Here is a 72,089-nt window from a genome sequence, read left to right as displayed (position 1 = left end):
GTTGTGATTACTTTTCATAATTTTGCGCCAAATTATTAACAACGGTTAAAATTTATTACAGATTCAACTGTTGTTATTAATGTTTATATTAACAACGGTTTTTCAAGTATAACCCGTTGTTAAAACCAATAACAACGGTTAACAACACAGAACCGTTGTAATTAATTTTGGTAAAGTTCGCGGCATAAATTCTACAACGTGTTTTGATGATTTTCGTGAATAAGCGTTGTTAAAGGGCCGTTGTAGTTGCCTGTATTTGTAGTAGTGAAGGCAAAATGCAAGAGCCCTTCTCCTAGCCACCTCCGAGACATTAGCATCTATTCGGTTTGAAAAGATGTTGATAAGAGCCAACATGTCCACACCATGTGGAGCAAGAATAAAGTTGATTTGGCTTGTTGACAAGCCCAACATGGAACGGAATTTCTCCTTATAGCACAACTGAGTCGGAGCAAGCACTGGAGCACAACCCGGCCACCCACCAATGGCTCCAACTTCTTCGGTAAGAGGACAAAGATCACCTTTCGGGAAAACGAAAACATGATGTTTCGAATCCCAAAACCGAGAACATGCTTCAAGAAGCGAAGGTTGCACCTTGACTTGACGAAGCACCAACAATTGACCAACTCCCATGCAAACGAGTTGATACTTTTCGGGAGGCGACAAATCCCGGCACCACTGTCGCAATGCGTTCTCAAAAGCATCCATGAAATATTTTTTGTGGAAGAAGAAGAAGTTTTGTAGAGATCTTTTTCGTGTTTCGGATGATGAAATAATGAAGTGCAAACATCCCTATTTATACAAAATGATCAGCGCATTTTTAAGAAAAAGGGGAGAGCCGACTTCCATCGTCAGGCTGCTCGCGCCTCTTTGAGGCTTCCCCAGGATTCCCGCTGTTGACTTGTCTCTTTCAACTTGTGTTTTCTCCTGACACCTCAAACCTCTCGCCAGGAAGCTCGCGCCTCTTCGGGATGATCCCAGGACATTTTGTGTTTCCTCACGCTCACATTTCCTTGTTTTCGCGTTTTACGAAATCCGACACGGTTTCTATGACGCAGCTTTAAACATACGGATTTTTTTTTCTTTTTTTAAGGGGGGAAGGGCTAGTCGCCCCGATCCGCAACAGATCGTTTCCATGTCAGTCGAAATTCCATAAAATTTTCGCTTTTTCGCAATTTTCCATCAATATCAAAATCGAAATTGATAACACGACATCAATTTTCCTCAAAAATTCAAGCACTCACAAATTTGAGTCTTGACCTCAAACATCAAAAATCAAATATACTCGTAAAAATCCTTTTCTAAAATTCTTTCCTGACGGTTTGAGTTTGAATTTTTCGAGTCAATTTCAATAATTTCGACTCAATTTAATTTACGACACGAGTTAATTGCTCAAATTTTCAAATCAACTCCTTTTGAATTCCGAACATGACGACTTGTCGCGGAATTTTCATAATTCATTCCAAATTTCACTTCGAGTCATCTTGGTTAAATTGTGTTCAAATGCATTTACGTGTTTACGTTTATGCGTATGTGCTATATGTTGCTTGTTTTCTACACTAACAATGCAGGAACTAGTGCGAAGCAAAAGGAGAATCGGCAGCCGACAGCGCTCCTCCGAAAAAAACACAAAAAGCCAAAAAATCACAAAATAAACCACAATCTAAAAACACATATATACAAACCGCCTCACGCAAAGTACATTCGCATACGTTTAATACGGACAACTGACCGTACAAACAGGATCTAGTACAGACATCTATCATACAGACAATGGCCTAAAACAACTGTCTATTATACAGACACTGGCCTAAAACAACCGTCTATCATACAGACATTGGTCTAAGGCAACGAACTGGGGGCTATCTGCCACCTACCGAACTAGGCACTCTCTATCCTCTCAAACCGAAAAGAAAGGGAGCAACACAGGAGACAGAGGAGCAGCAACGGAAGCAGAGGTGGTTACCATGACGGTAATACCTCGTTTCTGTCCACGACAAAAAGAAAAATGGTGCCTGGTATATTTTGGACGACGCGATAACCGAGGCTCGTAGCTCAGCGTGCTACCCCGACGTTGGCCTCCAATCGTCAGAATTCGAGGATGAAAAGGGATCAGGACAACGGATGCTATCCCGATGTTGAACCCCACTCAGCTGAATTCGACAACGACCGAAAGCGGCAACGTGGGATAACACACTCGTACCAAACCCCCAATCATCAGCCATCCTGTCTATGAGCCACAATGAAAACGACAAGCCGGCCACGTCAGCCGCCTCTCCTCCTCTACGGAAGCATCTTCCACCACCGCCTCAAATCCGGCACCTTCTTCGGTCGTCTCTTCCCCTGCAGGATCGTCTTCCTCCTCCAAAGCCTCCACAGCAGACCCCATAGTCCCAAATGATACTCTACAATCAAAAACAACAAAAAACGTCAACCGAAATTTCGGCATTACGACGGCATGAAATGGATAAATCCAAACGAAAACAACAACAACCTGCAAAGCAAAACAAGGGCAATCCCGCCCAAAATCCAACCAAACAATTAAAAAAAAAAAAACAAACAAAAACGACTCGCCCATCTTTTCAAGCAAAAGACGAGTCAAAACCACAAAAAAGACGGCATTTCAAGACCCATACAAAGTCCGCCTACAAACCAAAATACATTCCCGACACAATGGAGTATTTTTCTACGGCTCAAAAAGGCAACTCATACGCTAATTTGAGCCCAAATCGGTCAAAAATTCGAGAACGACCGCATAAGGCAAACGTGACTTTATCACGCCTCAAAGCGACCTAAACCACCAATAAGGTCCATTTCAAGGCAAACTGACTCAATTCAAGCCCAAACAGGCGCTTATTTTGTCAGACATAAGACCGTCACAAAAGGCAAAAATCCAATTTTGCCCACAATACCCAACAAAGGTCCATAAATGGCAAATACGGGTTTTCCCAACTACAATGCAACCTAGTGGGACCCACTACCCAAGCAAATAAACTTGGCATTGCGAAATGAGACGATGTCTCGCCTCACTCGCGTTTTTTTGAGCATATGGAGCAGGAACGGGGTCCAAAATGCAAACTAAAAGCACCCCTATACTCCTAAACAGGTTTCTAACCTAATGCAAGCATCGATTTCACTCGAAATGGGCTCAATCAAAAACGCCCAATTCAATTTTCTAGGGTAAAATTCCGCCCAAATTCAATCAAGCTAAAGATCAACAAATTTAAATGGATTCAAGAGGAAATGCATACCCTGAGATTACATTGTTGATGTTGGCACGAATTCAAGCAAGCTAGAAGGTCCAACAATGGCGATTTTGGTTTGTTTTTGTCGAAAATTGAAGAAGACGAGATGGTGAATGAGATTCAGCCTGAACTCGCGTCTTTTTACAGAAAAAAGGGAAGCCCCTTTGGTTCGCCAGGTGGCTCGTGCCTTAATCAGCCGCCCCTTACTTTTTCAGCGAATTTTGGGCTTTAGCCCAATTTCCACATAACAAAATTCGGATTTTCATTGACGATATTGGAAATCGTCATTTCCTCAAAGACAAACAAATAGTGAAAATTTAAATTCGCTATTTTCATAAATTTAAAGCTAACGGCGATCAAAACTGCCAATTTCTAAAATAATAGCGAAAATTCAAATTCACTATTTTCCTTCAATTTCAAAAATAATAGCGAAAATTCAAAAACCGCTATTTCTTCAAATTTTCAAGCGACGGCAATTTAAAACCGTCATTCTCAAAATGATAGCTGGAAATTGAATTCCACTATTTCCATCAAATGTCAACGGCGGCACATAAACCGTCACTTCAATTAATAGTGAAGATTCCCAATTCGCTATTTCCATCAAATGTCAACGGCGGAACATAAACCGTCACTTCAATTAATAGTGAAGATTCCCAATTCACTATTTTCATCAAATGATAACGGCGACACATAAACCATCACTTCAATTAATAGTGAAAATTCCAAATTCACTATTCCTTCATAAACCAGCAGGGGGCTTCCCCGCGGAACTCGCTCATTTCAAATCCAAATTCGCTATTTCCACAGCGGCATCATGAGTTCGCTACTTTCAAAACAAGGCCCATTCGACGCGGTTATGCTCACGGTCTATTAACCGACTACCATTGGCTGGTGAGCCTTTGTCTGCAACCTTTCAAGGATAGATCCCGAAGATGCCTCGGGTACATTTCCTTACCATTGGCTGGCGAGCCTTTGTCCGCAACCTTTCAAGGACAGATCCCGAAGATGCCTCGGGTACATTTCCTTACCATTAGCTGACGAGCCTTTGTCTGCAACCTATCAAGGACACATCCCGAAGATGCCACAGGTACATTTCCTTGTCATGGCTGGCGAGCCTTTATCCGCAAACGTCCAAGGACAGATCTCGAAGATGCCTCGGGTACATTTCCTTGTCATGGCTGGCGAGCCTTTATCCGCAAACATCCAAGGACCGATCCCGAAGATGCCTCGGGTACATTTCCTTGTCATGGCTGGCGAGCCTTTATCCGCAAACGCGCAAGGACATATCCGAAGATGCCTCAGGTATGACTCCTTCCTAAGGCTGGCGAGCCATTGTACGTAGTCTAATAGACTTTAAGCGACCCGCACGGATAGTCGACAGACTCTAAACTATTTCCGACGACATGTCCTTGACTTGTACCCTCGAGTCGCCTTGGCGTCGCCCTTCCCGACGGCAGGTCTTCGGCCCGAATCCTTTCGAGCCGCCTCGACGTCGCTTGGGTCTCCATGTTGTAATCTTCGATTGACCTGGGGGCTCTACTTTGACTTTCATCCTGTCCAAGCCTCAGTCAAAGTGGGGGCTCTGTAGATACCCAGTATCTGCTGAGACTCCAACAAACACCCGATGATTATCGGACTATAACATGTTTTGGAATCAAGGCGTTTGATCGACAGTTTGTGTACAACTTTACGTCGGAAAACTTAAAACGATTTCGAAAATAAAATATCTCAAAACATTTCAAAAATACCTGGAGTGTTTAATGCACGACGACGGGGTCGCAATGACACTAACTAGAGTCAAAACCGACACCGGACCAAAATCCGACTCAAAATTCGAATCTCGACTCCAACAACGAGTCAAACCGAGTCAACCACCAAAAACCAAAGATTTCAAACCTTCTACCTTAAGTTTTCCCGGATTCATGTTGATCAAGTACCAAATATGTGACTACAAAACCTAGGATAGAACAAATCATGATTGTGTTTGTTGTGAAAGTGACAACACAACTCGAAGAACCGCGACGTGGCTCGCGCCTCTTTGAGCAGCCCAAGTGGCCACGTCGCTCAAAACTCACACAACCACTCATTCTCCTATAAATACCCCTCAAATGTCCCCCATTTGAGAGTTATTCGAGTGTCCGCCCCCTCTTTTCTCCCTTAAAATTCTCAACTCGACTTCTTAAGTCACAACCCAACGCGTATTTACGACCTACCGATCGTAAACACGAGCCTTACACATTGTTTGGTACCGTCATCGTGCATTAAATCACTTGACCGACCACTTCGACCACTACACCATCACTAACATCAAAACACTCTTTTTACTTACCAAAACGGTTTTAAACCGAGTTTTTTCTGATCAAACGAGTTGTTACACTTACGTCGGTCACTCGCCATAACCAAACATGTAAGTATGAGGGTGTAAAAATCCCCAACACAAAGTCATCCTTGGTTCTACATACCATGCCTGATTTTAACCCGGGTACGATGATGAGTATCGACTAATAACATTCAAATGGACTTAAAACAATTACTCCATAATTACTTTCAAAACTATTCATGTCAAGTTTGTCAAATCGAACCCGACACCGAATATTATCCAAATAATGATGATTATTCGAGTCTAGTTCTTCAAATCAACAAATGCGGTCTAAACAACCCCTTCAAATCAAATCGGGTTCAATTGCCCATTTCTAAACACGTTTTATAACGTTTTCTAAAAGGTCAGAACACGGCACATAAACCGTGGACTAACCCGTGCCTAAACAGGCCCTCTATTTCTCATTTTCAAAACCAGAGGGAGGCCCCTTACACCGCCGGCTGGCTCGCGCCTCATATAGCCGTCTGCACAGCACTGCTTTCCTTCCAAAGATTAGTCTAGGACGATCCCGACTCCGGTTAGCCCGGATATAGGACGGATCAGATGACTATCCAAAATCATATTTGCAAAATTCCTTACTAAGACAAATGGATCATGTTATACACCCTAAACCTAATACGGTAAATGGATGTTTAATTTCCGTCTTGCATGCAAATCAATCACTAATCCAACTTGACATCTTATACTTGATACTTGGAATAAGTCAACCGACTTAGAAAGCTCTCACATGTTAGGTTTAAATCATTGGATGCGCATTCATGCATTTAAACCGTTTTATCAACTTTTGCATTCAACTAACCAAGATCGATCAGTAGAGGCCGCTAATGCGGGCGGGATTGGGTGTCTGATTAAAGGGCTTCTGTAATACTGCGTTTAATATTCAATTTGGTGGGTGCCTTACATACTTTTGTATATGCGTTTCATAATTCGTTTGCGTTGGTTGGTAGGAGAGGGTAAACTTCGGGACGAAGTTTCTTTTAAGGAGGGTAGACTGTAATACCCGGTATTTTAATATGATATTATATTAGGCCGAGTTGTTTGGGTCGTGTAGTGTATTTGTGACTCGGGTAACTATGTGACTCGGGTTTTAATTAATCTAACTAGGCTAGGCCCGTATCGTCTTAATAGCACCTATTCTATACGTATAAATCATCTAACCAAACCCTAATCTCCCTATCACCATATTCACTTTAACCATGAGAAAAGAGAGAAAAGAGAGAAGAGGGAGCCGTGTGTGAAGAACTCGTGAGGGATTGCGAGGCGATTTCTCAGCCTATTCTCATCATATTTCGTAAGTAGACTATCCTATTACCTCTTTATTCAATTATTAGCATAATTATAGTAGTATTGGAATAATTTTCGTAACCCTAGAAATTGGTTTGGAGGTTTTGATTATAAATTGTACTCCTTCCTATCCATCGTTTTTTTCCCTTTTGAAGTGGGCACGGGGATTAAGGGTGAAGAGTATAATATTGATAAATATATGAGTGGGGTTTGGTAATTAGAGAGAAGTATGAATAATTATGATTAAATATTAATAAAGGTGATGGGTGGGGTTTGGTTATTGGAGAGATGTAGGAATAATTAGAATTAAATATTAATAAAGTATATAGTGGGGTTTGGTGAGTGGAAAGAGGTAAGAGTATAATATTAATAAAAACTTTCTCAAAAAGGAAAGGGGAAGAAAATCTGAATAATCCGTTTTAGGAAATAGGGAAGAAAAGAGTGGATAAGAGGGAGTATGAGATAAATGAATAAAATAGTTACAGCAATTTACAGATTCGTTGGTCTGTGTTATTTGAGTGTTTTACTTGTCTTAAGGTCATCGGATGCAAAAAGTTAAAGAAGAGACTCATGCTTATTCCAAGCCTAGTTTATGCCTGTGAAATTTAGTAGCATTTCACCGTGTAGTTTTTCCTGAATAAATTATTTGTGAACGTCTATCTAAAAAGTCCGCGAATCATTAGAGGCTAAAAGATTACTTCTAAAATATAATTTAGATATTGAATTGGTGCTGAGTCTTTTTCATATATTTAATTTAAAGAGTTTAGATGAGTTAGGCGTTGGTTTTACTTAAAAATCATTTGTCAAACTCGTTTTATGAGTCTTTACTTTTTATGCGACGAATTATGTCAGCCTTTGGAAATCAGTCTGGAAACCATCGATATGTTTGGATTTGGGAAAAGTATATGAGATAAGAACTGTAGATTAGAGTGTTATGGTTCCAACCCAATTAGCCTCGCATCGATTCAATTTTCCTAGAATTAGTTATGTATTTTATAGTAAGTCTGTCCGGTTCTGGAAAATAAGAAAGGTCGAATTTGCCCTATAAGTTAAGGTTTCTATTGAGTTATGATGAGTCTTGTTTAGGTGCATGATTAATTGATAAAATGGGTTAAGTTTCTTGTCGGTTTAGTAATCGTATGCTATTAATATTAGGTGGTGATTTCCGAGTCGAGTATTTCGATTTCTTGGATTAAATTCTTATTGCTATATATCGAGAGGGCGAGTTTGTTGTGGAATATTACTAAGCACCGACTATTTGACTGCAGTACTGAGGTAGGGGAATACAATGATTGAGTTCTTACGATTATAAAGAGTTGGCATGTTCGGTGATTATATGACATATCTGATTATCTTATTTATCTTGTTGAGCATTATTGTTTCATACGTTTCATACATTGCATTTGCATCGGAGTTGGAGTTGGAGGAGATGAGATTATTGCGATTAAGGCCCGGGCGGGTTCTCGCAGACTTGCCCTGGTGTCCTCGCCTACGAGCCGTTATATCAATCAACGACGGTCGATTGATATAGTCCCGGGGGATCGGTATGGTGGGCGCCCGGGGATGTGTGTGTTGGAGTTGAGATTGGAGGATCATATCATTGCATTCTTTATTATATCGTATTACCTACTCAACCTCGCGGTTGACCCTGTGTATTCGTGTACGCCGTTGATGATCCATTTATCGGGGAGCGGATTGACAAGGTTGTTGAGACATATGGAGTCGGCGGGGAGAGAGCATGGATCACCTGACTTAGAGCTAGCCCACTTTTATTTCAATTTAGCTATCAGACTTTATTTTCAGTTTTGAGACATGTTCCATTTGAGTTGTAAACATTTATAACTTTCAATTTAAAGTACTGTTAATTTTTCCTTTGTTATCTACTGCCTCGGGTTTCCGAGATGGTAATACCCTTCTTTATCTGAAGAGTCCTAGTCCAGGCCCTTAAATAAATGGGGGTGTTACAGCTTCCCAATACGTACCTTCACCTCTTACTCAGAAACTTTGGATAGCGGATGACCTTATCCAGGGTGTACGAGAGTCATTCTAGAGATATGATGCTAAAGAGGGACGATTCGTTATCTTTAGTACCTTATCCCACAAATGCTTGGTGACGACTACGAACATCTCTAATCGTTTCGAGACCCTTACCGAGACAAACACTACTACAATTCTAAGCTATAAGAACGCCACTTAAAGAACGGTCGATAACGGAACCGTTCTCTTGCTTATTTTTGTTATGGGCGCGCAAATATGACTTCACAAGAGAACGGTGATTGATTCCAACCGTGCTGGTAGATTAACAACGAGAACGGTTAGTTTGACCAACCGTCTTAATATTATAAAGAGAACGGTTAAGTCAAGAAACCGTTCTCATTGATACAACAAAGAGAACGGCCCAATGACAAAACCGGACTAGAAGTAAAAGACAGCCCGTCTTCCACGTAAACCCAAATAAGGAGTCTTCTTCCTCAAAAAAGAAAAAAACTCTCTCGTCTTGCCGTCATTCCAACCGCCACTCTCAATTTCTTCCTTATAATCTGCCAATTCCGCGTTCGCTCTTCACCGTCGACCACCTTGCCCACTTGCTTTCATCGTTCTTTGATTATTGTTGCCACTTTGGTATGCCCATTTTTTTTTGAATTACAATAATGTTAAGTTTTTATGATAATACTACAATAATGTTAGTTTAATGTATGTTGATGTGATTCTTTTAGTATTTGGTGATGATATGATTGTACTTAAGTGGATTATGATTGCTAGTTGTTACACTGCCGCTATCGAAAGCGAGCCCCCGCTGTTCGTTGTCCCCGCATAGTATCAATTATTCCGTCTTTATGAGTTGAATGAGTATTCCTTTCCTATTTTGTTGTAATTCATACAAATATAGTACACTAATTTTCCCAATTTTAACTGATTTCTCGAGTATAATAAGTCTGTCCCATCTGTTTAAGAGGGTGCTATTTAATCTGTCTAAATATTAGAATGGATATTTTCCGTCTTAGAAGAGAGTAACTGTATTTCAATAGTTAGTAGTGCCATCCCGTGTTAAAAGGTCAAGTTTGGTCAATATTATTGTCCTGCTAATCAGTAATCAACCGTATTTCAATTATAGTGCATCCTCTGTTTTAACCAAGTTAAGTGTATCTTTGAGTTCGTCCATGTGTTTCAGTCACTACTTCCTTAATTCGGTTCTCAATTAAAGACATTTCACAACTTACTTCTTTTAATTTTTTTTTGGATCACATGTAAGTAAATATTATTGCATCATTGCATCAAAACCAAGTCAAATATAGGATACATTCACCACAGTTTCAGTCTTACTTCCTTCAAAATTGAAACCTAGCTAGCCATGTTTTGTCTCTTTCCTTACATGGGTATATGATATTCTTTGCAAGTCGAATTTTGGCTTTCCGAATATTTCTTCGCCACGATTTCAGCCCGCAGAGGTGCATTGCATCCTGCAGCCTACTCCTTTTCCACCAAATTTCATAGATGCAAAGATGTAGTTTGGCTATAATCGTAGTGTAAATTCTAATCTAGTGACTTTAATTAGCTAGATAATGTCTCCTTTCCATTACCTCGTAAAGACAAAAGAGAAGTAATTTTATTTGCTATTTTCTCTTCCATCACCTAATTTTCACTTCCATGTTTTCACTTTATTTATTTTCATATAAAGTTTTCACAAATCTGCATGAAATCCAAAATTACATTCGAGGTCATTATACTATATTGATAATGTTTGTTGGTTAATTATATTATTTTTTTGTAGGATTGAGTAACTAAATGTTGATTTTTAACAAATTATAACAATATAGTTATTATTTTAATTATTAAATATGTCGTTATTTTCTAATAGGGATTATTTTTTTCACATGTATTTTTTTTGAGTACATTAAAAAAATTTCGTTGTAATATTTATTACTTTCTTCTACTATTTAGATTAATATGGATCGTACGTGGATGATGGATGGGAAAAGAGGTGATCCTACATATGATCTTTGGTTTAGTGAATTTTATGAATTCGTTAGAAAGAATGTGAAAGACACGTCTAATATGCCATGTCCTTGTGATATGTGTCTGAATATTAAATATATGACTTTCTCGGAAGTTAAAATACATTTAGAAAAGAATAATTTTAATCCAAAGTATAGACGTTGGAGGTTTCATGGGGAGTCTAGAGTGGTAGTGAGAGAGTGGAAGAAGAAATTGATGTTGATCAAGAGCGATTGAGATTGATTGGGAAACTCTTCCTATGGAAAAAGGTATCGGCTCATTGGATAATTCGGATTGGGATACGTATTCTTGTGATATGAATTATTGACGAGTTTGATGATGATGAGTTAGAAACAATATTGAGAGACAGGATAAGTGAAGACAATGTAGAAGAAGATAACCTCGACCTAGATCTCGATGATAAAGATGACATTCTAGGTGAAGATGAAGATCCCGATGTTACTAATTTAGATGACATCACAAGAATTGTATTAGAAAAGTTAAAAGACTCCGAAATGCCTCTCTATAAGAATTGTAAGAATTATACAAAATTGTCATTGTTGTTAAGTCAGTATAATTTGAAAGCAAAAAATGGATGGAGTGATAGAAGTTTTATTGACCTCCTCGAATTATTGAAGGACATGCTTCCAGAGGATAATGTTCTTCCTAATCGTACCTATGCGGCAAAGAAGATACTTAGAGGAATTGGTATGAAATATGTGAAGATTCATGCATGTCCTAATGATTGTATATTATATCGCAAGGAATATGAGAGTTTGTCTCATTGTCCAGTTTGTAATGAATGGCGATATAAAAAGAAGGAGGGGATCCCAAAGAAAAGTTTTGTGGTATTTTCCAATAATACCTAGGTTGCGAAGACTCTTTGCGAATAAGGAAGATGCAAAGTTGTTGACATGGCATAATTTCGCAAAACCTAATGATGGCAAATTCGGACACCGGCTGATGGTTTAGAGTGGAAACACATTGATGCCAAGTATCCCTTAATTCGGGAAAGAACCCGAAATCTTCGACTTGCACTCTCTCTCGACGGGATGAATCCTTATGGGAATTTAAGTAGTCAACATAGCACTTGGCCTGTACTCTTGGCTATTTACAATTTACCTCCATATGTGTGCATGAAAAGAAAATATTTGATGTTGTCCTTATTGATTTCCGGTCCTAAGGAGCCGGGTAATGATTTAGATGTTTACTTGGCGCCTCTTCTTGATGATTTGAGAACATTGTGGGATGAAGGGGTAGAAGTATTTGATGCCTACCAAAATAGTGTTTTCAATTTGAAAGCTATGTTATTATGCACTATATCTGATTTTCCTGCATACGGTAATCTTTGTGGTCATACTGTTCATGGCAAAGAGGCATGCCCCTTGTGTGGGGAAGATGTAGATTCTTGCTATTTGAAGTTTTCTAAAAAGCAAGCTTTCTTAGGTTACCGTAGATTTTTGGAGGAAGATCATTTTTATCGTAGGCAACAAAAACCGTTCAATGGAAAACCTGAACATCGTCCATGTCCTAAGATATTAAGCGGTCATGATGTATATGAAAGGGTGAAAGATATTAAAATTACATATGGGAAGAAGGGTTCAAAATTAGCATCTCGTGGATACAAGAAAATGTCTCCTTTTTTTGAGCGACTCCCATATTGGCGGGAACTCTCCATAAGACATTGTTTGGATGTTATGCATATTGAAAAAAATGTTTGTGACAATATTATCAACACTCTTTTGAATGTCCCAAATAAGTCAAAAGACAACACGGCGGCTAGGAAGGATATGATGGATATGAAAATTCGACCAGGAGTTGGCCCCCCGCAAGAGGAGGGAGTACGGATTTATTTGCCTCCTGCTGCCCATACACTCTCCAAAAAGGAAAAAATAGAGTTTTGTGAGTGTTTGCATAGTGTTAAAGTGCCTGAGGGATATTCTTCAAATATTAGTAGCCTCGTGTCAATGCGAGATCGGTGAGTGGTCTAAAGTCTCACGATTGTCATGTTTTGATGCAACGAGTTACTAGTAGTGGCCATTCGTTCCATTTTACCTAAAAAGGTTCGATATGCCATAACTAGGTTCTGTTTTTTCTTCAATGCCATATGCAACAAAGTTATTGATTCTGCAGAGTTAGATGAATTGCAAAATCTAATTGTCACTTCTCTTTGCCAATTCGAAATGTATTTTCCTCCTTCATTTTTTACAATCATGGTTCATTTATTTGTACACTTGGTTAGAGAGATTAAATATCTTGGACCTGTCTACTTAAGGTATCAATATCCTTTTGAAAGATTGATGAAAGTATACAAGGATTATACGTCTAATAGATATCGTCCTGAAGGGTGCATTGCCGAGCGTGCTATCATTGATGAAGCTCTTTCTTTTTGTTATACACACTTATCAAATTCTGAGTTACTTGGCATTCCGAAGAATCGACATAGTGAGTGGATGATGGGCAAAGGTCTTAGGGGTCATGTTCGCCAAAGTATGGCGGTGATAAATGGCATACAAAGACACACATATGTCCTTCATAATGAGGATGAGGTACAACCTTACATTGAGGAACACAAGGGCCTGTTGAGGAAGAATCATCGAAATAAAACCGAGATGTGGATTGCAAGTGAGCACAACAAGACATTTAGAGTTTGGTTCAAGGGTCGAGTGATAGAAGACCTACAAAAGTATCCCGATTGTATTTCTTCCCGTTTAAAAGACTTTGTTTTTGGCCCAAATACTCATGCATCTTCTTATAGTGGCTATGCCATTAATGGGTGCACTTTTTACACTCGTGAGCAAGATGACAAGAGTACGATGCAAAATAGTGGAGTTTGTGTAGAAGCTGAAGCAATGCACTTTTCTAGTTCAAAAGATAAGAATCCAGTTTTAAGTAAGATGCATTATTACGGAGTTATAGAAGAGATTTGGGAGTTAGATTACACAGATTTGAAATACCCGTATTTTGGTGCAAATGTGTGTCTGTCCGTAAGTAAGGATGAATTAGGATTTACTCGGTGAATCTTAATAAAATTGGACATAAGGAAGATCCTTTCATTTTAGGTAAACAAGCAAAGCAGGTGTTTTATGTCACCGATCCATTGGATAAAAATTGGTCGATTGTTTTATCTGTAAGGAGTAGGCGGGATGTGGATAGTTTTGAGGAAGATGTTGTATTTGAGGGTTTTAATTGTAATAAATCAAATTTAGATGATACGGATCATCGTCGATTTCGAGTTTATATACCCGCGATGATCACAATGAGGGTATATGGATTAATCTTGATACCCCTTCGAGAAAACGCCCTCGCATCGTTGACACATGAGTAAGTTACGGTTTAAGATGATTATTACTTATGATTATAGTTAAAACTGTTTTATAAATTATTCGTTGTCAAACTTAACATGTTCTATTTATTTTAATTGATAAGTACTGATTTTAATGAATTGAATTTGTGTATGCAGGTTGATTAATGGGCCCACATAGGCGTAAACGAACTAAGAAAGACAAAAATATCTCTCCTATCGATGGGATAATCAAGAAGAGACAGAGGGAGGTCTAAGGAGAGGGGGTCGGACAGGTGTTGGACTTAGTGACAAGAGCTCTTAAGGAGAAAAAACCAATTGAATTGGAGTGGGATAAAGAACTCAGATTGCCTACAGGAACGTACGCTGGAAAGTTTAGTAGCTGGATTGGCGTTATTACTCGGAGGCATGTTAGTTGCACACTAGAAACATGGGACGATGTTGATGATGTCCTGAGGCAAGAAATTTTGGATAATATCACTGTGAGTCTAAAATTTTTACTTAATTGCATTTGGTTTTGAAGTGTGAATGTTTAGGCTGAAAGGAACTTGTGATGCAATCGATGTTCGATAGTTTGTCTCGATAGTCGACTTTAGTCCGTTGGTTCATACCGCCATCGACAGCATCGTCCCTTGCCATCAGACCTGATACCGTCCCTCTGTCAATTGGTTTTTTATTGTATTTTTATCAGACCTGCTACTGTCCCTCTGCCATCTGAATGTTGATTTGTGACGACTCCATTTGTGACCTCTTTATTGTTTGACATATAATTTTGTTTTACATTGATCATTCCCTAAAATCAACCAAAAAAAGTATACAATTCAGTGTGGAATTCACTCAAATAAGACCAAAATTCAAGTCTGCAGTACAGTTTGAAGCAAGTGATTCTCAGTTTGAAGCAAGTGATTCCATCAAATAATTGTTCTCTTTGTACATTACCATGGCTGCTTTGCCAAAAGTTTCACAGTAGTTTTAAGCTATGTTTCATTTAGAAGAATCCGACACTTGGACACGGATTAGGCTATTTTCATGAAAAAAATATGCATTTCCTACAACTGGAAAACCCCGAAGGTTTTAAATCTGGCTGTGTTAAATCTGACTGTACTGGAAAACCCCCAAATTATTTGTTGCCTGCCTGTGGGGAAATTATTTGTCATAGTTTGAGTCCTCCATTAATCTTGAAACTTTGAGCCGTGCTTCATTAGTGTTAATCTTAATTGAAGGCAAGTTTCATAATTTATAAGGCATTCTTGCTATTTTTACAAAGTTTTACAAGTTCCTTGCATCAGATTAGCTTCCCTACAAATTATCCAAAACTATCCAATTCCTACAACTTTGTGTGCCACTCTTATATTATTGTGAACCTTGGGGGTTTTCATTGCAACTTTGGCATCAGAGCCAGATTTTTACAAAATATGCATTTCAAGAACATGTCGATTCTAACATTCAAAGATTCTTCATGTGCAGCAAAGACTTGTACTTTAAAAATCCATATCTCTTAGATAATGAAGGATAAAATTACCCAACATACATCAAATGAAAGCTAATTATGTTATATTTCATTTCCAAAAAGAATTACCCAATAATATCCAGTAGTTTGTGAGTTATTCAAGTTTGATCACAGACAGGTCAGTTCAGAAACAGCATTGCATTAAATCGTGACAGTCTTTGAAGGCTTATTGTGAAAAATCCACACATTGAATATTGTTTATTCCAACTCCATTGGAAAGTAGACTCTTCCAAGATTTCATACATGTAAGGAACAAAATTTCTCACCGTCTAAATCGTGAGATATGGCCATCGAATTCAGACCGGACATTGAAATTGTTGATGCATTTGATTGTGCATCTCGTCTCATTCGAAAGTGTCAATGTCCTAATGTCGAGCACAGCCAGTTATCAATTAATGGAAATGCTCTACCATGGCTGCATTGTCATAAGTTTTACAGTAGTTTTAAGCTATGTTACACTGGTTTAGAATAATATGCAAATTTTGGCTCTAAAATGAGGTATATAATGGAAATGTAAACTGATTCTCACTGATTCTCTGCCTTCTCAAACTTCGTTATGAGTATGATGTTTAGGGCGCTTTCATCGTGATAGAAGACCGTTATGAATGGTGTCTTGAGAAGGCGGGAGTTTATGGAGAAAGTGGAAATGCACCTTAGTCCGTGAGTGGCTATATGACGAGACAGGAGCAATACGGAGGACACCACCAGAAATTTATGACACTATAACACCAGATGAATGGAGTGACTTTGTGGCGTCCCACACTCTTCGAGGCATTTAAGGTAATATATTCTCGTAGGTTTGTTTAATTTTTATCAAAAATAATATTCACTTAATTATTAGGTTTGATTTTTATACTTCTGTAAATTGTAAGGTAATAAGTGCAAACAACAAGAAGAATGCTTCTATGAAGAAGACAAGGTTCTATGGCTCTCGAGCAGGTTACCGTGGGATTGAAATTAAAGTCGTAAAGTACTGGTTTTACGGTTCATAGTATTATAAGTTTGTCGTGCAATTTATTTTAATGCTTTCATGGTTCATTTTTATTATGTATATCTGCTCAAATTTAGACAGTAGCTAGTTATCATTACTTTTTTTATAGAAGAAAGACTTTGCCGCTAAAGGACACATATTGGAGAAAGTTGACCGACACTTAACTTGGCTAAAGGGTCAAACGCCTAATAACGGAGATCTGACAGAATATGATAAGGAAGTCGCTTTGAAAATTGTAAGTTCTTCAATTGTTATGAGAATTATTATTTACTTCTACGAATTGACAAATAATATGTATTTATATAATATAATGGATGAGTGTATGTAGGAAGAACTAGAAAAAGAGGTGGAGGCTGGTACATTTGTGCCTCAAGGACGAGAAGATATACTTGCTAAGGCACTCGGCAAACCTGAACATGGTGGCCGTGTACGGGAGTTCACGACGGCATTTGCATAACTGAATATTTTGGGAAGCCTCCGAAAAGGCCGCCGACAGAAGTTGATTCTCTCAAACAGACGGTAATTAATTATGTATACCTAGAATATTTTAATTTTAAGCATGATTTAAAAATTTATTTCTTACGACATACAGATAAATACTCTGCAATCACAAGTGGCAAATATGCAAAAGATGATGGTGCATTTTTGGCAAAGTGGTGAGAAACCAAGTCAAGAAGAAATAGAATGTTTCATGAAAGGAATATCTATGAGTACTCAAGGATCGAATGCTTATGAATCTATCGATGGTTCTCGTAGTATCTCTATACAAGAGAGTGGAGAGCAATCTCGTCAAGATCCACACCTTAAAGACAGTGAGGAGCAATCCAAACAACTGTCACACCGTATAGAGATACCCCGTGAAAAAATACCACATGAAGAGCCACCTAGTGAGCAAGCGGGTATCATCTTCTCGATTTATCATTTTGATTTGCACGAAACTTATTATTATTTATGCGAAACCTAGTAAAGGTTTTACTAAAATTTTTAAGGGTTGAGAGATCGTGAATTATCATTACGAGAATCCAAACAAGATGGTGGCATCGGGCTTGATGTACATGGAAGGTAAGGGGGAATTCGTAACTATTCACGGCGCTTCACTACTTGATGGTTATAAGAAAGTCGAACTTAAGAAAGTGTTTCCTGGATCGGAAAATGCTAAGTTGCATGTGCCTATTAGAGATGAGTTGATAGAAAGATTGTCTCGATGCAAAGGACTCATATGTTCAGTGGCCTCTCAATCATATTCATACTCCTACTAAGGTAATTTTATAAAAAAAAATTAAATTCAAATTATTATCTTATACTAAGTAATTATAAATGCTAACTGTTTTGAGGAAAAAAAAATTATAAAGATGGGGATCATAATGAAGAAGAAGAAGAAGACGACTCAAAGGTTTCCACAACCTTTGGTCCCGACTTTTCTGGGTGTAGAAGTTAGCTCTGAGTTTAAGCAAAAGTTGAGAACCCCGCTGATGAAATCTTTACTACATGAGGCTCGCATATTGAAAACGAGCGGAGCACTTATAAACGTTCCTATTGATGACCATGTATTACACCTTCATAACTACACATCTTTGATTTCTTATGAGGAGCTTATTCATTGGTGTGACGAGGGCGAGATAGGAGCCTCTCACATTGCTATTTTTATGAGGTAAGAATTTTGAACATTTTATAGCATTACAATAAGAAGTTTCATTCTGTTTACCATTTTCTTCAATTCACTTGTTTTTTATGAACTATTTGAACAAGTTTAGTTGCAATTGTTGTAGGTATCTGAGTGATCTTAGTGATACTATGAAGTCTAGTACTTTATATGGATTCTTGTCCCCCGAGCTGTTGTCAAAATTTTCATCCGAAAGTGAAGATTTTCGATCAGATTATGTTGCTAGAGCTATGACTTGTAGGGAATGTGGCAGGGGTCGAAAACTTATATTTGCAGCTTATCACGAAAGGTATACATATTTTCTCGAACTTTATATATATTTATTTATTATTGTTGTTAACTACGTGAAGATATTCTCATTGTTCCCTTGTTGTAATCGAAGTGATCATTGGATGTTGGCTGCGATTAGTCCATCTGATAATATTGTATATTGGTGTGATCCTGCTGCATATACGGAGCCTCGCCGATTTTTCGTGGACACAATTACTAGGTTAGAAAATGGTTGAGACACTAGTTATTGTGGTTTGAATTATGTTTGATGTAAGTACTTATTTTAGTTAATTGAAATACAGAGCATTCGAGAAAAGAAACTCTATTGATCCACTTGCCGGGTTCGACGCAAAACCGCTTTCTTGGAAAATTATTAAGGTATACTTCTGCCTCTAATTCTGTCTAGCCATGCTACACTACAGACTAAGGTTAACTTAGGGTAATTTGATTTGATTTATGCATCTGCCCATGACTAAATTCTTGATCTGAGTAACAAGCAAGTCTGGTCTCTATAAGCAATTCTCCAATCTGCCTATGAATAGATAGTATATATAAATTCCTGATCTGAGTAACTTAGGGTAATTTGATTCGATTGATGCATCTGCCCATGATTAGATAGTATAAATGCAGGCATTCTGCAGTGTAGCATCCAGTTTTGATAAACCTCTTCTTGAGTCTAGGCACTCAACTCTGAAATAATCATATCAGGCCTGTCAATCAGTGAATGCTATTAATCCATTTGCTGTCATTTTGCTTCAATATGCTGGTATTCATTCTCTGAAATCGATTAGCCACCTCTGATAGTAACAGTTGGACTGTGTCTTGGTCTCATTTTGCTGTCATTTTGCCGCCTGTAATGAGGCCGGTTAAGAAAAGTAAAGTAGGTCCATTACATACCATGAATCCAAGCAACAAGATATCATAATGGTAAGCAGAAGGCTTTTTCAAATTGAACTCCTTTTGCTGTGCAAGTTGTGAAGCAACACTATGGTCAAAGAAGTACAGTCCTGATCTGAGTAACTTAGGGTCATCTGGTCTGGCTATTTCGGGTTCAGTTTTGGCGGACTCAGTTTTTTCGAGTTTCAGATGTTTTAAGATCAGTTGAGTCCAAGTGTAGGTCAGCTCAGGTGAAGTAGAAATGGTTCAACTCAGGTTTGCTGTCATATTTCGGTCATTGAATTGGGGCACAAATTATTGGTATTAAGGTCTCACCTAATTAGGGAATATGGATTATCCGGTAATTTTGGTACAGGTTATAGAGCTTTGGAAATTTATTAACTGTGGGAAGTTTTTCATGCTTGAGAAGTTGGCTTGCTTGTGTCTTGGTCTCATTTTTCGCTTTTGTCTGCACTCATTTTCCATATGACCAAATCTCTTGCAATACCAAATCTCTACTGGAACCTTTTTCTTCCGGTGTTGGTATTTCCAACTTATATGCCTTGAATTAGACTTGATTGGAAAAGCGTCTTCTCTTGGATTTTCTGACATTTTCTTGTACTTTTGATCATGTACTTGCAAAGAACTCATCAACTCATTGTGGTTTTTAATTTAGTGTCCTCGGCAGCCGGTTGGGACCGTATTATGCGGATATTATGTTTGCCGATATATGTTGGAGCTTATCAAAGCAAGATATGTTAATGTCGCCCATAATGTATGTATTTTTCCTTATCATTTCAATCATTTTCATCTCTTTGTTTTATTCTTTCCGTCTTGGTAATTATTTTACGTAACAAGCTAGTATTAAGTGAAGTTTTGGGTGTATGTATACAGTTCATGTTAACCGCCCCAACGACATATACGGTTGAGCAAATTGACGAGGTGCGAAATATTTGGGCTGAATTCACACTCAATTTTAAGCCGACAAGTAATGGTGGATGAAGACGATGATTACCAGTTACTTACGTATAATTATTTTTGCACTTGGATAGAAATAAGTGATGCGGATTGAAAGATTTTTATTTATACATTTTTTCGATATTTATACGTATATTTACTTTTGCACTTGGATAGGATTTTGTCTATTTTTGTAAGGAATTATAGTCATGAATTCAAATTAAATAAAAAGCTTGGTTTTTGTTCCGTAATACATCTTTGTCGTGAAGTTTCGAATTGCAAGTATATATAGAATTCCTATAAGCTATACGATTTAATCGTGTAGGGGTTTCGAAAAAAAATATTTTTAAAAAAAAAAACAAAAATCAAAGAGAACGGTTCATGCAATACACGTTCTCCTTGAACCTCTAATACTATAATGGCGCCAAATTTGAAAAAATAATCGGCGCGCGGCGCCAAATTTCATTTTACCAAATTGGCGCTTTTTCTGTCTTTACAAAGAAAACGGGTCCATATGTAACCGTTCTCTTTGTAATATGATAATAGCACGGTTGTAGTGTAGAACCGTTCTCGTTGTAGTTACAAAGAGACCGGTTTGACTTCGTGTTAACCGTTCTCTTATGTCAAAGAGAACGCTTGGCCACAGCACGGTTGAAAGTTGTTTTAAGAACGGTTAGTGACCGTTCTCCTAGCTTAGAATTGTAGTAGTGAAAACCGACCGATCTAAAAACGATCCGGTCGAAAGCATTTTGACGCCGCCGAGCGTGGCTTTTTAAAGACCGCTGCTATTGTCCACAGATCGGTTGGGCATACGCAGGTGGGCCATGTCCACATAATCCTGCAGGTCCTAAAGCTCACACGCCCAAGCTCCCCATATCCAGCTAACTCAAAACCTGCTATTTAAATCTACTCCCCATTTAACCGGAAATATTAAATGGTTCACCACAGGATGCCATCAATTAAAGCAGACATCAATTTTATTTAGACACAGAAGCAAACACGTCAACCAATGGTTGAGTAGGATAAAATACATGAAAACAACCACTCTCTCAGAACTGTCAATATTCCAATCTTAACTGCTCACATAACACATATCGACATCAACCATCCACGTTATCCACCAGAGACTAAGCCTGGGGCCTTCCAATTATTTACACACGTTATCCACCAGAGACTAAGCCTGTGGCAGTCCAATCACCACTCAAGTTATCCACCAGAGACTAAGCCTGGAGCAGCCCAATTCTCATAAACCATTCCACAATATAATCGTATAAAATATACACAACTCCAACAATTAACAAAGTTAATCACTCAATTAGCTTAATTAAATAAGCAATCATACACCAATCATCCTTTCAATACATTCACGTATTAAACACGCAAAATAAATATAGTTGAGTAGATTATCCTACCTCGAAAGCAAGCACTCCAATTACGCAATCCAATAATTAAAGCTCACAAATCCGATTATAAACTCTTTACAATTTTCGTCACCTATATAATAATAACAATTACAACAATTATAATTACTAACTTTATTTATTTATTCATTTATTTATTTATTCTTTTTATTCAAACCGACTAATATATTTAATTATTAAGATATTAAAGACCCGTTTATAAACTAACCCGAGTCACCCGACAAACCAAAGCAAAACCCGCTTAGAAACACCCAACTACACCCGTAAAACCCGTCACAAACACCCCCCCTAAACTCCTCCTCCTTCTACGCCACCACATGCCACCACTCACACCACCCAAACCCGACACCAGCAGCCTGCAGTCCCACGCACCCAACTCCCCCTTAAACACCAGCTCCACCACCAGCAGCAACCCATAAAACCCACGCCCTAATCCACCCGACACCACCAACACCCCTCTGACACACCCACAAAACCCGTCCCAAAACACCACCTAACATCACCTATGCTGCCGCCTACAACCACCACCCAACTCACCAATCCACCCTCAACACAAGCCACCCAATACCACCCCAACCCAGACCTCTTACCACCACCAAAACTCCCTCCAAAAACCGGCTGCCCAAACACGTCATCCTCCCCTATTTTCGCCACCACCGCCGCAAACAGCCACCTGCCACCATACCACCACCACCAAAAGAACCGACCACCTTACCCCATCACAACCCTTCCATACCCAGGTCAAGACGAGGTCAATTAAGGGTTCAATTACCCATTCTAATCACCCACAACCAAACCCGTATAACCCCCTGGCCAGTCAGAAACTTTGCAGTCCAATGTCGATATAGGTCCAATTTACGAGTCCTATGGTGGTCTATATAAGTCATACTATGGATCTAAAGATGCTTGCATGAAAAGAATATAAATCAATTTAAGATGAATAATTACCTTGAGTTGATTAATTGATTTATGTTTATTCCTTCCTCTTCGTTCTCTTAAAGCTTCTTCTTTTAAGTTTTGAATTATTTCTCAGATTTAAGGTGGTATTTATAGTGTAAGATTTAGAGAATACGAGGCCAATTAGGAAACTATGTAACTTTTCTTATTCCAATTAGTATAGGAATTGTCATTATAATTATATCATTATTATTATCACATATTATTAGCCTTACCTTAACTATGATTTCCTCATATAATACTTACTAATTTATTATTTGCCATAACTTATTATCATTATTGATATAATTATTATTACTTTTCTATATTATTATTTCCATATTATATTATTATTAATTCCCGATATAAATCCCGATTACACTCACACTGATTTAATAAATTTCGGCTCAACCAATCAATGGCACACGGTCCAACACTCGATTACCAACTAAGCCCAAAGCACAAATATTAGCCAAACCCAACTCCCGACTTGAATTATTAATTTATTATTTAATTAACGTCTTACTTGTATTTATTATTAGAAATGTCATTTAATCACTCATTAAATTACATAAATTATCCTTATAAATTATTATTAAAATACGGAGTATTACAATTTTGGATGCTGCAGCTAACGGTCGGTTTCAAAAGAACATAGACGATGACAAAGGTTGGGGAATTATTTAGTAGATGGCTACCCATTGTGCTGAATATGGGAATCCTAGAGGTGGTATTAGAACGGTTTCTACTATTGATAGTGCACTTTTGGCTCAGCTGGAAGCAATGAATGCCAGATTTGATAAGTTCGAGTTGCAGGCCGCGGGGAATCAACAGATGGTTCACTTGTTGTTTAGACAAGAAACCGTCTTATGTGAGAGATGTGGTAGTAATGATGGCCATATTGCCGTGGATTGTTTAGTTGAAAAGGAGCAGGTGTATGCCTTTCAACAATATAGGCAAGGACACTTCTATTACAATAATCAAGCTGGAGTTCATCCTAACTTGAGATGGACTAGTCAAAATATGTTAAATCCAACACCTCCACAGCAACAACAAGCTTATGTGCCACCTCACAAAGCTGAACAAGGGTTTCAAAAGCCTCCATCTTTCCCACCGCCGCAATAAGGTGCCACTTCTAGTGGCATAAGTGATATAGCCGAGTTGAAGTCGATGGTGCAATCATTGACAATTCAATTGCAAAAGAGTGACCAAGTGAAAGATGCCTCCATCTAGTCACTTCAATCCCAAATAGCTCAACTGGCTACCAATCAAGCTTTGAGACAACCGGGATATTTACCGTCACAACTGGACAAGAAACATCATGAGATGGTAAACTTGATCAACTTAAGGAGCGGTCATTCCTATGAAGGACCCAATATATCAGAAAAGAATGCTGAACTTTCTGACCCGGAAGCTGAAGTTATTGTATCTGAACAGTCGTCTTTTGACAAAAAACTGCTGAATCCAATAAAAGTCCTCGATCGAATGATTTCTGGTGGTAGATCGAGGGATAATGCTGACAAAGTCCTCGATCGAGGAGTTGAATGTGCTCGATCGAGCACTGCTAAAAATCTTGTTCTCGATCGAGTGAATGAAAGTGATCGATCGAGCAAAGTTGCTGAGAAAGTTACTCTGTCGAGAGGAATTGATACTCGGTCGAGTAATTCTGATAATGAGCGTGATTCTTTGGCAAAAAGGAATGAAGGGCTAGCTATCCCGATTACGGTCCCATTTCCGAGGCGATTGCAGAACAAGAAGATTGAGCAACAGTTTAGTAAGTTTGCCAAAATTTTGAAAAGTCTTCATGTTAGTGTACCTTTTGCCGAGTTACTAACCCAGGTACCCTCCTATATGAAGTTTATGAAAGAAATTTTAACACGTAGGAGGCACATAAATGACCATGAGACGGTGGCTTTGACTGAAGTGGGCATTGCCCTAATTCAAAATAAGACCCCACCTAAGTTTTCTGACCCGGGTAGTTTCTCTATACCATGCCATATCGGGACCCACTTAATTGAGGATGCATTATGCGATCTACGACCTAGTGTAAGTGTCTTACCATTGTCTCTCGCTAAGAGGCTTGGTTTGACCAAATTTCATTGTACTAATATGACCGTACAGATGGCCGACCATACTTTATCACGGCCCTTAGGTGCCTTAGAGGACATACCAGTTAAGATCGGGAAGTTCTTTAATCCTGTTGACTTCGTAGTCTTAGACATCCCTGAAGACCCTTACACTCCTATCATTTTAAGACGACCATTTCTATTTACCGCTCGAGCAGTAATAGATGTCGGGGGGAAGACTAACTTTTAAGGTAGGCGATGAGGAGTCGACTTTTTATCAATCTAGCATTCGCAGGGATCCTATGCAAGTCCAGCCTGCAATGCACTACCCTCTACAGACCCTGACACAGAACCTCCAATGGATAATGTTGAATCATGTGTTGCGATATTGACACCACCGCCCCAGATTGGGAGCACTATAGAGGACCATTCTGCCATTTTTGTTGTTACAGGTACATGCGGATTTAACATTGGAGATACCGGTGATAAAAGTACAGTGGAATTTGAGCTCACTGATGAGAATGATACCAAAGACAAAGACCATGAAAGAAAAAAACAGGACAAAGGAAAGAAGAAAATGAAAGCGTATGTGGATGCGGATGATCCTTCTTCGATCAATTAAAGTTCACGGAATCCAAGAAAGACGGTGCGTGATGTTGAAGGGACCTCGTCTAGTCGATAGCCCTCTTTTGGCCTATTCAAGTGTTTCAGAACATAAAACAATCCTTCCCGTTTGTAAAAACAATTTGTAATTTGGATTTGTTAGACATTTTAATTGCTTTTAGACAATAGCTCTGTTTAGTTAGTTTAATTAGCGTAAGACCGAATATAGATTGCATACTGTGGTTTTGGTATTTTTGTGGGAAGTATATATGCGTAAATTGCAGGTTTTGGGAGATGTTTGAGCATTGGGAAGCGTGCCACGAGGAAAGCACTCAATCGAGCACTTTTGCTGTTCGATCGAGCAACTGTGCAAGACAAATCCCTCGATCGAGTAATCTGAAGCTCTCTATCGAGGAGGTGTTATTGGGAAGCCCCCCATCGAGCAGTTTAAAACCACTTGATCGAGTGAAATGCACGCATATACGTGAGGGAGTATCTCTTCTTCCTTCACTTTTGTTCATTTACAAATATTTTCTTTTCCCCCTTTGCTTTCGACACTCCCATTTAATCAACTAAACCCATCATTTTGTTCCTCAAATTACTAAATTAATTACACCAATACTTTTTTTATCATCAATTACTACTTCCCCCTTATTGGCCCCATCAAAACTCGACAATTTTCTAGTTAATTGCGGGATTAGGGTTTCGCGGAAAATCGGCTTTTATTTCGATTAATTCGCGTTTTTGTTGGTTTTAATTGATCTTTTGTGTTGGGAAATCGTCAGAAGCAAGTTCTCTCCCCTTTTCTTTAATATTTAATCGTGTTTTTATGCTTATATTCGAAATTAGGGTTTCGAAATTTTTGAATTGGGGGAAAATTTCGAGTTTGATTGATTGTTTTTTATTAAGAACTTGCTATGATTATAGGATGGATAGTAGTGCGACTAGTTCTGCCTCCTCTTCTGCTACTGTTCTATCTGCTTCTGAGACCGTAGTCCGTTTTGTCACTACCGTCACCACAAATGTTGTTACTACCCCCACTACTGTTACCACCATTCCTACTGCTGTCGTTACCGTCCCTACTCCGGTGTCGACACCAGCTGTCACTGTCCTAGTACCCACACCACCCACTGCTAATGTTTCTGGTCTCACTGCTGCTACAGCTGCTTTGGGTTCGGGGGAGGGCGGGGGGTGGGGGGGCGGGGGCGGGAGGGGAAGGCTATGGGTTTTTGAGCTGCCGCTTTACGTACCGCTACTAGGTACGCCACTGACACTTCTGTGGAAACTCTGCCTGAGTTTCCACAGGTACACTTTATAAAGCCGCTCAATCACACTCGTTTCTTGCATTTAATGGACTGTAACATATCGTCGACCCGGTTCTTGTGTCGACCATCCTTAGAAAATTTGGGGATTTTTGAGCCCGTGGCTGAGCTACTCAATGAGACTGGATGTCGGGTTTGACCACTATGAGAGAGCTCACGTATCAAAAAGTGACCTTAGAATTTTTGAACTCTTTCACCGTTTCACCCGCGGCCTACTCGACTGACCTAGGGAGCACGTGTGTTACATTTCGACTGTTTAAAACGACCTTCACCGGGACCTTAGCTGAGTTTGGGAGGCGGTTGGGTTTGACTAGTGAGCACGAGTGTTGCGTCTCCCAAGTCTTTACATTAGCTCCTAACAACTCCTACCCGGGTTCATTTTAATTTGACTCTCTATATTCATTGGGTTCATTGGTTACAGGTTCCAAAATCGTCGCTCTGATACCACTTTGTAACACCCCCATACACCAAGTGCCTTACCAGGACCACCTAATGCATGACAATGCTACCATCTCGGTTACCCGAGGCAATTTATATCAAATAGAACATAAAAGAACGTACTTTAATAGATAAGTTTAAGTGATTACATAATAAAACCAATTGTAAAGTAAAGTACAACCGTTCTAAAACCAAAATACAACTAAAGTAACAAAAGTAATATGATAACACAACAGAAGACTACTATCAGACTTTTGGCAACTCCATCCCCAGCTAATCTCGTGCGCATCCATAGTAGACCTGTTAGACAACTGCTCACCACCCCCGAATGGATCACCACAGTTTTTAAAACATTTAAACGGGGTCAATTACTTATTACACAAAATACAATACCCGAACTCCGTCAGAACTCCACACACCTGACTATACACTAAAGTGTGTAGCCCTGCTAGAATATCCATCGCAACAGATATTCCTCACCGCCAGTGGGGGACCGCAGCCGTTCCCACCTAAGCCTCACTCATCTCATCCGAGCGATAACCCATGTTCCTTAATGGGCATATCCCCTCTACGGCGGGTTCCATAGAGGGCGAATCAAGGGCGTAAAGCCACTCCCGCAAGTGACTCCACTCAGCCAAGGACGCACCTCATAAACCACATACAAGCAATCACAACCAACCACATTATACAACATTAACTACCGACCACCGAATCCAGTATGATATACACAGATGTTATTAATCAACAACCAACAATAATCAATCAACCAACCAACATACATGTAACCAATAACTGAGTAGGAAATCCTACCTGGAATAAGCAAATCACCAAGATCGTCACAATCAGCTAATCAAAACCGTTCTTCAACGCAATCACCTCCTATAATCACACAATTATACAATCACTATCTAATACACATAATACTCCCAAAAACCCCCAAAATACCCAATTAGGGTTTCAACCAAACTCAATGAAACGACATAAAAACTGTATAAGGATCTTACCCACAATACGACAGTCTCAACGGCGTAAAGAACTCAACGATCCGACGACTCTAGCCCTTAGGATTTGATAGAAATGTGAGAAGGGAAGGCTACGTAACTAGTTTTCTCTTGTGAATAGTTTAGAATGAAGTAAGAGTGAAAAAAAAATGACGAAATATGTTTTTATAATCTTCTCGCGTTGTTATCAAACCCCGGCAATTAACCCGTAAAAAGTAACTTACTCGATCGAGTAAGTAACTTACTCGATCAAGTGCCACACAAACTCGATCGAGTACCCATCAGACAGACTACTGATTCATAACCAAAACTCACTTACTCGACAGAGTAAGCCCCACTCCTTGTGTGATACATTTGTCCTTGTTCATTAGGCATTGTGACTCGTTACGTAAACCATTTGTCCTTGTCATTGTGACTCATTGTGCGAACCATTTATCCTTGCTCATTAGTCATTGTGACTCGTTGTATGAACCATTTGTCCTTGTTATTGTGACTCATTGTGTGAGCTATTTGTTCTTGTTCATGAGTTATTTTGACTCATTGTGTGAACCATTTGTTCGTGAATGACTCATTTTGTGAACCATTTGTCTTTGTTCATTAGTCATTGTGACTAATTGTGCCAACCATCTGCTCTTATTATTGTGACTCATTGTGTGAACTATAAGTCCATGTTCATTAGGCATCGTGACTCGTGTGTACCATTTCTGCTTGTCATCGTGACTCGTTGTGTGAACCATTTGACCTTGTGTGTCCCTGTCATTGTGACTCGTTGTGTGAACTATTTGTCCTTGTTTATGAGTTATTGTGACTGGTTGTGTAAATCATTTGTCCGTGAGTGACTCATTTTGTGAACCATTTCTCCTTGTTCATTCATTAGTCATTGTCACTAATTGTGTGAACCATTTTCTTTTGTTATTGTGACTCGTTGTGTGAACTATTAGTCCATGTTCATTAGGCATTGTGAATCATGTGTACCATTTGTCCTTGATATTGTGACTTATTGTGTGAAACATTTGTAATTGTTCATTAGGCATTGTGATTCGTTGTGTGAACCATTTTTCCTTGTCATCGTTACTCGTTGTGTGAAACATTTATCCTTGTTCATTAGTATATGTGGCTTGTTGTGTGAGGCATTTGTCTCTATCATTATGACGCTTTGTGTCAACCATTTGTCCTTGTATGACTCATTATGTGAACAATTTGTCCTTGTTCATTAGTCATTTTGACTCGTTATGTGACCATTTGTCCTTGTCATTGTGACTCATTGTGAGAACCATTTGTCCTCGTTCATTAGTCAATATGACCCGTTGTGTGAACTATTTTTCCATGGCATTGTGACTCATTTTGTAATGCACTTGTCCTTCTTCATTCGGCATTCTAACTCGGGTGAACCATTTGCCCTTGTTATTGGGACTTATTGTGGGAACCATTTGTCCGTGTTTATTACGCATTGTGGCTGGTTGTGTAAACCATTTGTCCTTATTGTTGTGACTCATTGTGCAGACCATTTTATCTTGCACATTTGTCATTGTGACTCGTTATGTGACCTATTTGCCCTTGTTATTCTAACTCGTTATGGGAACAATTTGTCCTTGTTCATTAGGCATTGTGTCTCATGTGTACCATTTATCCTTGTCATTGTGACTCATTGAGTGAAACATTTGTCCTTGTTTATTAGGCATTGTGACTCATTACGTGAACCATTTGTCCTTGTCATTGTGACACATTGTGCGAACCATTTATCCTTGTTCATTAGTCATTGTGAATCGTTGTGTGAACCATTTTTCCTTGTTATTGTGACTCATTGTGTGAACTATTTGTCCATGTTCATGAGTTATTTTGACTCGTTGTGTGAACCATTTGTCCGTGAGTGACTCATATTGTGAACCATTTGTCATTGTTCATTAGTCATTGTGACTAATTGTGTGAACCATTTGTCCGTGAGTGACTCATTTTGTGAACCATTTGTCATTGTTCATTAGTCATTGTGACTAATTGTGTGAACCATTTGTCCGTGAGTGACTCATTTTGTGAACCATTTGTCATTGTTCATTAGTCATTGTGACTAATTGTGTGAACCATCTGCTCTTGTTATTGTGACTCATTATGTGAACTATTAATCCATGTTGATTAGGCATTGTGACTCGTGTGTAGTATTTGTCCCTGTCATCGTGACTCGTTATGTGAACCATTTGTCCTTGTCATCGTGACTCGTTGTACAATCCATTTGTCATTGTTCATTAGTCATTTTGACTCGTTGTGTGAACAATTTTTCCTTGTCGTTGTGACTCACTATGAGAACCATTTGTCCTCGTTCATTAGTCAATGTGACTCGTTGTGTGAACCATTTGTCCATGTCATTGTTACTCATTTTGTGATGTAATTGTCCTTGTTCATTAGGCATTTTGACTCGCGTGAACCATTTGCCCTTGTCATTGGGACTCAATATGGGAACCATTTTTCCGTGTTTATTAGGCATTGTGACTGGTTGTGTGAACCATTTGTCCTTGTCATTATGACTAATTGTGTGGACCATTTTAACTTGTACATTTGGCATTGTGACTCGTAATGTGACCTATTTGTCCTTGTTATTCTAACTCGTTGTGTGAACAATTTGTCCTTGTTCATTAGGCATTATGTCACGTGTGAACCATTTATCCATGTCATTGTGACTCATTGTGTAAAACATTTGTCCTTGTTCCTTAGGCATTGTGACTCGTTACTTGAACCATTTGTCCTTGTCATTATGACTCACTGTGCGAACCATTTGTCCTTGTTCATTAGTCATTGTGACTCGTTGTGTGAACCATTTGTCCTTGTCATTGTGACTCATTGTTTGAACTATTTGTCCTTGTTCATGAGTTATTGTGACTCGTTGTCTGAACCATTTGTCCGTGAGTGACTCGTTTTGTGAACCATTTATCCTTGTTCATTAGTCATTGTAACTAATTGTGCGAACCATCTGCTCTTGTTATTGTGACTCATTGTGTGAACTACTAATCCATGTTGATTAGGGATTGTGACTCATGTGTACCATTTGTCTTTATCATCTTGACTCGTTGTGTGAACCATTTGTCCTTGTAATCATGACTCGTGGTGCGAACCATTTGTCATTGTTCATTAGTCATTTTGACTCGTTGTGTGAACTATTTGTCCTTGTCATTGTGACTTGTTGTGTGAACTATTTGTCCTTATTATGAGTTATTGTGACTCGTTGTCTGAACCATTTGTCCGTGAGTGACTTATTTTGTGAACCATTTGTCCTTGTTCATTAGTCATTGTGACTAATTGTGCGAACCATCTGCTCTTGTTATTGTGAATAATTGTGTGAACTAATAATCCATATTGATTTGGCATTGTGACTCGTGTGTACTATTGATCCTTGTCATCGTGACTCATTATGAGAACCATTTGTCCTTGTCATTGTGACTCACTGTGCAAACCATTTGTCCTTGTTCATTTGTCATTGTGACTCGTTGTGTGAACCATTTGTCCTTGTCATTGTGACTCATTGTTTGAACTATTTGTCCTTGTTCATGAGTTATTGTGGCTCGTTGTGTGAACCAATTGTCCGTAAGTGACTCGTTTTGTGGACCATTTGTCCTTGTTCATTAGTCATTGTGACTAATTGTGCAAACCATCAGCTCTTATAATTGTGACTCATTGTGTAAACTACTAGTCCATGCCTATTAGGGATTGTGACTCGTGCGTACCATTTGTCTTTATCATCGTGACTCATTGTGTGAACCATTTGTCCTTGTCATCATGACTCGTTGTGCGAACCATTTATCATTGTTCGTTAGTCATTTTGTCTCGTTGTGTGAACTATTTGTCCTTGTCATTGTGACTTATTGTGTGAATTATTTGTCCTTATTTATGAGTCATTGTGACTCGTTGTGTGAACCATTTGTCTGTGAGTGACTCATTTAGTGAACCATTTGTCCTTGTTCATTAGTCATTGTGACTAATTGTGCGAACCATCTGCTTTTGTTATTGTGACTCATTGTGTGAACTAATAATCCATGTTGATTAGGCATTGTGACTCGTGTCTACTATTTGTCCTTGTCATCGTGACTCATTATGAAAACCATTTGTCCTTGTCATCGTGACTCGTTGAGCGAACCATTTGTCATTGTTCATTAGTTATTTTGACTCGTTGTGTGAAGCATTTGTCCTTGTCATTGTGACTCGTTATGTGAACTATTTGTCCTTGTTTATGAGTTATTGTGACTCGTTGTGTAAACCATTTGTCCATGAGTGCCTCGTTTTGTGAACCATTTTATCTTGTACATTTGGCATTGTAACTCGTTATGTGACCTATTTGTCCTTGTTATTCTAACTCGTTGTGTGAACAAATTGTCCTTGTTCATTAGGCATTGTGTCACGTGTGAACCATTTATCCATGTCATTGTGACTCATTGTGTAAAACATTTGTCCTTGTTCATCAGGCATTGTGACTCGTTACGTGAACCATTTGTCCTTGTCATTATGACTCATTGTGCGAACCATTTGTCCTTGTTCATTAGTCATTGTGACTCGTTGTGTGAACCATTTGTCCTTGTCATTATGACTTTTTGTTTTAACTATTTGTCCTTGTTCATGAGTTATTGTGACTCGTTGTGTGAACCATTTGTCCGTGAGTGACTCGTTTTGTGAACCATTTTTCCTTCTTCATTAGTCATTGTGACAAATTGTGCGAACCATCTGCTCTTGTTATTGTGACTCTGATGGGTGATGTCGTCGGGTCTCCCAATCAAACACATTTATATTCTGAACAAACAACTAGTTAGTGGTAAGTCGAGGTCGATCCATGGGACGGTGTGCTTTGGGTTCTAAGTCTATCTATCTCAATTTATGCTAGTGTCATAATTTGTTTGGGTTTGTAGTTGTGTCTAAACTAATGCAAGCGATAAAGTAAAACACGCAATAAAATAAAGGATGTAAACAAATGATTAAGAGTTCTAGGATATCATGGGTTCATAGGGGATTCATAGGAGTTGACCATACAAACATGTTCAAAAAGTTGCAAGCAATTAATGTTGTAGCGGAACCGAGTTGGTTTATGTCTTACGGTTCTTAGGAAGAGTTGGGTCCCGGAGCCGAATCGATTAGATTGTACAACACCTACAAGTCGACTTACTCTTCTCCTAATCACTTCTATGCATGGTCTAACAAGACTCGATTTGATTTATATCTTACAAGTCATGTTGAATAGATAAGAGATGGTTGTAAATGAAAGGATTCATAGGCTTAGCATTTCATCAAACATAACATGTGCATAGGTTGACATTACAACAAACAAGCAATTTTAATCATGGAAACATATTAAATTAAGCATGATTATTCCCCATGTTTGTTTCCCTTAATTACCCATTAATCCTAGCTAAGGAAACTACTCACTCATTATCATAGAAAACATATCATTAATGGTGTCAATCATTACAACAAGTATAAAATTGATAAGAGTTTAAGGAAATAAACAATAAAGAGTAAAGATTGAAGGAATTATACCAAACTTGAGATGATTCCCAATAATAAAGCAAAGAATAAAAGAAGAGAACTTGATTGATTGATGAAGGTTTGTCAATCTCCCGATAATAACCCAATAATCTTCAATTACCCAAAAGTAATAAACTTGAACAATAATTAAGGAGAGATTAATGTGAGATTTGTGGAAAGATTAAAGAGTAATCTATTCTAATCTACTCCTAATCTAATCTAAGAGGAATTTCTAATGTGAAAGCTTGCTTAAGAGAGCTTGGTCCCTTTGATTATTATAAATGGGGTATTTATAGTAGGGATTAGGTGCACAAATTAAGGTTACTAAGGGCTTAAATGACTATTAAGTCCTTGAGGAATCGCTCCTCTCAAGAAAAGATGCGGGTCTCCTTTTAGCTAGTCTTTCAAAAATATGCGCATCCTGAGCGTCTACGCAGTAGGGAAGGTTGGCACTGGAGCGGAATCCGAGCGGCCAAGGGGTCGGGACGGTCGTCCTGTAGCAAGGGAGACGAGCGGATCAAGCACGGGACGCTCGGATCTTAAGGCCTCAAGACGAGCGTCCTGGAAGGGAGGACGAGCGTCTTGTCCCAGGGGACGAGCGTCTTAGTCTCGGGATGAGCGGATTGGCGGACAGCTTCTTTGTTTGAGCTCGGATTGTAAAACAGACGTCATTTTCTCATCCGGGCTCCTATTGGAGTGATTCAAAAGCCTAGATCACTTGATTTTTTGACGCCGTTTCATCTAGAATACTTTCAGAGAAAAAGGAGCAACCCTTGGTTTGATTTTCGAGCAATTTCTTCTTGCAATGTCTTCCTTCTCGTCATCCTTGCTTTTAACCCTATGATCCTTCTATATACTCTTTATTCCTACATCCTTGGTCATAATTCTTTCCTCCTCTTCATACTAGTCCATCCAAGATCGTCAAAAAGCTTCTAAACATGCACGGGAGACGGGAATTTCCGCCTAATTACCTTCTTTCCAACAAAACATACGAAATGACTAGGAAAGCAAAATAGGAAGCATTTGACGGATAAAATGGCTATGGAATGATATAATAGTATGCAAAATAGGTTCAATTAGGGGACTAAATGTGTGCAAATAATGTTCACATCAAATATCCCCAAACCGAACCTTTACTGGTCCCGAGTAAAGAGGTGACAAAAATTAGACCTTTATTTAAACTATCCAAATAATATATCCGATATGAGACAATTAGCGGGTCTCACTCCGCCCCTTCAACTCACAACAAGACAACCATGAGGTAGGATGCCTTCTTGTAAGGCAAGGTGGGTCTTGCCAAAATGGCGACACATCCAAGAATTAAAGCACACAAAATCGAGTAATGGATGCATCTACAAAAGGAATAGCCACCTTCCTCATCTAAGTGGCGGAAATTATCTAAAGGGGAAGCAATTCAAGGGTACACTCTCCTTTATAGATATGGTTTCTTCAAACTACTAAGCCTAGAAGGATACCAATAAATTGTGTTAAGTGATGCGTGTCCTAAATATGATGTTTTACACCCTATTTTACACGCATTTCAGAGCTCAATTATGTAGTTTATGCTACTATTTTCCCTATTTCCGTCTACTTTCTTGTTTTTTGTGTAATATTGCAGAAATGGGAAGAATGCAGCGGAAAATGAGCCGAATCCGTCCCCGAGTACTAGGAATAGGACCTGACGTGAAGTAAAGACTCGGGAAGCGAACTTGGTGCGCGTATCGAGGCCTTAAAGATAAATTTACGAGGCTTTTGGAGCAAAGTACCTGTTGAAGCAGTCGATCGACTGATGCCCTTAGTCGATCGACCAGAACACGATTCCTAAATCAAATTAGAAGCTACTGTTCAGCGAATCTTGGTCGATCGACTGGTCCTAGTGGTCGATCGACCACACAGCGACTCTGACGCAAATTAAAGACGAGAGTTAGAAGCCCAATTGTAATTAGGTTTTTAGGAATAAGAGTCACGCTATACTCCTATATAATGTGAACCAAGGTTTTAGAATGAGCATCGAATTTTTAGGTTTTCAATATCAAGTTTTTAGCATCAGATTTCATAGATTAGAATTTAGTTAATAAACATTCAACACAATTAGCTTTATTTTCGTTAATAAAGTTCGTGCTTTCGGATTCTTCTTCCTGCTTTCATTCGGTAATTCTGATTCCTTGATTTCAGTTTGCTTTTATTCATTCATATATTAGGATTGCATAGAGTAGTTTCCCAAAGCCTTATTTCGTTTATGTAACTTATTTGCTTAGTTTATTTAATCATGCATCCAATTTCGTTAATTGTTAATTTCGTTGTTGTTATAAATTCTATCATGAGTAGCTAAACCCCTCGTGGTAAGATGTAGGGGACCTGTAGTGTAGGCGGCGTAGAATTCGTAAACCTGATTCGAGTCTTGGTCGATCGACTGAGCCCGTTGGTCAATCGACCACTTAACATAAGATCAGCTCCGTTTTAGTTGATTAATTTGCTTAATTTGACAAATCGAGTGCACGCGACTGGTTGAATACTTAGTAATTGACCGACCCATTCGATCGAAAGATAGGGGAGGGAATTATAATACCAATTGAAACGACTAAATTATACTCAGATCGAAAGATAGGTAAAATTTAGGCTTTTAAGAATCACTTTTCAGGGCGAAGTCAGTACTAATGATACTTAGGGACCCGTATCTAGATCGAAAGATGCTACCTGTTAAGTATGGACTGATGCGTGTCATTTATATGATGTTTTACACCCTATTTTACACGCATTTCAGAGCTCATTTATGTAGTTTAAGGTTACTATTTGCCTCATTTCGTCTACTTTCGTATTTTTATGTAATATTGCAGATTTATGCGGAAATGAGTAGAAATTAAGCCAAATCCGTCCCCGAGTATCTTGCATTTCATTTGACGTGAAGTATTTACTCAAGGAACGAGCTTGGTGCGCATTTTGAGGCCCGAAAGACAAATCCACGAGAAGTTAGAAGTCAAATATCAGCTACTTCAGTCGATCGACCGGTGCCCATAGTCGATCGACCAACCCACGAGTTCCAGGAGCCACTGTTCAGAGTTTACCAGTCGATCGACCGGCTTCAGTGGTGGATCGACCACACCGCTACTTTCACGTGAATTAAAAGATCGAGAATATGCAAGCCCATGGTAGTTAGGTTTTGGAAATAAGAACTACGTTGTATTCTATATAACGTAAGCTAGGTTTTGAGAATAAGCATCCTGTTTTTATCAAGCTTTAATCTAGTTTTAGTTCGACTTTTCATAATTAGGGTTCGTGATTATTGTTCTTCGATTAATAAAGTTCCCTTCGCTTTCGGTTTGGATCTGGCTCTGCAATTCCTTTTCGGTATTCTTCTGTTCAGTTTTATTGCCTATTTTTTTCATAGTACAGAATTGCTAGTTAGTTTCCCGAAGCCGATTATCGTTTATTGTTATTTGTTATTTAACTATTTTAAGCATGAATTCAGTAGTCTATTTCGTTAATCTTATTGTTGTTTTTACCAATATCATGAGTAGCTAAATACCTCGTGCTAGGATGTAGGGGAACTGTAGATTAGGCGGTAGTAGAATAGTACGACCTGAGTCGTATGCCGGTCGATCGACTGCACACCCTGGTCGATCGACTGGCCACGTGAGGTTTTGTTTCGTTTTAATTTTTTAAATTCTATATTTGACGAATCGAGTGCACGCGACTAGTTAAATGTTTAGTAATTGACTGACCCATTAGATCGAAAGATAGGGAAGGTTGTAAGACTACCAATTAAAACGACTAAACTATGCTAAGATCGAAAGATAGGTAAAGTTTAGATTATTAGTCACTTTTCAGGACGAGAGTCGTATTAGTGATATTAGGGACTTATAGCGAGATCGAAAGATGCTACTTGTTGAGAGTGGACCGAGAGGACCTCTTGTTTTCCCGCCTCATGTGTTTATTTCGGACCTACTTAGTATGTCAAACGAAACTACAAATTGAACCGACCATCTTAGTACCCCTTTTATATTTGATTTTATACATTTCTTTAGTTCATTACTCATTAGTTATAGACCAATTCAATCAAACCCCCACATCATTGTTACCTTGGACTGAATTTAGACAACTAATAATTACATCTGCCTCTCTGTGGTTCGACCCTGTTACCACTAGCTTCTGTTAGTTTTAATAGGTTTATAAATATTATTTTTGGTACTCACAACGACGGGTATCAAATTTTGGCGCCGTTGCCGGGGAGGCAATTGTTCTAATTTTTAGTTGATTTATTTTAGTCTGCTTCTTAGTTTAAGGGACATTTGTTCCTTAAACTATTCTCATATTCTTTTTGTAGTTTCCTCTTATACGCAGGTCACAAGGTGGTGAATTAGTACCGTTCAATCCTGAGATTGAGAAGACTTTGCGCGAGTTGAGACGATCATCTAGGATATTGCCGACAGAGGAAGAGCTGAGTACTCTGTCTAGTTACTACGTGAATGAGCTGTTCGAGGAGGACCCACCTTCATCACCTATTTCTACTTCATCAGCTGAGACCGTCACTTCTCCAGATTTTCGAGAGATGGCTGAAGAAGCAACTATAGCAAGTCACTCTGAGCCGACAGCTGCAAATCTATACAAGGGGTTCGAATTACCAGGGGCTGATATTCGAACCGAAGCCTTCTTATATCAACTTGGTTGAGAGAAACCAATTCGGGGGAGCTGCAAATGAAGATGCAGCCAAGCATATGGAGATATTTATCGATTATTGCTGTTCCATACCCCCACCAACCGGCGTGACCCAGGACCAGATAAAGGAGACTATGTTTATATTCTCACTCCGCGATGCTGCAAGGGAGTGGTATAGAGACCTGGACCGAGCTGCTAATGGGATCACCGACTGGAATTCTTTGGCCTTGGCATTCTACAAGAAATACTTCTTTGCCTCGAAGACAAATGCCATTAGAGCTCAGATCACGAGCTTTAAAAAGGGTCCTGATGAGAACTTTCACGAAGCATGGGTCCGTTTTAAGAAGCTGGTGCGAACCATTCCGCATCATGGGTTTGAGAAATGGAGCATATGCAATCAGTTCTACAATGGGCTCTATGACGATCAGAGGGCTATCTTGGACGCGACAGCTAATGGCAGATTCCAGGAGAATACGGGGGAGACTAAGGGGTGGAAGATCATTGATGATTTGGCCACTCACAAAGCTGAGTATGGAAATTCCAGGGGAAATCAAAGGAGAGCTGCTGAATCTCCTTCTGTAGCTGCATTAGAAGCTCTCACGGCGAGATTTGACAAGTATGCGTTGGGTGGAGCTTCAAAAGGAGGGATCTACCATGTAAACGCTGTTTCAGACGGTCCTTTCGTCTGCAAAAGATGTGGAGCTGAGGGACATGTTTCAGACAACTGTCCTAATCCCTTTGAGTCCTGTGCCGCCTTTCAACATTATAGGCAGACAAACACTTACTATGAGCTGAATGTCCATCCGAATCTGAGGTGGAGCAGCCAAAATGTCTTAAATCCGACTCAACCTCCACAGCAACAGCAGAACTATGTGCCCCCTCATAAGCAACAACAGTTCCAAAAGCCCACGTATGTCCCTCAGCAGCAACAGCAATACCAAAATTCTGAATTTACCGAATTGAAGAACTTGTTGCTGAAGGAGTCCCAAGCTAGAGAGGTCGGGATGAAGATGTTAGAGAGCCAAATTGCCCAATTGGCTAGCAAGAATACAACTCGAGCTCCGGGACATTTACCAACTCAAACGGACCAAAAGGAGACCCTTAATGCTATCACCTTGAGGAGTGGGTCTACCCTTGATGGGCCCGTTATGGTTGACGATGTCACTGAAAAGGATGAGGCAGAACCAAGCAAGGAGAAGGCTGTGACGAACAAAAACAAGAAAAAGACGACCAGCCGGTATGTCAGTCGATCGAGTGACATGCCCACTCGATCGACTGGTCCGCGACAACCAGAAGCTACTGTTCCTGTAGAAGTCAGTCGATCGACTGACCAACCTGGTCGATCGACTGACAGCGCTGCTGATAGTGATTCTTTTCGTCCACCGATGCCCGATAACTTGAGGGATCACTTGTTTCGGGGTACTACTGCCCCGGAAATATTGAGGACAGGCCCGACTGCTGGTCGGTCCGTTCCGGTTCCGATGTACGACCCTTTGTCGATTAATGATTCACATTTGAGACGGTCTGAAGAAGGGTCAAGCTACAACAAGGAGAAGGTGGTGGATTTTCAGCCTAAATCCACCGATGCCGGTATGAGAGATTTAGAGGAGAGGGCTAAGTTGCTACTTTTAGCCCCCTATCCAGAGAGATTGGTGCCGACAAAGGAACAAGTATCTTTTAATACATTTGAAAATGTTGTTCGTAGCTTAAACGTACAAGTACCTTTCCTAGAATTAGTTAATCAAATGCCTGCTTATATGAAATTTATGAAGCAATTACTGTCCAAAAAAGAAGTCACTTGAAACTGTGCATACTGTCGCACTAACTGAGGAGTCATGTTCTTATTTGAGCCATACCGCACCTCTTAAGCTCGAAGACCCGGGTAGTTTTTCAGTCCCATGTAATATTGGCACCTTTCCTATTGAGAAAGCCTTATGTGACCTAGGAGCCAATATTAGTGTAATGCCCTTGAGTCTTGCTAGGAAGTTAAAATTGAATAGGTTTGCAGTCACAAACATGACAGTACAGATGGTTGATCGCTCTACGGTCCAGCCAATAGGATTCTTAGAGGACATTCCTGTGCAAATCGGAAAGTTTTTCTTCCCTGTCGACTTCGTGGTACTAGATATGCCCGAAGATGCCCACATTCCTATCATATTGGGTAGACCATTCCTGCACACTGCTGGTGCAGTTATTGATGTTGGTTCGGGTACTTTGACCTTTAAGGTAGGGAAGCACTCCATTGTCTTTGCCCAGACAGCTAGGAAGAAAGACCCCATATGGCCCGTCACTTGCAATACGTTTTCTGAAAAGAAATCCTATTTTGTGTTTCCTGATATACCTGTCTCTACACCTATTCCTGTTGTGACACCTCCGCCCCAGACTGGGAGCAAAGTGGAGGAAGATTCTTCTGTTTTAGATATTACAGGAGCTGGTTTGGGGAAGGAAGAGCCACATGTTGCTCCAGCTGTGAAGGAGCCAATAGTTCAAAGAGGCGGTCTAGGATGCCTTAGCTATGGCACGGATGAGGAGCCTGAAGATGAGCCAGCCAAAGCAACGGAGTCTGATCTGGATTCCGACGAGTCCGAAGAGGTCATTGAATGGGAAGATGTCCGACATGTTGATCCGTTGAGTCATGCGGATCTTTGGACCGAGAAGAGTGCGGTGAGAAGATGAGCACTATTGAGGCTACCTCTTGTAGCCAGAAGCCGACCAAGTGGGCCATTCCGTGGCCATTCTTGATCAACTATTAGTTGATTAAGACTTTTTCAAAAACTATACACTTTATTGCTTTCGTTGAACTTTTTATTGTTTTGTGTGCGCGAGACTTCGCCTTTTTATAGTTTGCTTAGGATTTTAAACACTTTAGTTGGTTACTTTGGGTTCTGCGCAATTTTTGGGTGTGTATTATTGTGCATTTGCAGGTTTATAGACCTTAATAGTTCGAGTTGTTGAGCTATTTCGAAGAAAATCAGAACTTACAGCAGGAAAGTCAGTCGATCGACTGGCCTGAGTGGTCGATCGACTGAGCTGCGATTTCCAGGAGCTTCTGTTCCTGTTCACTCTGGTCGATCGACTGGACGATGTAGTCGATCGACCATCCTGCACTGTTGTACCTGTTCACGACCTCTCCCCTGCTGTGTTTGGTCGATCTGCGGAATTGAGGGAGTTTTCTACTCCACTTTATTTTCCGTCATATTTCTGATTTCTTCTATTTTCTTATTTTTGCACATAATCATCGCTTCAAAATTGTTTTCTTGGTTTTATGCGTGGTATTTGTTGTCTTTTCAGGTACTTTTTGGTAGCACTGCTAGCTACTAAAGCCTCCTAACTCACGCTGGTTTGGGGAGGTTTCCTTTTGCTGCGCTTAAAGTCTTGTGAGTTCCTGTCCTTCACTTCATGTCCTTTATTTACTTTTTTCTCGCAAATTCCCGTTTTCTCTTTTCTCTCATTACATGATTTTGCACAATGGGGACATTGTGCAATTTGGTTTGGGGAAGGGTTTTGCGTTGCACTTCATTTGTTTGTATTCACGTTTACATTTTGTCTTGCATTGTTCTTTATATATATATATATATATATATATATATATATATATATATATAATTCAAAAAAAAAATTCAAAAATTCAAAAAATGCACGTTATTTTTGCATATAGGTCGAGTCGGAACGGTAATATTTCAATGATGACATTGCATTTGCAGCTGTTTACGCCTAAGCCTTGCTAATTAACATGTTATTAGTAGAATCATATATGCATAGTCTACGAGTTTTCGTTAAATTTCTTGCTGAACTTGAGACTTGATTTAGATTTTTGGCAAACTACATCATTTTCTGAGATTTAGAGCCTATAACTGGTGACATCTATGACCAGTTTATCTAGGATTGTGAGTAGTTCTCCTTATGAGACATGTTACATAGATATGCATAAATATGAATTTGATCTGCTTAATACTTGTATGCATTCGGTTCGTGGTTTGTTGACACATGTGGTAGAGGTCCCCTTTTCTCATTTTACCCATAAGCTTCACACTGCCAAAAATAGCCTTTTTGTCCCATTACCACATCCTACATTTAGCCTGCCCTTGTCAAGCTAGTAGTTTAGTTTTTGGGATTGTTACTACGTTTTTGGTGGCATATGCTCGTTTTGAGATGAAGTTGGGAAGTTGGAAAAAGGAAAGAAAGAAAGCAACAAAGAAAAAAAAGAAAAGAAGAAAAATGATTCGAAAAAGAAAAAAAAAAAAAAAAAGAGTGCTATACTGTTCAATGCAGTCGATCGACTGCTCTACTTGGTCGATCGACCGATGCCCGAGAAGAAAAAGAAATCAATTCGCATGATTCAAGTCTTTATTCAAATGGCGATTTTATCTCCCTTGTTTCAGTTGTATCTTATGGGGAGTTGATTATTTCGGAGATTGTCAGTTTTGTGCTTGCTATAGCACCGTGTCAATTGAAGTTTGAGCAAGAAGTGGATATTGTCATATGGTTTTGTTACGGTGCTAGCTTGATCACCTGTACCCCCACATTCCCATAAATGTTTTGCCTTTCCTGCCCATTACCTCACATATCCCTTATTTACCTCGGCATGTGTCATGGTCATCTGTTTGGTTGGAATGCATATGTACGGTTGTAGAGATTATCTTCATATTAGATTGCAGGCATGTTCTTATAGGTCGTAGATAGGTGAGTGTCACTAACAAAATGAATTCGTTTTATCTTTCACATATTTTCACCCGTATTTATTGAGTGATTTGAGCTACCCGTGAGAGTCCAATTTGATAAGTATCTATAGTTGACGGTTCAGCAGTTTTTGACGACTACATAACTCGTTTGCATGATTCACATTTCTGATTGATTGTTGGTTGTTGCATTAAATTGGTTTAGGCTTTACTTGTGCATTTCGCTCTGAGATTGAACTCGTTCCATTAGGTTTTTAGGATCGAGTCTAATTCTTGCTTGGGGACAAGCAAGGGTTTGGTTTGGGGAAGTTTGATGTGTGTCATTTGTATGATGTTTTACACCCTATTTTACACGTATTTCAGAGCTCATTTATGTAGTTTAGGGCTACTATTTGCCCCATTTCGTCTACTTTCGTATTTTTATGTAATATTGCAGATTTATGCGGAAATGAGTAGATATTGAGCCAAATCCGTCCCCGAGTATCTTGCATTTCATTTGACGTGAAGTATTTACTCAAGGAATGAGCTAGGTGCGCATTTCGAGGCCCGAAAGACAAATCCACGAGAAGTTAGAAGTCAAATATCGGCTACTTCAGTCGATCGACCGGTGCCCATAGTCGATCGACCAACCCACGAGTTCCAGGAGCCACTGTTCAGAGTTTACCAGTCGATCGACCGGCTTCAGTGGTCGATCGACCACACCGCTACTTTGACGTGAATTAAAAGATCGAGAATAAGCAAGCCCATGCTAGTTAGGTTTTGGAAATAAGAACTACGTTGTATTCTATATAACGTAAGCTAGGTTTTGAGAATAAGCATCCTGTTTTTATCAAGCTTTAATCTAGTTTTAGTTCGACTTTTCATAATTAGGGTTCGTGATTATTGTTCTTCGATTAATAAAGTTCCCTTCGCTTTCGGTTTGGATCTGGCTCTGCAATTCCTTCTCGGTATTCTTCTATTCAGTTTCATTGCCTATTTTATTCATAGTACAGAATTGCTAGTTAATTTCCCGAAGCCGATTATCGTTTATTGTTATTTGTTATTTAACTATTTTAAGCATGAATTAAGTAATCTATTTCGTTAATCTTGTTGTTGTTTTTACCAATATCATGAGTACCTAAATACCTCGTGCTAGGATGTAGGGGAACTGTAGATTAGGCGGCAGTAGAATAGTACGACCTGAGTCGCATGCCGGTCGATCGACTGCACACCCTGGTCGATCGAGTGGCCACGTGAGGTTTTGTTTCGTTTTAATTGTTTTAAATTCTATATTTGACGAATCGAGTGCACGCGACTAGTTAAATGTTTAGTAATTGACTGACCCATTAGATCGAAAGATAGGGAAGGTTGTCAGACTACCAATTAAAACGACTAAACTATGCTAAGATCGAAAGATAGGTAAAGTTTAGATTATTAGTCACTTTTCAGGACGAGAGTCAGGACTAGTGATATTAGGGACACGTAGCGAGATCGAAAGACGCTACTTGTTAAGAGTGGACCGAGAGGACCTCTTGTTTTTCCGCCTCATGTGTTTATTTCAGACCTACTTAGTATGCTGCTGCCGAAACTACAGTGAACCGACCATCTTAGTACCCCTTTTATATTTGATTTTATACATTTCTTTAGTTCATTACTCATTAGTTATAGACCAATTCAATCAAACCCCCACATCATTGTTACCTTGGACTGAATTTAGACAACTAATAATTACATCTGCCTTTCTGTGGTTCGACCCTATTACCACTAGCTTCTGTTAGTTTTAATTGGTTTATAAATATTATTTTTGGTACTCACAACGACGGGTATCATGGTCCGAGAGGAATTCTTATTTTCCCGTCTTACGTGATTATTTCAGACTTACCTAGGATACTGCCGTCGAAACTACAGTGAACCGACCATCTTAGCATCCTTTTAATATTTGATTTCATTTATTTTCTTTAATTGCTCGTTTATTTGCTTTAGTTTAGTTTTAATTTTATTGCCTTTAGTTATAGAATCATTCAAATCAAACCCCCCCAAAACCGTTACTTTAGACTTAAATTATACAACTTTAAATTGCTTGCCTTCTTATGGTTCGACCCTGACTGCCACTATCTATAGTAGTAGTTTGGATTATAAATTTTATTTTTGATACTCTACGACGGTATCAAATTTTGGCGCCGTTGCCGGGGAGGCAATTGTTTAATATTTAGTTATTTTTATTTTAGTGTTTTTCTTAGTTTAAGGGACATCTGTTCCTTAAACTGTTCTCATATTCTACTTGTAGTTTCCTCTTATGCGCAGGTCATAGGGCGGTGAATTACTACCGTTAGATCCTGAGATCGAGAAGACTTTGCGTGAGTTGAGACGATCATCTAGAGTATTGCCGACAGAGGAAGAGCTGAGTACTCTGTCCAGTTATTACGACAACGAGTTATTTGAGGAGGATCCACCTTCATCTCCTATTTCTACTTCTTTAGCTGAGACTGTTACATCTCCAGATATGGCTGAAGATGCAAGTATAGCCACTCACTCCGAGCCAAAAGCAGAGAATCTCTATAACGGATTCGCGTTGCCAGCTGGGACGGATAAAAAATTCGAAGCGAAACCGTCCCACATTAACTTGGTTGAGAGAAACCAATTTGGGGATGCTGCGAATGAAGATGCAGCTAAACACATGGAGGTATTCATTGACTACTTTTGTTCCATACCCCCACCAGCGGGTGTGACCCAGGACCAGATAAAAGAGACGATGTTCATATTCTCGCTTCGTGATGCTGTTAGGGAGTGGTACCGAGATCTAGATCGAGCTGCTAATGGGATTACTGATTGAAATTCACTGGCATTAGCATTTTATAAAAAATATTTCTCTGCATCGAAGACCAATGCGATTAGAGCTCAGATCACAAGCTTTAGACAGGGTTCTGATGAGGATTTTCATGAGGCATGGGTCCGTTTCAAGAGACTGGTGCGATCTATTCCGCACCACGGGTTCGAGCAATGGTTCCTGTGTAATCAATTCTATAATTGGCTTTATGATGATCAGAAGGCTATCCTGGATGCTGCAGCCAATGGCAGATTCCAGGACAATAGTGGAGAGACTAAGGGGTGGAAGATTATTGAAGATATGGCCACCCATAAAGCTGAGCATGAGAATTCTAGAGGGAATTAGAGAAGAGCAGCTGAATCTCCTACTACCGCTGCAATAGAGGCCCTTACTGCGAGATTCGACAAGTTATATTTTGAGGGATCCCAAAAAGGTGGGATATATAAAGTTAATGCAGTTTCAGACGGTCCCTTTACATGCAAAAGATGTGGAGGAGAGGGACATGTTTCGGAGTTCTGTACTAGTTCGAATGAAACATGTGCTGCCTTTCAACATTTTAGGCAGACTGGTGCTTATCCCGATCCCTCTAATATCCACCCCAATTTGAGGTGGACTAACCAGAATGTTCTTAATCTAGTTCCACCTCAGCAGCAGCAGCAGCAAAACTATGTGCCCCCTCATAAGCAGCAACAACATTATCAAAAGCCTCCCTATGTGCTTCAGCAGCAGCAATTTCAAAGTTCTGATATTTCCGAATTGAAAAACATGGTTCAGAATTTGTCGGGTTTGCTGCAAAAGGAGTCTCTAGCTAGAGAGACTTCTACAAAAATGTTGGAGAGCCAAATTGCCCAATTGGCAAGCAAAAGTGCAACTAGAGCTCCGGGGCAATAACTGTCGCAACCGGTTAAAAAGATACTCTAAATACGATGACTTTGAGGAGTGGGTCTACCCTTGATGGGCCCACTATGGTCGAAGATGTTACTGAAAAAGATGAGGCGGAACCGAGTAAGAAAAAGGCTGGAATGAACAATAGCAAGAAAAAGACGATCAGCAGGTGCATCAGTCGATCGACTGACACACTTGGTCGATCGACCACATCTGGTGAACAGTAGCGAGCCTGTAACAAAACAGAAACTTTGAGCAACAGTGCAGTTGGTCGATCGACTGATCACTACGGTCGATCGACGAGCTCGGGTAATAGTAAAGTTTCTGATCTTGAGGAAGCCAGTCGATCGACTGAATATACATCTGATTGTGAACGTTTTCGTCCGCCAATTCCAGATAACTTGAGGGACTATTTATTTCGGGGTACGACGACTCCGAAATTATTTTTGGCAAGATCCAAATGCTGATTGGTCAGTTCCGGTTTCAAAGTATGACCCTACGACGGTTAATGGTTTGTTTCTGAGACGGTCTGAAGAAGGTTCGAGCTACAACAAGGACAAAGTAGTGGATTTTCAGCCTAAGTCCACTAATGTCGGTATGAGAGACCTAGAGGAGAGGGCTAAGTTGCTTCTTACAGCTTCTTATCCAGAGAGATTGGTGCCGACAAAGGAACAGGTATCGTTTAACAAGTTTAAAGATATTATTGATAGTTTAAATGTGCAAGTTCCATTCCTAGAACTAGTTAATCAAGTGCCTGCTTATATGAAATTTATGAAGCAGCTGTTTTCTAAAAAGAAGTCACTTGATACTGTGCAATCTGTCGAACTTACTGAGGAGTCATCTTCCTATTTGACTCATACTGCACCTCATAAGCTAGAAAACCCAGATAGTTTTTCAGTCCCATGTAATATTGGCACCTTTTCTACTGAGAAGGCATTGTGTGACCTAAGGGCCAATATTAGTGTTATGCCTTTGAGTCTTGCTAAGAAATTGAGATTGACAAGGTTTGCAATGACAAACATGACAGTGCAGATGGCTGATCGTTTTGCGGTCCAGCCTATAGGAGTCTTAGAGGACATTCTTGTGCAAATAGGAAAGTTCTTTTTCCCAGTTGACTTCATTGTGCTAGATATACCCGAGGATGCTCACATTCCTATCATTTTGGGTAGACCATTTCTGCACACTGCTGGTACAGTTATAGATGTTGGCTCAGGGACGTTGACCTTTAAGGTAGGAAAACAGTCCATTGTTTTTGCCCAGACTTATAAGAAGAAGGATGCTATGTACCCAGTAAATTGCAATGTAGTTAAATCTTATGTTATGTTGCCTGATATGCCTGCCCCTATGCCTAATTCTGCTGTAACACCTTCGCCCCAGATTCGGAGCAAATTGGAGGAAGATCCTTCTGTTTTGACTGTTGTAGAAGCTGGGTTAGGGAATTTAGAGCCGCATGTTGCTCCAGTTGTGAGAGAGCCCATTGTGCAGAGAGGCGGTCTAGGGTGTCTGAGCTATGCAACTAATGAGGAGCCTGACGAGGAGCCGGATGAGGAGCCACTCAAAGTGACGGAGTCCGATTTGGATTTTGATAAGCCACACGAGGTCAGTGATTGAGAAGATGTTAGAGATGTTGATCCGTTGAGTTCTGCGGATATTGGAGTTGTTAGGAGTGCAGCTGAGAGGATGAGCACTGTAGAGGCTACTTCTTGTAGCCAGAAGCCAAGCAAGTGGGCCATTCCGTGGCCATTCTTGATCAACTATTAGTTGATCAACTATTAGTTTGTGCGAGACTTCGCTTTAATTTGTTTGCTTAGGATTTTTTAAGACTATAGACTTTTCATTTGGGTAGTGCAATTTTGGGCGCTGTATTTATGTGCAATTGCAGATTATTAGACCAACTTAACTCAATTCATTGAGTTAATTCGAAGAAAAGAGGCAGAATCGTCAGGTATGCCAGTCGATCGACTGGAGCCCCTTGTCGATCGACTGATGCGGAGGATTCCAAAGGCACTGTTCCCAGGTGCTTTGGTCGATCGACTGATACCTTTGGTCGATCGACCACCTCCCGTGCTGATTCCCTTTTCTTCTATTCTTATTCTTTTGCACATATTTCTCGTTCCTTAGTTGTTTTCTCGGAATTATGCGCGGTACTTTTGTGTTTTCAAGTACCTTATGGTAGCACTACTGGCTACTGAAACCTGCTAGCTCACGCTGGTTTGGGGAGGTTTCATTTTGCTGCGCTTAAAGTCTTGTGAGTTCCCCATGTCTCCTTCATGTCTTTTTAATTAATATTGTCGCAAATTCCCATTTCCCTTGATTATTTTCTCATATGATTTTGCACAATGAGGGCATTGTGTGATTTGGTTTGGGGAAGGGTTTTGCGTTGCATTCATTCTGTTTTGCATTTACGTTTACATTTTTGTCTTGCATTGTTGTTTATTTTCCTCTTATACACAGAAAACCCAAAAAATTGAAAAATTTCAAAAAACCATAAAATTTGCACGTTTATTTTAGCATGTAGGTCGAGTCGGAACGGTAGTAGTTCAATGATGACATTGCATTTTCATTTGTTTACGCCTAAGCCGTGCTCATTGACATGTTATTAGTAGAGTCTTATTGCATATCTACGAGTTTTCGTTAATATATTCGCTGAATCTTGACACTTGATTTAGATTTTTGGCAAACTACATTATATTCTGAGTTTTAGAGCCTTATAACTGTTAGAAATCTATATCTCATAATACTCGAATTATTCTTATATGTCCCATTTAATTTAGTCATAAAATTAATTAGATCTTATGCATGCACACATAAGTAAATATAGTGAAGAAATCATCATTCTTACATTGGAAATTTCGAATTATTGGGCACAAGTGAGTTCTCCTACTCACTTGTTCTTGAGCTCTCCTAATATGGATGAACAAAGGATTCAAGTATAGAATCTCTCCCAAGGAATAATACCCAAGATAACCTCTTAATAAAATCAATATTATTGATACTAGAACAATATTAATTTTGAATAAAATTGACCCAAAAATATTGTTTTTGGTCTCTTAATTTTCGGTTTAAGAGAAGGGAGAAGAAGAAGTAATTTATCTCTCTAAAACTCTATATTTTAGATGATGTTTGAATGAATAATACGCTAAGATGCATATAGTGTATATTAGACAAATTATAGAGAAAAACCTTTGGCTTTTCTCTATGACAAAACCGGGTAGGGTGGGGTGGTGTTGGCCAATGCATAATCAAGTTGCTCTTCACAAAAACAACTAGGTTTGCATGGCTAGAAATTAGGTAAATGATTATGTTTTCCACTTAAAATTAATCAACACAATATTTAGCCTAATACACCCCTTATTTCGGTTCATTTAAGATAAAATGGATTCCATTTTATCTTTCTCAATTTGTCAATTTGTCACATGTCACAAGTCATGTAAAATTGTTATGCATTTTTAAGTTATTAAAAATCAATGCATTAATAAAAATACGTCATGTACAAAATCGACTTTAGTAATTCATAATTACTTGTAACAAAATAACTTACCAATTATAAATCACAACATCTTGTATTTATAATGAATTATTCATTCTAATGCAATTGTTTCCTTAAACAATAATTTGATCTAAGTAATAAAACAATTCGATCACTTAGACCGTATCTCATTTAATCAAATTATAATGAGATACGTAAATATTACTTCCAAAATTGTCCGTCAATTTTAAGTAATTTAGTTAACTCGTATCGTCATAACATCAATTAAATAATCAATTAAGAGTGTTACCCTTTAGGTATGACCTAAGGGGATTAACTGATCACCACCGTCGCACGACAGTAATGTCAAACTCTAGTCAGCCAATCATTACCGATATGTGTGGACCAGTTGACAGTAAAATATTACTTCCCACATGTATTCTTAAAATGAGATTTAAAAATGTGATCATCATGATCGACAGTTGTGATCGCATTATTGTCGGAGGACACATATTCGAACAATCTCCCACTTGTCCTCGACAAGTGTGCGTCACCAATTCTCTTGTCTTATTACTATCTCCCACTCAATACAAGGTGTCTTTCAGGTCGTACTTGCAAGTGATCATATTGAGAGTGGTTTCCTCGATCTGGAGAATAACTGATTGACCAGAATTATCCACCATGGATATCTTCCGTGCGTGGCCACGCATTTCCAGTTCATTACTCCTCGAGTGGCCCTGAGATATTTTTATAACCCTGACTAGGGGTGGACAATTCCTATCGCACTTATTCCCTTCGACTAGCCACAGCCATCATAACCCAAAATATGCCCATTTGACCCCATTTACGAAGGTCGTAGTAACACAAATCAAAGTTAATCTGAAACTGTGCCATCTTATGCGAACAGTCTTTAGTCAAAAGAATCGACTCATTAGAATACTATAGTAGCTCTCGCCACGACCAGGCTATATAAATTTGCCATAACTCTATAAGCGGTCATAAGGCCCGACAAGGTGTTCCCAACAGTCTGCCTATGTGATCGACTAGTCATCTCACATGACTTCATGGCACTTGAACTTGCCATCAATCGCATCACACTCTAGTCACTTCGAGACATCGCCTCATGCAAGTAACTATGGGCGAATACAATGCTAATTCGTGCTCACTTTAACAGGGTTCAATTGTCTCTACAACCCGTTTGGATGTAACAAAGTATAAGGTGAGTTAATAATAACTCAAACGACAAACGTCGACATCACATTCAGGTAGTCAATACCATATTACAACCTTGTGATGTATATCGAAAGTGTGTAAACACTAGTTGATTACAATAGAAGTTTAACATACCAAGTGTCCATGTGTTCAAACTTCTTATAATGCATTTTCCTTTATATTCATGATATCTTTCATAGCATGAACCTTACCAAGTACACATATAGGTTCCTAACCTAGGTTTGGGTTCTTTATCTTGAAAGAACTTTCTTGTTGTTTATCACATAACCAACGAATTGTGGTGGATGATATAACTTACACTGGTGAAGTGTTTTACCAACTCACAATGGACTAGGTATACGTTTTGTAGAGTCTTGCAACAATTGTCAAGATGATTAACCTAGCACTTCTCATAAGTCCTAGCATATTAGAAAATATCAGTTTTGAGTAACTTCTTACTTCAACTAAGTATTTTTCAAAGCTTCTTATTTCTCCTTTTAGCTTGAATAGATTAGGATTTTCATAAATCCTTACGTGTGATCGAACTTCAAAACATACAACCTCTAGGCACATAACAGAGTGTTCTGTCCATCACTGGAATCGCTCATTAGTTCTCCTCGAGAATTCATGACGATTCTTCTATGGCTTGCCAATGATTCATCATGCTATTATGCACATGATTCATTATTGGACATGTGAATGATTATTCTAATGGCGGAAACATTAGTAACTAATAATCATGTGATCAACCATTCTTAGGTTTAATGAACGACCATGATTGCTAATGGCAATTCCATTTTCATTGACATGAATAACCTACGTTTCTCGTTGATTCGATGTGTATATCTCAATACCTATCCAACATCTCATGATGTGATTGGATTCATCATAGTCCATTTTCATCCAGAATTGAAAACTCAAATACTTCTTTGGGAAAGATAGTATTAGCTCGTCATTCTCAATGAGTAATGAGTTATAAATTTTTACAAGATGATTGCTCCCACTAAATTTCATGTCTTCACATGATAATTTCCAACTCCCACTTAATTCCACATGTTTCGCAATTGACCACTCAATCGAAATATTTCAAGAATTGAAATATATTTTGCTTTGCCAAGTTATTAAGATAAAACCATATATGTTCTCAGCATATCCTTTCAAAATACCTATTTTGAAAAGGTTTCAATCTTAAACTTATGGAAAGAGATTTTAATCTCTAACTCATTCATTTTATAATGATACGTAGCAATGTCATTATTTAAATGTGAATTTCATTTAATATACGTTATTCTCAAAATACCCTTTTTCTGGAAGGAGGTTTAACCATTTCATTTTCATAATGAGGTTAAGTAATGACACTAGTGTGGTTAACAATTAATTTAGCTTTTGTAGATATCGGCATATCTTTCTTTGCAACTTTTAGTCATAAATCACATTTATTTTTGAGGATGCAACTTTGTTTCATTTAGGCTCTTAAGTAAATATCAATATTGAAACTATTTGTCAAAAGTTGCTCATAAACTAGCCAAATCTCTTGTTAAGACTTTACATTAGTCATTCTTCTTCCAAAATTTTCTTTTGGTCTCCTCGTGTAGTTATCTTGAGAACATATTCACTTGATTACTTCACTTGGTCTCTTTTGTCATGTAGATTTCATCTATTCGTGACCATAGATCTCATCTATTTGTGTATACTTTCTATTTAGGTATACAAATCATTCTTACTTTCGTAGATTTCATATACTCAAGTGATACAAATTATCGTTGTATTCTTTGTGTCTTCATTTTTCTCCCACTCTATCTTTAGAATAAATACACTAGATATTCAAAGATAGCTTATGAGACACAAATAATGATTTTGAAGTACATGGAGGACTATCTCATAGATTGAATAATAGTTTTAGATTTGATGAGTGTACTTGGTGATTGACATTCCTTTAAGAGAGTTCATCAACTCAATCACCATTTTATAATTGATCATACACAAGCCTTAAGCTTGTGGACATATAATGAATCCCATCATTATAGTTGTCTATTAGATCACTTTAAGTGGATGATCATATGTTTCTATGTGCAAGCATATATAGACGAATTTTTAGAACAAGAAAAATACGATAAAACGGGTGACTTGGGTTGCAAACCAAGCCACCATAATCCAAAATACAACAATTGTTTAGAAAGGATCAAACATTTCCATGTTGAACACGGAAATCAAAAGGTTCTAAAAATCCGAAACATAAATTAAAATAAGACAATAAAAAGCAAAGCTTCATGGAATCTACTCCTAGCTTCTTGATGGTTTCTCAAGTTTGCTTTTCCTTTCCCTTGTCCTTGCTTGGTGGAGGCCCTATTTACAATAAAAAGGGGATACATTATCACAACTTTGTATCATAATACCATAGTTGAATTAGAAACATAAAAGAAAGGTTAGTCATTTCTGGAGTGATCTTTCCAGCTTTGATGTCACCAAGATACTAGGAACAATTCCTCTTCCAATGTCCAACACCATTACAATAATGGCATTTGTCAAGAGGACCCTTCTTGGTCTTGAAAGTGCTAGCTTCAAAAGTCTTAGCCTTGGTGAAAGTGGGAGCTTGCTTCTTACCCTTCTTCCCATTATTTTTGAACTTCCCCTTGCTCTTGGTGCTTATGTTAAGCACATCCTTAGGTGGGTTAACATTTAACCCCATGTCTCTTTCGGCTTGCACAAGTAACTTGTGCAACTCTTCAAGAGACACATCCTTGTCTTGCATGTTAAAATTCACCCGGAATTGAACATATGCCTTGACTTTGGATAAGGAGTGTAGAATCCTATCTACAATGAGCTCTTTGGGGATTTCAACCTTTTGAATCTTCAAAGTCTCGACTAGCTCCATCAATTTGAGCACGTGAGGGCTAACCTTTTGGCCCTCCTTAAAGTCGAGATCAAAGAATGCCGCGGCCGCCTCATATTGGACGATCCTCGGAGTTTGTGAAAACATTGTCACAAGCTTGGAATAGATTTCATTAGCGGTGCCCATTTTAAAGGCTCTCCTTTGGAGATCCGCCTCCATCGCAAAAATCAACACATTTTTCATTGCGGCGGACTCCTTGTGGTAAGCCTCATATGCTTCCCTAGTAGCGGCACTCGCCCTAGTATTAGGTTCGGGTGGAGAGGCCTCGGTGAGGTAACGAAGCTTGTCGTCACCTTGGGCGGCTAATTTGAGTTGGGCATCCCAATCGGAGAAATTTGACCCATTCTTTTCAAGTTTGCAACGATCCATGAAAGATCGGAGCCATGAAGTATTAGTGAGAGGTGTGGTGCTGGTGTTTGGAGTGGCCATTTGTTATGAGAAATAGATGCGATCTACAAAACGAAATTGAAGGAATAAAACATATGTCGTTTTCTAAATAATAATACTCGTAAAAATTAATTTAAACAAGTTTTATTGCATTTATCTAGTGACCTCTACCCACTTGATAAATGATTCCAAGATCCAAATTCATATTAACTTGTGTACGGTGTGGCCGATTCATCCCTTATCAATATAATTCGGTGGATTAACGCTTTAATCGATTCTACTTTTAGAACTCTTGGTCGATAAAAAATTACATTAACATTTATCTTTAGCCCAAAACACATCTGACAAGGGCACGATGTAGCCGATTCATCCCTTATCAATACTTTTGTTGAGTTCAACCCAAATTTCGAATAAATGTATCCGTGATCCAAATCCACATTAACTTGGGCACGGTGTAGCCGATTCATCCCTTATCAACATGAATTCGGTGGATAGACATTTATCACCCACTTCCCCTACGTAACGAGGTTTATACCCCGGTGTGTCCTAGTGCACTCCCTCACAAAATAGGTTTTCATGGCTTCTACTTTTTGGTAAGGCTATGTCTCAATTGATTATTTTAGCGATAGGTCATGTCAATTTATTATCTATCACGTTTTAAGTGAACTAAAGCGGTGAACTACGATAATTATAATTGACACGGTCGATAAACTCGATTAAAAGATGATGCATGTTTTAGTTATGGCGATTTAGCGATGCATGCGACATATAAATAAAATGCAAAGCATAAATTAAATCCTTGTATGGCCTTCCTAAAATAGTAAATCTAATAAACTATTACAAATTTGGTAACCAACTCCATTGGTCCCTTGAACTTCGGTTTGGCACGCATCTCGAGGTAACACCGTCTTTAATGGATCGCCTTCTTGAGTGGCACCGTATTCAAGGAACTCCGGAATAAATAAATTACATAACAAATTACATAATTTCCTATTATACATTTGTAATTAAAATAAAATAAATCTATTAAATTACAAAACGGTGATACGAGATCACAATAAATTACAACCGAATCGATATTCCACATTTCGGGTAATACCAATTAAAAACTAAGGTCATACTAAGTAAAATCACATAATTCAAAAATTACATAAAATAAAATTATGACAATCATAAATAAAATGCAGCATTATAATATGTATGAACATGCCCAATTTTATGCTAAATCGCCTTTAAGGAGCCAATATCGTATATTAATCGGTTTTTACGGATTTGCGTGATTCAACCTTTTAAAATCACAATAAATTACATAAATTCATATTTATGTATTAGTTAATTACCCTAACCATCTTAGGACTCAAAATTAGTCTCCACTAACATTTGACAATAATTAACTTATATTTCTTAATATTGTTCATAAAAGGACTTAAAATTACAATAAAAGCCATAAACTTCAAATAAATCATAAAAATTTCAAATAAATTTGAAATTTGAAATTTAAACTCATGAACATTCTGGAAAAATACCATGACACTCATAATGTTCAGAAACTTAGGTAAAAAATTTCGAAATTCATCGAGGGAAAACAAGGTTGCGGTTTATCGGATTTATCAATTAACAACCATAAAAATATGAGAAAAAATATATTTATTAACTTTTCACTTTTAGATCTGAAATATATGATAAAATGCAACATGTGACATTTTTTCCTTAGTCATGAAGTATGTTTTAGCAATTTATACTAATTAAAGTCACTATTTATGTTATTTTTCATCAAAAATTCATAAATCATGCATAAAGACTTCATTATAGCCTATTATTTTACACACATCTTATAAATTGCATGTGACAACATACTAAATTTCTTTGACCAGATTCGAAATATTTCTCATATTAACCTATTTTGTCATTTAAATTCGATTTTATCATGAAAAATCTATATTTCGAGCATAAGAACTCATAAAATTATGAACATTTACAGGTCATCTAAATATAATATATGTGAAAACATATCCAAAAACCACTGGAAAAAATGAAGTTTAGATAATTTTAGTCCGAAAATGACATTTTTATCATAAAATCACATTTTAATGCCATTATTATATAAAATGAACAATAAAAATCCATAAATTAACCAAAATATCCTAAATACATTTTAGGACCAGAAACTTTAACATGCATAATTGATTTCGTGATATATCATAATAAACACAAATTTATAAGTTTTATATGTTAATCGTATAACTCGGAAAAACTATAACCGATTTGCATGCAAATAACCTAAGGCTCTTGATACCGCTTGTTAGAAATCTATATCTCATAATACTCGACATATTCTTATATGTTCCTTTTAATTTAGTCATAAAATTAATTATATCTTATGCATGCAAACATAAGTAAATATAGTGAAGAAATCATCATTCTTACATTGGAAATTTCGGATTATTGGGCACAAGTGAGTTCTCCTACTCACTTGTTCTTGAGCTCTCCTAATATTGATGAACAAAGGATTCAAGTATAGAATCCCTCCCAAGGAATAATACCCAAGTTAGCCTCTTAATAAAATTAATATTATTGATACTAGAACAATAATAATTTTGAATAAAATTGACCCAAAAATATTGTTTTTGGTCTCTTAATTTTCGATTTAAGAGAAGGGAGAAGAAGAAATAATTTATCTCTCTAAAACTCTATATTTTAGATGATGTTTGAATGAATAATACACTAAGATGCATATAGTGTATATTAGGCAAATTATAGAGAAAAACCCTTGGCTTTTCTCTATGACAAAACCGGGTAGGGTGGGGTGGTGTTGGCCAACGCATAATCAAGTTGCTCTTCACAAAAACTACTAGGTTTGCATGGCTAGCAATTAGGTAAATGATTATGTTTTCCACTTAAAATTAATCAACACAATATTTAGCCTAATACACCTCTTATTTCGGTCCATTTAACATAAAATGGATTCCATTTTATCTTTGTCAATTTGTCACATGTCACAAGTCATGTAAAATTGTTATGCATTTTTAACATATTAAAAATCAACGCATTAATAAAAATACGTCATGTACAAAATCGACTTTAGTAATTCATAATTACTTGTACAAAAATAACTTACCAATTATAAATCACAACATCTTGTATTTATAATGAATTATTCATTCTAATGCAATTGTTTCCTTAAACAATAATTTCATCTAACTAATAAAACAATTAGATCACTTAGACCGTCTCTAATTTAATCAAATTATAATGAGATACGTGAATATTACTTCCAAAATTGTCCGTCAATTTTAAGTAATTTAATTAACCCGTATCGTTATACGATCAATTAAATAATCAATTAAGAGTGTTACACTTTGGGTATGACCTAAGGGGATCAACTGATCACCACCGTCCCACGACAGTAATGTCAAACTCTAGTCAGCCAATCATTATCGATATGTGTGGACCATTTGACAGTAAAATATTACTTCCCACATGTATTCATAAAATGAGATTTAAACATGTAATCATCATGATCGACAGTTGTGATCGCATTATTGTCGGAGGACACATATTCCAACAATAACTGGTGACATTCATGACCGGTTTATTTTGGAATGTGAGTAGTACTCCTTATGAGACATGTTATATCAATATGCATAAATATGAACTTAATTTGTTTAATACATGTATGCATTCGGTTTGTGGTATGTTGACACATGTGGAAGAGGCCACCCCTTTATTCATTTTTCCGAAAAGACTCACACTGCCAGAAATAGCCTTTTTGTCCTATTAACTACATCCTATATCTACCTGCCCTTGTCAAGCTAGTAGTTTTAGTTTTTGGGCTTGTTACTTCATTTTTTGTTGCATATGCTCTTATTGAGATGATATTGGAAAAATGAGAAAGGAAAAGTTGAAAAGAAAGAAAAAAAAAGAAAAAACAAAACAAGAGAAACAGAAAAACAAAAAAAAAGAAAAAATCACATGATTGAATTTTCATTAGTTGGTGATTTTATATTCCCATGTTGCGATTAATATCATTTGGGGAATTAAGTTTGTATGGAGAATGTGTGATTTGTGCTTACTATTAGCACCGCTTTATCGTTTAATCTTGAGCAAGAAGTTGGAATGATTTATTAATTTGGTTCCCTTAGTTACTAGCTTGGCTTATAACTCTGTTTTTACCAAATTCATCTTGGCCCCTTCTTACCCATAGCCTCACATATCCAAATTGTATCCTCGGCATGTGTCAATGGTCTTTAATGGTTGGAATGCATATGTACGATTGTAGAGATTATTTTCATATTAGACTGCAGGCATGTTTTTATAGGTCGTAGTTTGGTTAGAGTCATTATAAAATTACTTCTTTCTATCTTTTACATATATTCACCTATGCTTATTTGTGTGATTTGAGCGACCCGTGAGAGTCCAATTTGATAAGTCTCTACGGTCAACAGTTTAACAATTTTTAACGACTACATAACTCGTTTGCATGATTCATATTACTAATTGATTGTTGATTTTTAGCATTAAACTAGTTTAGGCTTTGCAGTTTGCATTTAGCTCTGAGAATGAACGCGTTCCACTAGGCTTTAAGATAGAGTCTAGTTCTTGCTTGGGGACAAGCAAGGGTTTGGTTTGGGGAAGTTTGAAGCGTGTCCTAAATATGATGTTTTACACCCTATTTTACACGCATTTCAGAGCTCAATTATGTAGTTTATGCTACGATTTTCCCTATTTCCGTCTACTTTTGTGTTTTTTGTGTAATATTGCAGAAATGGGAAGAATGCAGCGGAAAATGAGCTGAATCCGTCCCCGAGTACTAGGCATAGGACCTGACGTGAAGTAAAGACTCGGAAAGCAAACTTGGTGCGCGTATCGAGGCCTGGAAGATAAATTTACGAGGCTTTTGGAGCAAAGTACCTGTTGAAGCAGTCGATCGACTGATGCCCTTAGTCGATCGACCAGAGCACGATTCCTAAATCAAATCAGAAGCTATTGTTCAGCGCATGTTTGTCGATCGACTGGTCCTAGTGGTCGATCGACCACACAACGACTCTGACGCAAATTAAAGATGGGAGTTAGAAGCCCAATTGTAATTAGGTTTTTAGGAATAAGAGTCAAGCTACACTCCTATATAACGTGAACCTATGTCTCAGAATGAGCATCGATTTTTTAGGTTTTCAATATCAAGTTTTTAGCATCAAATTTAGTTAATAAACATTCAATAAAATTAGCTTTATTTTCGTTAATAAAGTTCGTGCTTTCGGATTCTTCTTCCTGCTTTCGTTCAGTAATTTTGATTCCTTGATTTCAGTTTGCTTTTATTCATTCATAGATTAGGATTGCATAGAGTAGTTTCCCAAAGCCTTATTTCGTTTATGTAACTTATTTGCTTAGTTTTTTTAATCATGCATCCAATTTCGTTAATTGTTAATTTCGTTGTTGTTATAAATTCTATCATGAGTAGCTAAACCTCTCGTTCTAAGATGTAGGGGACTTGTAGTTTAGGCGGCGTAGAATTCGTAAACCTGATTCGAGTCTTGGTCGATCGACTGAGCCCGTTGGTCGATCGACCACTTCACGTAAGATCAGCTACGTTTTAGTTGATTAATTTGCTTAATTTGACAAATCGAGTGCACGCAACTAGTTGAATACTTAGTAATTGACCGACCCATTAGATCGAAAGATAGGGGAGGAAATTAGACTACCAATTGAAACGACTAAATTATACTGAGATCGAAAGATAGGTAAAATTTAGGCTTTTAAGAATCACTTTTCAGGGCGAGAGTCAGTACTAGTGATACTGAGGGACCCATAGCTAGATCGAAAGATGCTACCTGTTAAGAATGGACCGAGAGGACTTCTTATTTTCCCGTCTTACGTGATTATTTCAGACTTACCTAGGATCTTTGCAATCGAAACTACAAAGTGAACCGACCATCTTAGCATCCTTTTAATATTTGATTTCATCTATTTTCTTTAATTGCTCATTTATTTGCTTTAGTTTAGTTTTAATTTTATTGCCTTTAGTTATAGAATCATTCAAATCAAACCCCCCCAAAACTGTTACTTTAGACTTAAATTAGACAACTTTAAATTGCTTGCCTCCTTGTGGTTCGACCCTGACTGCCACTATCTATAGTAGTAGTTTGGATTATAAATTTTATTTTTGATACTTTACGACGGTATCAAATTTTGGCGTCGTTGCTGGGGAGGCAATTGTTTAATTTTTAGTTGTTTTTATTTTAGTCTTTTTCTTAGTTTAAGGGACATCTGTTCCTTAAACTGTTCTCATATTCTACTTGTAGTTTCCTCTTATGCGCAGGTCACAGGGTGGTGAATTACTACCGTTAGATCCTGAGATCGAGAAGACTTTGCGTGAGTTGAGACGATCATCTAGAGTATTGCCGATAGAGGAAGAGGTGAGTACTCTGTCCAGTTATTACGAGAACGAGTTATTTGAGGAGGATCCACCTTCATCTCCTATTTCTACTTCTTCAGTTGAGACCGTTACATCTCCAGATATGGCTGAAGAAGCAAGTATAGCTTGTCACTCCGAGCCAAAAGCTGAGAATCTCTAAAAGGGATTCGCGTTGCCAGCTGGGACGGATAGAAACTTCGAAGCAAAACCGTCCTACATTAACTTGGTTGAGAGAAACCAATTTGGGGGAGCTGCGAATGAAGATGCAGCTAAACATATGTAGATACTCATTGATTACTATTGTTCCATACCCCCACCAGCGGGTGTGACCTAGGACCAGATAAAAGAGACGATGTTCATATTCTCGCTTCGTGATGCTGCTAGGGAGTGGTACCGAGATCTTGATCGAGCTGCTAATGGGATTACTGATTGGAATTCGCTAGCTCTAGCATTTTATAAAAAAATATTTCTCTGCATCGAAGACCAATGCGATTAGAGCTCAGATCACAAGCTTTAGACAGGGTTCTGATGAGGATTTTCATGAGGCATGGGTCTGTTTCAAGAGACTGGTGCGATCTATTCCGTACCATGGGTTCGAGCAAGGGTTCCTGTGTAATCAATTCTATAATGGGATTTATGATTATCAGAGGGCTATCCTGGATGTTGCAGCCAATGAAAGATTCTAGAAGAATAGTGGAGAGACTAAGGGGAGGAAGATTATTGAAGATATGGCCACCCATAAAGCTGAGCATGGGAATTCTAGAGGGAATCAGAGAAGTGAAGCTGAATCTCCTACTACAGCTGCAATAGACGCCCTTACTGCGAGATTCGACAAGTTAGATTTTAAGGGATCCCAAAAAGGTGGGATATATAAAGTTAATGCAGTTTCAGACGGTCCCTTTACATGTAAAAGATGTGGAGGAGAAGGACATGTTTCGGAGTTCTGTTCTAGTTCGAATGAAACATGTGCTGCCTTTCAACATTTTAGGCAGACTGGTGCTTATCCCGATCCCTCTAATGTCAACCCCAATTTGAGGTGAAATAACCAGAATGTTCTTAATCTAGGTCCACCACAGCAGCAGCAGCAACAAAAATATGTGCCCCCTCATAAGCAGCAGTAGCAGTATCAAAAGCCTCCATATGTGCTTCAGCAGCAACAATTTCAAAGTTCTGATATTTCCGAATTGAAAAACATGGTTCAGAATTTATCGGGTTTGCTGTAAAAGGAGTCTCTAGCTAGAGAGACTTCTACAAAAATGTTGGAGAGGCAAATTGCCCAATTGGCAAGCAAAAGTGCAACTAGAGCACCGGGGCAATTACCGTCGCAGACGGATCAAAAAGGGACTCTAAATACGATGACTTTGAGGAGTGGGACTACCCTTTATGGGCCCACTATGGTCGAAGATGTTACTGAAAAAGATGAGGCGGAACCGAGTAAGAAAAAGGCTGGAATGAACAGTAGCAAGAAAAAGACGATCAGCAGGTGTATCAGTCGATCGACTGACACACCTGGTCGATCGACCGCATCTGGTGAACAGTGGTGAGCCTGTAACAAAATAGAAACTTTGAGCAACAGTGCAGTTGGTCGATCGACTGATCACTATGGTCGATCAACCAGCTCGGGTAATAGTAAAGTTTCTGATCCTGAGGAAGCCAGTCGATCGACTGAAGATACATCTGATTGTTAACCTTTTCGTCCGCCAATGCCAGATAACTTGAGGGACTACTTATTTTGGGGTACGACGACTCCGAAATTATCGAGGCGAGATACAAATGCTGATGGGTCAGTTCCGGTTCCAAAGTATGACCCTACGACGGTTAATGGTTTGTTCCTGAGACGGTCTGAAGAAGGTTCGAGCTACAACAAAGACAAAGTAGTGGATTTTCAGCCTAAGTCCACTAATGCCGGTATGAGAGACCTAGAGGAGAGGGCTAAGTTGCTTCTTACAGCCCCTTAACCATAGAGATTGGTGCCGACAAAGGAACAGGTATCGTTTAACAAGTTTAATGATGTTATTCGTAGTTTAAATGTGCAAGTTCCTTTCCTAGAATTAGTTAATCAAGTGCCTGCTTATATGAAATTTATGAAGCAGCTGTTGTCTAAAAAGAAGTCACTTGATCTTTTTGTGCAACTGGTCGCACTAACTGAGGAGTCATCTTCCTATTTGACTAATACTGCACCTCATAAGCTAGAAGACCCAGGTAGTCTTTCAGTCCCATGTAATATTGACACCTTTTCTATTGAGAAGGCATTGTGTGACCTAGGGGCCAGTATTAGTGTTATGCCATTGAGTCTTTCTAAGAAATTGAGATTGACTAGGATTGTAATTACAAACATGATAGTGCAGATAGCTGATCGTTCTGCGGTCCAGCCTATAGGAGTCTTAGAGGACATTCCTGTGTAAATACGAAAGTTCTTTTTCCCAGTTGACTTTATTGTGCTAGATATACCCGAGGATGCTCACATTCCTATCATTTTGGGTAGACCATTTCTGCACAGTGCTGGTGCAGTTATAGATGTTGGCTCAGGGACGTTGACCTTTAAGGTAGGAAAACAATCCATTGTTTTTGCCCAACCCTATAAGAAGAAGGATGCTATGTACCCAGTAAATTGAAATGTAGTTAAATCTTATGTTGCGTTGCCTGATATGCCTGTCCCTATGCCAAATTCTGCTATAACACCTCCGCCCAAATTGGGAGCAAATTGGAGGAAGATCCTTCTGTTTTGACTGTTGCAGGAGCTGGGTTGGAAAATATAGAGCCGCATGTTGCTCCAGTTGTGAGAGAGCCCATTGTGCAGAGAGGCGGTCTAGGGTGTATGAGCTATGCAACTGATGAGGAGCCTGACGAGGAGCCTGATGAGGAGCCGGATGAGGAGCCAGTCAAAGTGACGGAGTCCGATTTGGATTTTGATGAGCCAGACGATGTTGGCGATTGGGAAGATGTTAGAGATGTTGATCCGTTGAGTTCTGCGGATATTGGAGTTGTTAGGAGTGAAACTAAGAGGATGAGCACTGTAGAGGCTACTTCTTGTAGCCAGAGGCCGATCAAGTGGGCCATTCCGTGGCCATTTTTTATCAACTATTAGTTGATCAAATCCTTTTAAAACAATTTATTTACTAATTTTTTTTTTGTTAGACTATTTATTGTTTTGTTTGCCCGAGACTTTGCTTTAATTGGTTTGCTTAGGATTTCTTTAGACTATAGAATTTTCATTTGGGTAGCGCAATTTTGGGCGCTGTATTTATGTGCAATTGCAGGTTATTAGACCAACTTAACTCAATTCATTGAGTTAATTCGAAGAAAAGAGGCAGAATCGTCAGGTATGCCGGTCGATCGTTGGACCCCCTGGTCGATCGGCGATGCTGAGAGGATTCCGAGAGGCCTTTGTTCCCAGGTGCTCGTCGATCGATCGATACCTTTGGTCGATCGACCACCTCCGTCTTTGATTCCCTTTTATTCTATTCTTATTCTTTTGCACATATTTCTCGTTCCTTAGTTGTTTTCTCGGAATTATGCGCGGTACTTTTGTGTTTTCAGGTACCTTATGGTAGCACTGCTGGCTACTGAAACCTCCTAGCTCACGCTGGTTTGGGGAAGTTTCCTTTTGCTGCGCTTAAAGTCTTATGATTTCCCCATGTCTCCTTCATGTCTTTTCAGTTAATATTGTCGCAAATTCCCATTTCCCTTGATTATTTTCTCATATGATTTTGCACAATGAGGGCATTGTGTGATTTGGTTTGGGGAAGGGTTTTGTGTTTCATTCATTCTGTTTTGCATTCACGTTTAAATTTTTGTCTTGCATTGTTGTTTATTTTCCTCTTATATACAGAAAACCCAAAAAATTTGAAAAATTCAAAAATTCAAAAAATTTACACGTTTATTTTAGCATGTAGGTCGAGACGGAACGGTAGTAGTTCAATGATGACATTGCATTTTCATCTGTTTACGCCTAAGCCGTGCTCATTGACATGTTATTAGTAGAGTCTTAGTGCATATCTACGAGTTTTCGTTAATTTATTCCCTGAATCTTGAGACTTGACTTAGATTTTTAGGAAACTGCATTATATTCTGAGTTATACTCCTTATGAGACATGTTATATCAATATGCATAAATATGAACTTAATCTGCTTAATACCTGTATGTATTCGGTTTGTGGTATGTTGACACATGTGGAAGAGGCCACCCCTTTATTCATTTTTCCCAAAAGACTCACACTGCCAGAAATAGCCTTTTTGTCCAATTAACTACATCTTATATTTAGCATGCCCTTGTCAAGCTAGTAGTTTTAGTTTTTGGGATGGTTACTTCATTTTTGGTTGCATATGCTCTTATTGAGATGATATTGGAAAGATGAGAAAGGAAAAGTTGAAAAGAAAGAAAAAAAAAGAAAAAAAAAAGAAAAGGGGAAGAGAAAAGAGAAAGAGAAAAAAGAAAAAAGAGAAAATCACATGATTGAATTTTCATTAGTTGGTGATTTTATATTCCCATGTTGCGATTAATATCATTTGGGGAATTAAGTTTGAATGGAGAATGTGAGATTTGTGCTTACTATTAGCACCGCTTTATCGTTTAATCTTGAGCAAGAAGTTGGAATGATTTATTAATTTGGTTCCTTTAGTTACTAGCTTGGCTTATAACTCTGTTTTTACCAAATTCGTCTTAGCCCCTTCTTACCCATAGCCTCACATATCCAAATTGTATCCTCGGCATGTGTCAATGGTCTTTAATGGTTGGAATGCATATGTACGGTTGTAGAGATTATTTTCATATTAGACTGCAGGCATGTTTTTATAGGTCGTAGTTAGGTGAGCGTCATTACAAAATTACTTCTTTCTATCTTTTACATATATTCACCTATGCTTATTTGTGTGATTTGAGCGACCCGTAAGAGTCCAATTTGATAAGTCTCTACGGTCAACAGTTTAGCAATTTTTAACGACTACATAACTCATTTGCATGATTCATATTACTAATTGATTGTTGATTTTTAGCATTAAACTGGTTTAGGCTTTGCAGTTTGCATTTAGCTCTGAGAATGAACAAGTTCCACTAGGCTTTAAGATCGAGTCTAGTTCTTGCTTGGGTACAAGAAAGGGTTTGGTTTGGGAAGTTTGATGCGTGTCCTAAATATGATGTTTTACACCCTATTTTACACGCATTTCAGAGCTCAATTATGTAGTTTATGCTACTATTTTCCCTATTTCCGTCTACTTTCATGTTTTTTGTGTAATATTGCAGAAATTTGAAGAATGCAGTGGAAAATAAGCTGAATCCGTTCCCGGGTAGTAGGCATAGGACCTGACATGAAGTAAAGATTCGGGAAGCGAACTTGGTGCGCGTATCGAGGCCTGAAAGACAAATTTACGAGGCTTTTGGAGCAAAGTACCTGTTGAAGCAGTCGATCGACTGATGCCCTTAGTCGATCTACCAGAACACGAATCCTAAATCAAATCAGAAGCTACTGTTTAGTGAATCTTGGTCGATCGACTGGTCGTAGTGGTCGATCGACCACACAGCAACTCTGACGCAAATTAAAGACGAGAGTTAGAAGCCCAATTGTTATTAGGTTTTTAGGAATAAGAGTCACGCTATACTCCTATATAACGTGAACCTATGTTTCAGAATGAGCATCGAATTTTTAGGTTTTCAATATCAAGTTTTTAGCAACAGATTTCATAGATTAGAATTTAGTTAATAAACATTCAATACAATTAACTTTATTTTCGTTAATAAGTTCGTGCTTTCGGATTCTTCTTCCTGCTTTCATTCGGCAATTCTGATTCCTTGATTTCAGTTTGCTTTTATTCATTCATAGATTAGGATTGCATAGAGTAGTTTCCCAAAGCCTTATTTCGTTTATGTAACTTATTTGCTTAGTTTATTTAATCATGCATCCAATTTCATTAATTGTTAATTTCGTTGTTGTTATAAATTTTATCATGAGTAGCTAAACCCCTCGTGCTAAGATGTAGGGGATCTGTAGTGTAGGCGGCGTAGAATTCGTAAACCTGATTCGAGTATTGGTCGATCGACTGAGCCCGTTGGTCGATCGACCACTTCACGTAAGATCAGCTCCGTTTTAGTTGATTAATTTGCTTAATTTGACAAATCGAGTGCACATGACTAGTTGAATACTTAGTAATTGACCGACCCATTAGATCGAAAGATAGGGGAGGGAATTAGACTACCAATTGAAATGACTAAATTATACTGAGATCGAAAGATACATAAAATTTAGGCTTTTAAGAATCACTTTTCAGGGCGAGAGTCACTACTAGTGATACTTAGGGACCTGTAGCTAGATCGAAAGATGCTACCTGTTAAGAATGGACCGAGAGGACTTCTTATTTTCCCGTCTTACGTGATTATTTCAGACTTACCTAGGATACTGCCATCGAAACTACAGTGAACCGACCATCTTAGCATCCTTTTAATATTTGATTTCATCTATTTTCTTTAATTGCTCATTTATTTGCTTTAATTTAGTTTTAATTTATTGCCTTTAGTTATAGAACCATTCAAATCAAACCCCCCCAAAACTGTTACTTTAGATTAAATTAGACAACTTTAAATTGTTTGCCTCCTTGTGGTTCATCCCTGACTGCCACTATCTATAGTAGTAGTTTGGATTATAAATTTTATTTTTGATACTCTACGACGGTATCATCAAGCTAGGGTACCTTTTTCCTCAATCGTTATTTACTTTTGTCAAGAATAGACTCCCTATGGTGTTAGAAACATTGGAGGATCGCGGAATTCCCCTTCTTGCCTAGACAAGAACAAGGGTCGTCCCCTCTCTACCATGCACAAAAGTGGATACGATGGAAAAGGGATCAATAGATTTTGAGTTTCATTTTGGGAGTTTGCTTTTTTTGTTGTTTTTCCCCCCAATTTCTTGTGGCATATAACATTTGAGAACACTTTCTTTTTGCCATCTCTTTTGATTTTTGGCATTTCAATACTTGACAACTTTTCAACTTTTGCATTTTCTTTTGAACATTTTCAAAGTCACCTCAATTAGTAACGAGGGTGCCTTATATTTGAAGCATAGGAGTTTTTATTTTTGGTACTCCTCTTTTCTTTTGATGCAATGCGTGCAAACTTTTTGATTTTTCATTTAATTTCTTGAACTCAAATTTTGAACAATTTTTGTGCCCATTCCCTTTGATGATAAAATGTATGGTAGAATGTGGATGAAGGATGGTTGCATGGTTTAAGGGTCATTTTGGAATAAACGGTAGCCAAGGAGTTATCACACCACAAGATACTCTTGACTAGGCCTTAATCCATGGGTCAAAGGATACTACCATGACACATCCTAGGGTGTTTTACAAGTATTCTAACAAGCATAGTCTTAAGAAGAAAAAGCATCTACTAGGGCCAATATACACTTGTCAAGCTTCCCAAATAGACGGTTTCACAAAAATTTTCTAACATGCAAACTACATGCCATGATGCAACTAACATTTATCTATCCTAATGCATATGCTTCTACCAACTAATATGCCAAATAATATAAATGCATGTCCTAAATTCACATTGTTTATACCGCATCTATCAAAATAAAGTCACATAGTCATTAACATAAAGAGGAAAAAGGAGATTGGAAAAATCATATCATGCGGTCTTCAATATCCTCTTGTCTCGGATGTGGCGTAGTCAATCAATGTGAATAAGGATGAACAAACAAACAAACAAACAAACAAACAAACAAACAAACAAACAAACAAGTATATACAATGTATGCAATTCTAAACTATTAAAGGAAAATGAACATGTTTTTGGATTTTTAAATTTTTTTCAAATTTTTATGGTTTTTTATGATTAATGAAAGAAAGACATGTTTTTGTATTTTTCGAAATTTTTCAATTTTTATGCATTTTTGGAATATAAATTCCCATCCCCCACTTTATTTTGGACATTGTCCTCAATGTACATGTAGGAGTAGGAATGAAAAGGAAATACATGTTTTTGGGTATTTTGATTTTTTTTTTGAAATAAAGTACAAATGCAATGATATGATATGAATGAAACCATGCTCTAACTAAATGCAATTATATATGATACATATATATATAACAAATGAATGCAATCTACACTATACTAGATGATGCATGTTTTCTATTAAACTATGGTCACTTATGATCAAACCTCCCCAAACCGATTTAAACACTATCTCTAGTGTAGAAATGAATAGGTTTGGTCATTAGTGACTATGCATGAATTCTAGTCTATATGCAACTATCTATATGAATCATGTGAGATATATTACAATGCAACTATACTATACGAACTTACTAATGTAAATGCAATATGAGATATAATACAAATGCAAGCTAAATGTATATGTATATAACTAAATGCAAGTGTAAATCAAATGCAAAGTCAAAGGAAAGGATATCTTACAAATGGTGGTTTAAGGGAGGACTCCACCAAACTAGTTTGAATTGTTGAAATTCTTTTGCTTTGTCCATAGAGCTCAAGGCTCTTAGAAGAAGATCAAAAGCTTGTGAACAAGCTCCAAATAAGAATAAGTATGGGTTGCTCCATTTGAACATGAAATTTGGCCAAGGAAGTTTGTCATATATCCTTTCTTTCACCTTGTCCTTGGCACTAGAGCTTTCTCGATGCTTCAAACCAATAAGCCCATGATTCTCGTCAACACTAGGTATGAAGTATGGTTCATATTTGTCCGAAGACTTCCACTCACCACCTTCTCCTTCAATTTTGGTGATGATGATAGCGTTTGAATTTGTCAATCCTTCAAGAGTAGAAGGAGAGTTCTCATGGCATTGATGATGGGGTACATTTGAAATTGTGGGTGCCAAATCTCCACAAGTACGTTCATTTGCAATTTTGTTCTTAAGCATTTCCACCAAGTATCCTTTGTATGATGTCTTGACCTTTTGGAGGAGATCGACCATATCGTCGTCAACAATCATAGGTTCCATAGTGGGTGTAAAGTAGTCTTCATGGGCGATAAGGAAGGAACATTCTTCTTCATGATAAGATATCTCAAATTTCTCAATGATAGGCTCCTCAAGAAGAGTAACCTCATACACTTCCGTTTCCTTACCCCATGATTTCTTGCAAGGCACGATTTTATCATCATAGTTATCTTCGTAAGAATCATAGATGGGTACTTCATTCCATTATTTCTCCAATATCTCAAAGTTCACATCAAAAGACACACCCTCATACTCACAAAGGCTAAGAGTATTTGGCTTACTCAACCTCATATCTTCCTCATCAAATACCACACTTTCATACTCGGAAGAGCTCAAGGAGATTGGCTCTTCCCACTTCATATCTTCTTCATCAAAGGTCATTGCCTCAAATTCACATTCATGTTCAATGCTCAAGGATTGGTGGGGAGTATTTGTTTGGGTTGTTTCTTGGGTTTCTTTCATTTGGGCAATTCGAATTGAAAACTCCTCACCATGGGTAACAATGCTTTGGAGAACATTATTCATTTTTTGGCTCTTCTCTAGAATTTGTGTGAAGAAATTTTGTTGGCCTTCCATCATTTGGAGAACCATATCTTGAATGTCAAAGTTGGGCTCATCGTTTTGTTGTGGGTGGTTGTGAAAGTGCTCATATAGTGGCAATTGAAACTCATTATGAAGTGGATATTAGGTGGGTGGTTGTTGTGGATATTGGATGTGGTGATTTTGGTGGGAAAATTTGGGGTAGTAGTTAGGATTTTCATTGTATGAATAATAAGGTAGGTTTGTGTTGACTTGCTTCTCAAACTCCTCATACCAATAGTCATACTCAAAAGATCCACCACATACTCCATATGTCAAGTCTTGAATCATCATGGCCAAGACAAGGAAATAACTACAAGCATGGAAACTACACAAAAATGGTAAGAACAATCCTTGAGGAACAAGTTCCTCAAGGTTAAAGCACAATTTAAATAGACAAACAAGTAAGAACTTAATCACATATCACCGTCCCCGGCAATGGCGCCATTTTGATGGGTGATGTCTTCAGGTCTCCCAATCAAACACATTTATATTCTCAACAAACAACTAGTTAGTGGTTAAGTCGAGGTCGATCCATGGGACGGTGTGTTTTGGGTTCTAAGTCTATCTATTTCAATTTATGCAAGTGTCACGATTGGTTTGGGTTTGTAGTTATGTTCTAGACTAATGAAAAGCAATAAAGTAAATAAAGGTGTAAACAAGTATTAAAGAGTACTAGGATATCATGGGGTCATAGGGGATTTATGGGATTTGATCATACAAAACATGTTTACCAAGTTGCAAGCAATTAATGTTGTGGAGGAACCTAGTTGGTTTATGTCTTACGGTTCATAGGAAGAGTTGGGTCCCGGAGCCGAATTGATTAGATTGTACAACACCTACAAGTCGACTTACTTTCCTCCTATTCAACTTCTATGCATGGTCTAACAAGACTCGAGTTGGTTTATGTCTTACAAGTCTTGTTGAAAAGGTAAGAGATTGGTAAAATGCAAGGATTCATAGGCTTAACATTTCATTGAACATAACATGTGCATAGGTTGACATTAAAACAAGCAAGCAATTTTAATCGTGGAAACATATTAAATTAAGCATGATTATTCCCCATGTTTGTTTTCCTTAATTACCCATTAATCATAGCTAAAGGAAACTACTCACTCATTATCATGGAAAACATATCATTAATGGTGTCAATCATTACAAGTATAAACATGATAAGAGCTTAAGGAAATAAACAATAAAGAGTAAAGAGTGAAGGAACTATACCAAATTTGAGATGATTCCCAATAATAAAGCGAAGAATAAAAGAAGAGAACTTGATTGATTGATGAAGGTTTGTCAATCCCCCAATAATAACCCAATAATCTTCAATTACCCAAAAGTAATAAACTTGAACAATAATTAAGGAAAGATTAATGTGTAATTTTGTGGAAAGATTAAAG

The 72,089-nt window shown here is 38.3% G+C and overlaps 1 protein-coding gene across 2 annotated transcripts; it reads left to right on the top strand.

The window, feature by feature from the left end:
* The first annotated feature begins 18,066 nt into the window (after positions 1–18,066).
* On the top strand, positions 18,067–20,536 carry LOC141626962 (uncharacterized). Of its 2 annotated transcripts, XM_074440514.1 has the most exons (6): positions 18,067–18,358; positions 18,477–18,659; positions 18,753–18,860; positions 18,943–19,018; positions 20,193–20,295; positions 20,411–20,536. In XM_074440514.1, the coding sequence occupies exons 1-6, from the start codon at positions 18,072–18,074 to the stop codon at positions 20,443–20,445; spliced, it is 792 nt and encodes a 263-aa protein (XP_074296615.1). In that variant the 5' UTR covers positions 18,067–18,071; the 3' UTR covers positions 20,446–20,536. The 2 variants fall into 2 exon arrangements, with proteins under 2 accessions (XP_074296615.1, XP_074296616.1); XM_074440515.1 differs by lacking the exon at positions 20,193–20,295.
* Positions 20,537–72,089: the final 51,553 nt, after the last annotated feature.

Source organism: Silene latifolia, chromosome Y (genome assembly GCF_048544455.1).
Source record: "Silene latifolia isolate original U9 population chromosome Y, ASM4854445v1, whole genome shotgun sequence".
Taxonomy (NCBI): Eukaryota; Viridiplantae; Streptophyta; class Magnoliopsida; order Caryophyllales; family Caryophyllaceae; genus Silene; species Silene latifolia.
This window is presented reverse-complemented; position numbering and strand designations above follow the sequence as displayed.

Excerpts from the sequence above, each read along its gene's own strand:
- LOC141626962 (XM_074440514.1), top strand. The coding sequence starts at position 18,072 with ATGAAGAAGAAGAAGAAGACGACTCAAAGGTTTCCACAACCTTTGGTC. Across the intron at positions 18,359-18,476 it reads CACATTGCTATTTTTATGAG|GTATCTGAGTGATCTTAGTG; the intron begins GTAAGAATTTTG and ends CAATTGTTGTAG. Across the intron at positions 20,296-20,410 it reads TAATGTCGCCCATAATGTAT|TTCATGTTAACCGCCCCAAC; the intron begins GTATTTTTCCTT and ends GTATGTATACAG.